This window comes from Bos javanicus, chromosome X, assembly GCF_032452875.1.
Source record: "Bos javanicus breed banteng chromosome X, ARS-OSU_banteng_1.0, whole genome shotgun sequence".
NCBI lineage: Eukaryota > Metazoa > Chordata > Mammalia > Artiodactyla > Bovidae > Bos > Bos javanicus.
This window is the reverse complement of record NC_083897.1, coordinates 91206833-91278921: the sequence shown is the minus strand read 5'-3', so window position 1 is coordinate 91278921 and position 72089 is coordinate 91206833. Positions and strand designations below refer to the sequence as shown.

The following is a 72089-nucleotide window of genomic DNA, read 5'->3' as shown; positions in this document are numbered from 1 at the left end:
CGAAGTGACAGGTGCAATAGATTAAAACCCTATAGTTAGTACCAACTACATAGGAAGGGGCCTATAGATCTTGAGAAATATAAGCCGGACCAAGGAACTAGCCAAAAATGAACTGACCCCCATTGCCCAAAACAACACCAGAGAAAGTCTTAGATATATTTTTACTACTTTTACTATCATTTAAAAATTTTTTTTTAATTTTTAAGTCCTCTATTACTCCTTTAATTTTCATTTTTATAACCTACTATTACTTGGCAAAAAAAAGAGACCCTATTTTTTAAAGCAATCTTCAAATATATATAATTTTTATAATTTTTGTGACTTTTTTTTCTTTTCTTTAATATTGTATTTTTGAAAATCCAACCTCTACTCTAGATTTTTAATCTTTGGTTTTTGGTATTTTTTATCACTTTTGTACCTTTAAGAACCCAATCTTCAGTATCCATTTTAACTTTGGAGCGAGATTACTGGCTTGACTGCTCTATCCCCCTTTGGACTCTCCTTTTTCTCCACCAGGTCACCTCAATCTCCTCCCTCCCCCTTCTCTTCTCTACCCAACTCTGTGAATCTCTTTGTGTGTTCCAGATGGTGGGGGACCCTTAGGGAACTGATTACTGGCTGGATCTGACTCTTTGCTTTTGATTCACGCCTTTATCCTCGTGGCCACCTCTGTCTCCTTCCTCCCTCTTCTCCTCTCTGTATAACTCCATGAACATCTTGAGTGGTCCAGACTGTGGAGGGCACATAAGGAAGTGATTACTGGCTAGCTTGCTCTCTCCTCCTTTCATTCCACCTCATCTCATTCGGGTCACCTCTATCTCCCTCCTCCCTCTTCTCTTCTCCATGTAACTCTGTGAACCTCTCTGGGTATCCCTCACTGTTGAGAAACTTTTCATCTTTAACCTAGATATTTTATTATTGGTGCTGTATAGATGGAGAAGTCTTGAGGCTACTGTAAAAATAAGACTGAAAACCAGAAGCAGGAGGCTTAAGTCCAAATCCTGAGAACACCAGAGAACTCCTGACTCCAGGGAACATTAATTGACAAGAGCTCATCAAACGCCTCCATACATACACTGAAACCAAGCACCACCCAAGGGCCAACAAGTTCCAGAGCAAGACATACCATGCAAATTCTCCAGCAACACAGGAACACAGCCCTGAGCTTCAATATACAGGCTACCCAAAGTCACTCCAAACCCAGTGACATCTCATAACTCATTACTGGACACTTCATTGCACTCCAGAGAGAAGAAATCCAGGTCCACCCACCAGAACACTGACACAAGCTTCCCTAACCAGGAAACCTTGACAACCCACCCATACAACCCCACCCACAGTGAGGAAACTCCACAATAAAGAGAACTTCACAAACTGCCAGAATACAGAAAGGCCACCCCAAACACAGCAATATAAACAGGATGAAGAGACAGAGAAATACCCAGCAGGTAAAGGAACAGGATAAATGCCCACCAAACCAAACAAAAGAGGAAGAGATAGGGAATCTACCTGATAAAGAATCCAGAATAATGATAGTGAAAATGATCCAAAATCTTGAAATCAAAATGGAATCACAGATAAATAGCCTGGAGACAAGGATTGAGAAGATGCAAGAAAGGTTTAACAAGGACCTAGAAGAAATAAAAAAAGAGTCAGTATATAATGAATAATGCAATAAATGAGATAAAAAAACACTATGGAGGGAACAAATAGTAGAATAAAGGAGGCAGAAGATAGGATTAGTGAAGTAGAAGATACAATAGTAGATATAAATGAATCAGAGAGGAAAAAAGAAAAACTAAAAGAAATGAGGACAATCTCAGAGACCTCCAGGACAATGTTAAACACCCCAACATTCGAATCATAGGAGTCCCAGAAGAAGAAGACAAAAAGAAAGACCATGGGAAAATACTTGAGGAGATAAAAGTTGAAAACTTCCCTAAAATGGGGGAGGAAATAATCACCCAAGTCCAAGAAACCCAGAGTGTCCCAAACAGGATAAACCCAAGGCAAAACACCCCAAGACACATATTAATCAAATTAACAAAGATCAAACACAAAGAACAAATATTAAAAGCAGCAAGGGAAAAACAACAAATAACACACAAGGGGATTCCCATAAAGATAACAGCTGATCTTTCAATAGAAACTCTTCAGGCCAGGAGGGAATGGAAGGACATACTTGAAGTGATGAAAGAAAATAACCTACAGCCCAGATTACTGTACAAAGCAAGGATCTCACTCAAATGTGAAGGAGAAATCAAAAGCTTTATAGACAAGCAAAAGCTCAGAGAATTCAGCACCACCAAACCAGCTCTCCAAAAAATGCTAAAGGATCTTCTCTAGACAGGAAACACAAAAAGGGTGTATAAACTCGAACCCAAAACAATACAGTAAATGGCAACGGGATCATACTTGTCAATAATTACCTTAAACATAAATGGTTTGAATGCCCCAACCAAAAGACAAAGACTGCCTGAATGCATACAAAAACAAGACCCTTATTTATGTTGTCTACAAGAGATCCACATCAAAACAGGGGACATATACAGACTGAAAGTGAAGGGCTGGAAAAAGATATTCCATACAAATAGAGACCAAAAGAAAGCAGGAGTAGCAATACTCATATCCGATAAAATAGACTTTAAAACAAAGGCCATGAAAAGAGACAAAGAAGGACACTACATAATGATCAAAGGATCAATCAAAGAAAAAGATATAACAATTATAAATATATATGCACCCAACATAGGAGCACCACAATATGGAAGACAAATACTAACAAGTATGAAAGGGGGAATTAACAATAACACAATAATAATGGGAGACTTTAATATCCCACTCACACCTATGGATAGATCAACTAAAGAGAAAATTAACAAGGAATCACAAACTTTAAATGATACAATAGACCAGTTAGACCTAATTGATATCTATAGGACATTTCACCCCAAAACAATGAATTTCACCTTTTTCTCAAGTGCACACGGAACCTTCTCCAGGATAGATCACATCCTGGGCCATAAATCTAGCCTTGGTAAATTAAAAAAATTGAAATCATTTCAAGCATCTTTTCTAACCACAATGCAGTAAGATTAGATGTCAATTACAGGAGAAAAACTATTAAAAATTCCAACACATGGAGGCTGAACAACACGCTGCTGAATAACCAACAAATCACAGAAGAAATCAAAAAAGAAATAAAAATATGCATAGAAACGAATGAAAATGAAAACACAATAACCCAAAACCTATGGGACACTGTAAAAGCAGTGCTAAGGGGAAGCTTCATAGCAATACAGGCATACCTCAAGAAACAAGAAAAAAGTCAATAAATAACCTAACTCTACACCTAAAGCAACTAGAAAAGGAAGAAATGAAGAACCCTAGGGTTAGGAGAAGGAAAGAAATCTTAAAAATTAGGGCAGAAATAAATGCAAAAGAAACAAAAGAGACCATACCAAAAATCAACAAAGCCAAAAGCTTGTTCTTTGAGAGGATAAATAAAACTGACAAACCATTAGCCAGACTCATAAAGAAACAAAGGGAGAAAAATCAAATCAATAAAATTAGAAATGAAAATGGAGAGATCACAACAGACAACACAGAAATACAAAGGATCATAAGAGACTACTATCAGCAATTATATGCCAATAAAATGGACAACTTGGAAGACATGGACAAATTCTTAGAAAAGTACAACTTTCAAAAACTGAACCAGGAATAAATAGAAAATCTTAACAGACACATCACAAGCACGGAAATTGAAACTGTAATCAGAAATCTTCCAGCAAACAAAAGCCCAGGTCCAGATGGCTTCACACCTGAATTCTACCAAAAATTTAGAGAAGAGCTAACACCTATCCTACTCAAACTCTTTCAGAAAATTGCAGAGGAAGGTAAACTTCCAAACTCATTCTATGAGGGCACCATCACCCTAATACCAAAACTTGACAAAGATGCCACACAAAAAAGAAAACTACAGGCCAATATCACTAATGAATATAGATACAAAAATCCTTAACAAAATTCTAGCAATCAGAATCCAACAAAACATTAAAAAGATCATGCACCATGACCAAGTGGGCTTTATCCCAGGGATGCAAGGATTCTTCAATATCCACAAATCAATCAATGTAATACACCACACTAACAAATTGAAAAATAAAAGCCATATGATTATCTCAATAGATGCAGAGAAAGCCTTTGACAAAATTGAACATCCATTTATGATAAAAAAAATCCTCCAGAAAGCAGGAATAGAAGGAACATACCTCAACATAATAAAAGCTATATATGACAAACCCACAGCAAACATTATCCACAATGGAGAAAAATTGAAAGCATTTCCCCTAAAGTCAGGAACAAGACAAGGGTGCCCATGCTCACCACTACTATTCAGCATAGTTTTGGAAGTTTTGGCCACAGCAATCAGAGCAGAAAAAGAAAAAAGGAATCCGAATTGGAAAAGAAATAGTAAAACTCACTGCAGATGACATGATCCTCTACGTAGAAAACCCTAAAGACCACCAGAAAATTACTAGAGCTAATCAATGAATATAGTAAAGGTGCAGGATATAAAATCAACAGACAGAAATCCTTGCATTCCTATACACTAATAATGAGAAAATAGAAAGAGAAATTAAGGAAACAATTCCATTTACCATTGCAATGAAAAGAATAAAATACTTAGGAATATATCTACCTAAAGAAACTAAAGACCTATATATAGAAAACTATAAAACACTGGTGAAAGAAATTAAAGAGGACACTAATACATGGAGAAATATACCGTGTTCATGGATTGGAAGAATCAATTTACTGAAAATGAGTATACTACGCAAAGCAATCAGTAGATTCAATGCAAACCCTAACAAGCTACCAACTGTCTTCTTCACAGAGCTAGAACAAATAATTTCACAATTTGTATGGAAATACAAAAAACCTCGAATAGCCAAAGCAATCTTGAGAAATAAGAATGGAATATATATCAATATATATATCATGTATCATGTGCTGAGTCATAGCCTGTACATTTATTTCTCTGATTGGCTAAACTCTAACCTGTACTTTGCTGTGATTGGCTGACTCCTAGCCTGTTCCTTGCTCTAATTGGCTGAGTTCAAGCCTTTACTTTAGGTAGTTTGCTCTGATTGGCTGTCTCCTAGCCACTTCCTTATACTGATTGGCTTAACTCTAGCCTATACATTTCTCTGATTGGCTGACTCCTAACTTGTCCTTAGCTCTGATTGGCTGAGTTCAAACCTGTACTTTGCCATGACTGACTGAGTCCTAACCTGAACATTTCTCTAGCCAGTCTTTTGCTCTGACTTCTGCTGCTGTTAAGTCACTTCAGTCATGTCCGACTCTGTGTGACCCCATGGACGGCAGCCCACCAGGCTCCGCCATCCCTGGGATTCTCCAGGCAAGAGCACTGGAGTGGGTTGCCATTTCCTTCTCCAGTGCATGAAAGTGAAACGTGAAAGTGAAGTCGCTCAGTCGTGTCCGACTCTTAGCAACCCCATGGACTGCAGCCTACCAGGCTCCTCCATCCACGGGATTTGCTAGGCAAGGGTACTGGAGTGGGGTGCCATTGCCTTCTCCGTTTGCTCTGACTGGCTGACTCCTAACCTGTTCTTTACTCTTATTGGCTGAGTACAAGCCTGTAGTTTGCCCTGATTGGCTGATTCCTAGCCTGTACATTCCTTTAATTGGCTAAACTCTAGCCTGTACTTTGGTCTGATTGGCTGAGTCCTAGCCACTACATTGTTCTGATTGGCTGAAGCCTAGCCAACACTTTGCTTTGATTGGCTGACTCCTAACCTGTCCTTGGCTCTGATTGGCCTAGCTGGAGCCTGTACTTTGCCATGACTGGCTGAGTCCTAACCTGAATATTTGTCTATCTGGCTGAACTCTAGCCAGTCTTTTGCTCTGACTGGCTGACTCCTAACCTGTTCTTTACTCTTATTGGCTGAGTCTGAGCCTGTACTTTGCCCTGATTGGCTGAGTCCTAGCCTGTACATTTCTCTGATTGTCTAAACTCTAGCCTGTACTTTGCTTTGATTGGCTGACTCCTAGCCACTACATTGTTCTGATTGGCTGAAGTCTAACCAACACTTTGCTTTAATTGGCTGACTCCTAACCTGTCCTTGGCTCTGATTGGCCTAGTCGGAGTCTGTACTTTGCCATGATTGGCTGAGTCCTAACCTGAGTATTTCTCTGATTAGCTGAATTCTAGCCTGTCTTTTTCCCTGATTGGCTGGCTAATGGCGCGTACCTTGCTCTGATTGGCTGGCTCCTAGCCAGGACATTGTTCTGACTGGCTGACTGTAGGCTCTAGTTTGCCCTTATTCAGTTCAGTTCAGTTCAGTTCCGTCGCTCAGTCATGTCCGACTCTTTGCGACCCCATGAATCGCAGCACGCCAGGTCTCCCTGTCCATCACCAACTCCCGGAGTTCACTCAGACTCACGTCCATGGAATCAGTGATTGCCATCCAGCCATCTCATCCTCTGTCATCCCCTTCTCCTCCTGCCCCCAATCCCTCCCAGCATCAGAGTCTTTTCCAATGAGTCAACTCTTCGCATGAGGTGGCCTGACTCCTAACTTGTATATTGCTCTGATTGGCTGATCCTTAGCCTGTGCATTGCTCTGATTTTTCTGACGCCTATCCTGTACTTTGCGCTGAGTGGCTAAGTCCTATCTGGTAGTTTTCTCTGATTGGCTGAGTCCTGGCCTTGCCTTGCACTGACTGGCTGACTTGAAATTGCTCTCTGCTCTGATTGTCTGACTTGAGCCTCTACCTTGGTCCAAGTTACTGACTCCTAGTCTAAACCTTGCTCTGATTGGCTGGCTCGAGCCTGTACTTACCCCTGATTGGCTGACTCATAGCCCCTATTTTGCTCGATTGGCTAATTTTAGCCTGTACATTGCTCTGGTTGGCTGTCTCCTAGCCTGCACTTTGCACTGATTGGCTCACTCAAAGCTTGCATGCTGTCCTGATTGGTTAAGTCAGGCTTTATATTTGGTCTGGTTTGCTGGCTTATAGTCAGTACTTTTCTTTGACTGGCTGACTCCTACCCAGTGGTTTGTTCTGATTGGCTGATTCCTTGCCTTTATTTTTGTCCTGATTGGCTAATTTTAGCCTGTGCATTTCTCTGATTGGCTGAGTTCTAGCATGTACTTTGCTCTGATTGGCTAACTCCTATCTGTTAATTTTCTCTGATTGGCTGACTCCTGAATTGTATTTGCTCTGATTGGCTAACTCCTAGCATGTAGGTTGCTCTAATGGGCATACTCCAAGTCTGTACTTTGCACTGATTGGCTGACATGAAACTGGTATTCTGCTCCGATTTTCTGACTCCATCCTTTGTTTTGGTCTATTTGCTGGCAATGGCACCCCACTCCAGTACTCTTGCCTTGAAAATCCCATGGACGGAGGAGCCTGGTAGGCTGCAGTCCATGGGGTCGCTAAGATTCAGATATGACTGAGTGTCCTCACTTTCACTTTTCACTTTCATGCATTGGAGAAGGAAATGGCAACCCACTCCAGTGTTCTTGCCTGGAGAATCCCAGGGACGGGGAGCCTGGTGGGCTGCCGTCTATGGGGTCGCACAGAGTCGGACACGACTGGAGCGACTTAACAGGAGCAGCAGCAGCCTGTATGTTGTTCTGATTGGCTGACTCCTAGACTGTACCTTACTCTGATTGGCTCACTGTAACCTTTACTTTGTCTTGATTGGCTGACTCCTAGCCCAGTTTTCTCTGATTGGCTGACTCAAAGCTCGTTGGGGGGGCTGAACTGATTAAGTCTGGCCTTTATATTGGTGGGATTTGCTGTCCCCTACCCAGTTGTGTGCTCTGATTGGCTGACTCCTGGCCTGTACTTTGCTCTTATTGGCTGACTCTTAGCCTGTACCTTGCTCTGATTGGCTAACTCTGGCCTGTAGTTTGCCCTGATTAGCAGACTTAGAGCCTGTATATTGCTCTGATTAGCTGATTCCTAGCCTGTACTTTACTCTGATGGTCTAACTCCTTTCCAGTAGTTTGCTCTGATTGGCTGGCTCCTGGCCTGTATTTTTCTCTGATTGACTGATTCCTAGCCCCTACTTTGCTCTGACTGGCTGGCTCTTGACCTATACGTTGCTGTGATTGGCTGACTCCAGGCCTATACTTTGTTCTGATTGGCTAACTCCTAGCCTGTACATTACTCTGATTGGCTAACTCCTTGCCTGCACTTTTCACTGATTGGCTGACTTGAAGCTTGCACGCTGCTCTGGATTGTCTGACTCTAGCTTGTGCATTGGTCTGATTTGCTTACCAAGGTACTAGACTGTACCTTCCGAGAAGGCACTGGCACCCCACTCCAGTACTCTTGCCTGGAAAATCCCATGGATGGAGGAGCCTGGTAGGCTGCAGTCCATGGGGTCGACAAGAGTCAGACACGACGGAGCGACTACACTTTCTCTTTTCACCTTCATGCACTGGAGAGGGAAATGGCAACCCACTCCAGCGTTCTCGCCTGGAGAATCCCAGGGATGGGGGAGCCTGGTGGGCTGCCGTCTATGGGGTCGCACAGAGTCAGACACGACTGAAGCGACTTAGCAGCAGCAGCAGCAGCAGACTGTACCTTAGGCAATGGCACCCCAGTCCAGTACTCTTGCCTGGAAAATCCCATGGACAGGGAGCCTGACAGGCTGCAGTCCATGGGATCGTGAAGAGTCGTACACGACTGAGCGACTTCACTTTCCCTTTTCACTTTCATGCATTGGAGAAGGAAATGGCAACCCACTCCAGTGTTCTTGCCTGGAGTATATACTGTATGCTGCTGCTGCTGCTGCTGCTAAGTCGCTTCAGTCTTTTCTGTCTCTGTGCGACCCCACAGATGGCAGCCCACCAGGCTCCCCCATCCCTGGGATTCTCCAGGAAGAACACTGGAGTCGGTTGCCATTTCCTTCTCCAATGCATGAAAGTGAAAAGTGATAGTGAAGTCGTTCAGTCGTGTCCAACGCTTTGTGACCCCATGGACTGCAGCCTACCAGGCTCATGAGATTTTCCAGGCAAGAGTACTGGAGTGGGGTGCCATCGCCTTCTCCGATATACTGTATAGACAGACATAAAAACAAACACAACTAGAGATTCATATCTTCACTTTAAAATTTGGTCATGAATTACATACTACAGTATAAACTTATTTGCTCAGATGGCTAAGGCCTTTTACTATTTGTAGAAAAGACATTTAATATTTGTATTTGTTCTTGATTAATAAGGAGGCTGTGAATTAGATTTTGGTAAGGGAGCCTTTCAGCAGTTTGAGTTTATAAAGGCCTTGTTTTTCCTTTTTTCTTTGGTTTCAGGTGTTACTTGATTGATCTAATTAGACTCAGTCTCAGGTCATTATGGACCATGTTTCCATTTCTGACTTGTACACCTTTGCAAGACAAAGACATGTTAGTTGCTCAGTTGTGTCCGACTCTTTGCAACCCCAGGCTCCTCTGTCCATGGAATTCTCCAGGAAAGAATACTGGAGTGGGTACCCATTCCCTTCTCCATCGGATCTACCTGACTCAGGATAGAACCTGGATCTCCCCATTGCAGGCAGATTCTTTACTGTCTAAGCCACCAGGGAAGCTCAAGCCAAAGATAATTATTTTTAATTCCCCAAAGAACTGGTCTGCCATCTAAATTATATTAAAAGATTGATTTACCCAAGTACATTCCCCTTAATTTGCTTATTATCGTCCTCTAAATATTAGCTCCCCATTTTTAGTTTATATCAACATATAATGGGATTTTTTTTGTGTATTTTAATGATATTGTCTGAGAGGAAGATTTATATGCCCTGTCTTAAATTATTAGGCAGGGAAGCATTCCCCAGTGAAATAATGTCTATTCCACAATATAATTAGGTACCAACCAAATAGCTGTTTATATGATAGCTGACTAAATTTTACTATAGAAGTTTCTAAACTTTAATGGATCCATGATCTGACCTTGGACAAGTAGTATCTTAATAGTGACTCAAACCAAAATACACAAGAGGAGTTCCCACAAGATAGTGTAAAGGATTTACAGTCTTTACAAAATCCAGAAAGTTACTTCAAAAATTAGTTTAAGAAAGTGAAGACCTTCACTGGACAGACAAATGCAAAGAAGGTTAGAATGACAAAGGCCTCTGAGAGCTGGCACAGACAGACAAAAAGACTGCTTGGAATCCCAGTCTATTGGACTGGCTGCAAAATGTACACTGTATGTGTCCCCTTCAGATAGCAAGACCATGCTCTTATAATCCTAAAATTTCTATGGAACCAAAAAAAAAAAAAAAAATCCCCTTTCCAAAGCTATCTGGAGAAAAAAGGACAAAGCTGGAGATATCAGGCTCACAAACTTTAGACTATAACATAAAGCTACAGTAATCAAAACACATAGTACATGCACAAAAACTGATCCACAGATCAGTGAAACAGTACAGATACCCCAGAAACAAACCCACATACTCATGGTCAATTAATCCACAACAAAATATGGAAGAATATACAACGAGGAAAGGACAATCCCTTCAATAAGTGGTGCTGAGAAAACTAGACAGCTACACATAGAAGAATGGAATTAGAAAAATTCCTCACCGCATATAGAAAAATAAATACAAGATGGATTAAAGACTTAAATGTAGGACAAGATACCACAAAACTCCTAGGGGAAAACATAGGCAAAACACTCTTTGACATAAATTGGAGCAATATTTTTTTGGATCCATCTCCCTAAGGTAAAAAAAGAGCAAAAATAAATATATGAGATCCAATTAAAGTTAAAATCTTTTCCACAACAAAAGAAAACCATAAAGAAATAAAAAAGACAACATACTCAATGGGTGAAAATATTTACAAACAATATGACTGATAAAGGATTAAAATTCTACATGTATAAACAGCTCATACAACTCAACATAAAAAAAAAAATTAAAAAGTAGGCAGAAGAACTGCATAGACATTTTTCCAAAAAGGAAGTACAGGTGGCCAACAGGCAGATGCAAAGATGCTCAGCATCATAAATCATCAGGGAAATGCAAATCAAAACCACAGTGAGATGTCACCTGTCAAAATGGTTATCATCCAAAAGTCTACAAATAACACCTGTTGGCAAGGATGTGGAGAAAAAGAAACTTTTGTACATTGGTTGGAATGTAAACTAGTGAAACCACTGTGGAAAACAGTATGGAGATTTCTCAAAAAAAACTAAAACTACCATATGACTCATGACTCTGTGCATATATATATATATACACATACATACATACATTCCTGGGTATATATCTGAAAAAACAAAACCACTATTTCAAAAAGATACATGCACCCCAATATTCATAGGAGCATTATTTACAATTGCCAAGACATGGAAACAACCTGCATCCATCAACAGATAATTAATAAAGTTGTTTTATATATACACAAAGGAATACTACTCAGCCATAAAAAGAAAGAAATTAGGTCGTTTTCAGCAACATGGATGGACCTAGAGACTATATCATACTAAGTGAAGTATGTCAGAGAAGGACAAATACCATATTAAATCATTTACATGTGAGATCTAAAATATGACACAAATGAAGTTAAGAAACAAAAATAGACACACGAACATAGAAAACAAACTTAAGGTTACCAAAGGAGAAAGGGGTGAAGGAGGAATAAATTAGGAGTTTGGGATTAGCAGGGCTTCCCTAGTGGCTCAGATGATGAAGAATCTTCCTGCAATGCAGAAGGCCTGGGTTTGATCCCTGGGTTGGGAAAATTTTCTACAGAAGGGAATGGCTATCCACTCCACTATTCTTGCCTGATGAAATCCATGGACAGAGGAGCCTGGCATGCTACAGTTCATAGGGTCACAGAGTCGGACACAACTGAGCAATTAACACGCAGAGATATCAACTACTGTGTATAAAATAGATAGACAAGGAGTTCCTATATAGCACTGGGAAATATATCCTGTAAAAGAATCTGTCTGCTAATGCAGGAGACACAAAAGATGTGGGTTCAGTCCATGGATTGGGAAGATCCCCTGGAGGAGGAAATGGCAACCTACTCTAGTATTTTTGCCTGAGAGAATCCCATGGACAGAGGAGCCTGGCGGGTTACAGTTCATGAGGTCTCAAAGAGCTGGACATGACTGAGCAACTGAGCACACATGCATGCACATATATATGTATAACTGAAGCACTTTTCTGTACACCAGAAAGAAACACACCATTGTAAATCAAACATACTTCAACTTTTAAAAAAATTATGTATTTTCCATTTGCATAAAAATAGAGGAAAGCAACAGAAGAGAAAGACTAGAGATCTCTTTAGTAAAATTGGAACTATCAAGGGGATGTTTCACCCAAAGATGGGCATAATAAAGGACAGAAACAGTGGAGACCTAGTAGACGCAGAAGAGATCAAGAAGAGATGGAAAGAATACATGGAAGAATTGTACAAAAGATCTCAGTTAACAGGACAACTGCAATGGTGTAGTCAGTCACCCAGGGCCAGATATTCTGTTTTTGTGTGTGTGTGTAGTAAAGTTTTATTAAAGTATAAAGGAGATAGAGAAAGCTTCTGACATAGGCATCAGAAGGGGGCAGAAAGAGTACCCCAGGGCCAGATATTCTGGACTGTGAAGTCATGTGGGCCTTAGAAAGCACTGCTGTCAATAAAGCTAGTGGATATGTTGGAATTCTAGCAGAGCTATTCAAAACTTTAAAGGATGATGCTATAAAAGTGTTGCACTAAGTATGTCGGCAAATCTGGAAGACCCACCAGAGGCCACAGGACTGGAAAACGTCAATCCTCATCCTAATTCCCAAGAAGAGCAGTACTAAAGATTGTTCAAGCCATCGGGCAATTGCACTCATCTCCCATGCTAGTAAGGTCATGCTTAAAATCTTGCATGCTAGGCTTCAGCATTATGTGAACAAAGAACTTTCAGATGTCCAAGCTGGATTTAGAAAAGGCAGAGGAACCAGAGATCAAATTTCCAGCATTCACTGGATCATAGAGAAAGCAAGGGAATTCCAGAAAAACATCTACCTCTGTTTCATCGACTATGCTAAAGCCTTTGACTATGTGTATCATAAGAAACTGTGAAAAGCTCTTTAAAGAGATGGGAATACCAAACTATCTTGCCTGTCTCCTGAGAAACCTGTATGCAAGTCAAGAAGCAATGGTTATGGACCTGTATGGAACAGTTCCAACCCTGTATGGAAAAAACTGATTGGTTCAAGATTGATAAAGGAGTACGACAGGGCTGTCTACTGTCACCCTGTTTAGTTAACCTATATGCTGAGCATATCATGAGAAATGGCTGGCTGGATGAGTTACAAGCTGGAGTCAAGATAGGCAGGAGAAACAACAACAGCCTCAGATAGGTAGATGATACCATTCTAATGGCAGAAAGTGAAGGGGAACTAAAGAGCCTCTTGATGAGGGTGAAGGAGGAGAGTGAAAGATCTGGCTTAAAACTAAATATTAAAAAAAAAAAAAAAAACTAAGATCATGGCATCTGGCCCCGTTACTTCATGGCAAATAGAAGGGGAAAAGGTGGAAGTAGTGACAAATTTCCTCTTCTTAGACTCTAAAATCACTGCAGATGGTGACTGCAGCCATCAAATCAGAAGACGACTGCTTCTTGGCAAGAAAGCTATGACAAACCTAGACAGTTTGTTGAAAAGCAGAGACATTACTCTGCCAACAAAAGTCTGTATAGGCAAGGCTATGGTCTTTGCAGTAATCATGTGAGATTGGGAGAGCTGGACCATAAAGAAGGCAGAGCACCAAATAATTAATGCCTTCAAACTGTGGTACTGTAAAAGACTCTTGAGAGTCCCCTGGACTGCAAGGAGATCAAACCAGTCAATCTTAAGGGAAATCAACCCTGCATACTCATTGGGAGGACTAGTGCTGTAGCTGAAGCTCCAGTATTTTGGTCACCTGATATGAACATCTGACTCATTGGAAAAGTCTCTGATGCTGGAAAAGATTTAGGGCAGAAGGAGCAAAGGGCTTCAGAGGATGAGATGGCTGGATGGCATCACTGATGCAATGGACATGAACTTGGGCTAACTTTGGGAGATGGTAAGGGACAGAGAGACCTGGTGTGCTGCAGTCCATGGGGTCGCAAAGAGTCAGACACGACTGGGCAACAGAACATTTGCAGTAACTAAATAAAATAAATCAAAGAAAAATACTGTATGATATCACTTATGTGTGTAACCTAAATAATACAACAAACTAGTGAATATAGCATAAAAGAAGCAAAGAGATTAGAGAAACTAACTAGTGATTACCAGTGGGGGTAGGGGCAATACAGGGGTCGGGGAGTGGGAGGTACAAACTACTGGGTATAAGATAGGCTCAAAGATGTATTGTACAACACCGGGAATATAGCCAATATTTTGCAGTAACTGTAAATGGAAAGAAACTTTAAAAAATTGTATATATATTTGCCATATGACCCAGACATTTCACTATTAGGTATTTACCCAAGAGAAAAGAAAGCATGTCTATACAAAAAACTGTAAATAAATGTTCAGAGTTCTTTTTTTAATTGGAAGATAACTGCTTTACAACTTTGTGTTAGTTTCTGCTGTACAGCAATGTGTATCAGCCATAATTATACATATATCCCCTCCCTCTACAGCCTCCCTCCCATCTCCCATCCCACCCCTTTAGGTCATCACAGAGTACCAGGTTGGGCTCCCTGTGTTATACGGCAGCTTCCCACTTGCTATCTATTTATACAAGATGGTGTATATATGTCAGTGCTACTTTCTCAATTCATCATACCCTCTCCTTCCCCCACTATGTTCACAAGTCCATTCTCTATGTCTATGTCTCCATTCCTTCCCTGCAAATAGGTTCATCAGTACTGTTTTCCTAGATACCATACATATGTGTTAATATATGATGTTTACGTTTCTCTTTCTGATTTACTTCACTCTGCGTAACAGGCTCTAGGTTCATCCACCTCATTACAAGTGATTCAAATTTTTTCCTTTTTATGGCTGAGTAATTTTCTATTGTGGGCTTCCCTAGAGGCTCACTGGTAAACAACACTCCTGCCAATGCAGGAGACATGAGCTCAATTCCTGGGCCGTGAAGATCCCCTGAAGAAGGAAATGCTAACACATTCCAGTATTCTTACCTGGGAAATCTCATGAACAGAGGAGTCTGGTGGGCTGAAGTGCATGGGGACACAAAGAGTTGGACACGACTTAGTGACCAAAACAACGACAATATTCCATTGTAAATATGTACCACCTCTTCTTATTCATATGTCAATGGACATTTAGGTTGCTTCAATGTTCTGGCTATTGTAAACAGTGCAGCTAAGAACACTGGGGCACATGTGCCTTTTTGATTTACAGTTTTCTTAGGGTATATTCCCAGTAGTGGGACTGCTGGGTCATATGGTACTTCTATTCCTAGTTTCTTAAGGACTTCCCTGGTGACTCAGATGGTAAAGCATCTGTCTACAATGTGGGAGACCTGGGTTCGATCCCTGGGTCGGGAAGATCCCCTGGAGAAGGAAATGGCAATCCACCCCAGTACTATTGCCTGGAAAATCCCATGGACAGAGGAGCCTGGTAGGCTACAGTCCATGGGGTCGCCAAGAGTCGGACACGACTGAGCAACTTCACTTTCATTTTCACTAAGGAATCTCCATACTGTACTCCATAGTGGCTATATCAATTTACATCCCCACCAACAGTGCAAGAGGGCTCCCTTTTCTCCACATCCTCTCCAGCATTTATTGTTTGTAGTTTTTGGGGGTTTTTTGATAATGGCCATTCTAACCAGCATGAAGTGATACCTCATTGTAGCTTTGATTTCTCTAATAATGAGCAACGTTAAGTATCTTTTCATGTGTCCGTTGGCCATCTCACAGAAATTTTATCTGCAATACTAAAGTATAAAATAAAACGAATCACCAGTCCAGGTTTGATGCATGATACAGGGTGCTCGGGGCTGGTGCACGGGGATGACCCAGAGGGATGGTATGGGGAGGGAGACAGGAGGCAGGGTCAAGATGGGGAACATGTGTACAGCTGTGGCAGATTCATGTTGATGTATGGCAAAACCAATACAGTATTTTAAAGTAATTAGCCTCCAATTAAAATAAATAAGTTTATATTAAAAAATAAAATAAACAAATTTATATTAAAAAACACAAATATTCATCAACACGTTTGAATAAAAATTGTGGTATATCCATATAATGAAATACCACTCAGCAATAAAAACCATTAACTATTGTTATTGTTGTTCTTTAGTTGCCAAGTCATGTCTGATTCTTTTGCGAACCCATGGACTGTAGCCCGCCAAGCTCCTCTGTGCTATTTTGGATCAATCTCAAAATATTTATGCTAAGTGAAAGAGACAAGACAAAAAGGAGTACAGATTGTGTATTTCAATTTATATAAAACTCTCTCAAAACTGTAACACAGTATATAAAGAAAGCAGGTCAGTGCTTACCCATGGATGGACCCTGGTGGGGAAGGACATGAAGGACTATTGGAGGTAATGTATTTGTTTATTAACATGGTGATGGTTTAATGAGAATATACATATGATCAAATTTATAAAATCATACATTTAAATATGTTTATTTATTTTATATCACTTACACCTCAATTAAGCTGTTAAAAAACAAAAAGGGAAGGGAAAGTGGAGGAAGGAAATGGAAAGGGAAGGATAAGGGAAGGAAGAAGAGCAAATAAGGGAGGAAAGAAAGTGAAATAACAAGCAAAAGAGAAAGGGCCAAAGAATGAAATTAAAAGAAAGATAAAAACTCTTAAAGAAGACAGAAAAGAAAAACAATCCTAAAGGTTTCTTACAAATGCCTGAGGTCTGTAAAACGCTACCGTTATTTAAGCTATGTAGTGAAAACTATACAAAATGATATAGAAAAAGGAGTAATTCCCCCTCAACTCACACCTGAGTATCAGAGTGCATCTGGGGATTTACAAAAGATGCACATATATTGCCTAAACAGATAGTATCTACAGAATGATATCCAGACTGGAAGGTAGGTATTTTTCATATAAATGTCACAACAAAAGATTAATTAATTTGACAACTATTCAGTGATCCCCACTGAATAGGTATTGGCCTATTTTCTGGCTCTGGCAATGACCAAGGAAGCAGGGCATCACGTTCTATGGAGGAAGGCAGTCACATGATCAATAAAGGTCACACAATCATTAGCTGGACTAGATTATCATTGCAGGTACAGTGTACTGACATGAAAATAAAGGGCACAGGAGAAGAAAGAGAAATTGGAGATGACTGGTCATAGAAGAAAGAGGAATACCAAGAGAGCAGGCTCTGTGTACGAAATGATCGCTTGATTTTCACAGTTCCACTGACTGGCGGCGCCCCAGGGGTCTGCAAACCTCAGTCGGGCCGAGTTGGGCTAAGTACCCAGAAAGGGATAGGCGAGTGAGGCGGGGGTGTGGCGCCCCGCGGCCGCCGCCGGACTCTGACCACCATGCTCCGTCCGCCACCGTCCGCTACACGCAGGCTTAGAAACTACCGGCCCGTAATGCGGAGCTCGCCTGGTGCTGGCCGATGGCTGCCCGAGTCCTCATCTCCACCGCCACCTGACGACAGCTGCCATCCCCCCAGAAACCGGGCAGACACCGCCCCTCCCGGCCCCGGACGGCTATTCTCTTTCCCAACCGCTGAGGCTCTCCGCACATTCAAGACCCAGGCACCCTTCTCTCCTCCGAGGGCTGAGGAAGGCTCCGGCGGGAAGTGGGGCGCAAGCAGGCAGGCGCACACACAGGGAGGGCGAGAAAGACGAGAGCCAGACGCACGGAAGAGACACCCGAGGCTAAGAAGGCAGGGAGAGGGTGGCGGGCTCGGAGCAGAGGACAAAGGACGGGGAAACCGGTTCAGGGGCGGAAGCAGGAGGAGATGGGCGGGTGAACGACCACGCCGCCTGGAGCCGCCACCACCACGCCACACATCTCGCGACGGGCTGGAGGCTCAGCGCTGGGTGGTTGCGACCAGGGGCGTGACTGGCGCCAGAGGCGAAGGCGCGTGGGGGTGGGGGGAACTCTGCCCCCTAGAACCCTCCAACCCAGCCACTAGAGGCATGGCGGGGAGGTCTGCCGGGAGTGACACGAGGGAGACGCTGTTGTGGAACTCTGGGTGGGGGCCCTCTCAGACCGCCAGACTGGGGCTGAGTGTCCCTTGGGAGATAAGTGTGGGGAAGGCAAGGAGCTGCCCTCTCATCTGATCCCTTCATACTTACCCCCTCTTGCTCTCCTCCCTTCCGGAAGACTGCTAACCTGACAGGCTGCAGCGAGCACCGCCCTGGCACGCACACGTGCCACCCTCCCTCCTTCCTCTTTCCGCTGCATGCTGAAACACGTGCTCCCAGAAACACATGCTCCCAGCAACACGTTAATGATCCTTCCACAGGTTTGCCTATGGAAACCCTGTTAAAACTTTTACTTCCTCTAGATCATGCTCAGACTTGTCAGACTCTGCAACCCCCATGAACCCCGCCTGGTTCCTCTGTCCATGGGATTTTTCCAGGCAAGAATACTAGAGTAGGTTGCCAGTTTCTTCTCCAGGGAATCTTCCCAAGCCAGGAATCCAACCCTGGGTCTCCTGCAACTCCTGACTTGGAAATTCCAGAAAAACATTCTGGATTCTTTACCACTAAGCCACCTGTGAAGCCTGCTAGATCTGGGGTCCCTGAACCTCTCTGCCAGGGACTGTTACCAGTCCACAGCCTGTTAAGAGCCCAGTTACACAGCAGATGTTGAAAGGTGGGAAAGCGAAGATTCACCTGCAGCTCCCCATCACTGAATTTCCCCCTGAACCATCCCTGTTCCCCCGCCCTCCTCCCATGGAAAAATTGTCTTTCTCAAAACTGGTCACTAGTGCCAAAAAGGTTGGGGATTGCTGCTCAAGATGCTTAGGTTCCACCCTCTTGTCAGTGCTGTGCTAGGGCCTCACTAACCAATACAACCGGTATTAATGACTGGGTATGTGTTCATGCCTTCAATTTTGCCAATTTAAGACCAAATGATATGTAAGCCTTTTACCTATAAAACAAAACGTAACAGTTTTAGATGTAATTAGCTAGTTTTTATTCATCAAACAAGACATACAGTCAACAAATATTTTTGAGGGGCTATTTAGCATCAGTAATACATGTTTACCAGCTGAGCCAAACTTGTTTGGGAAGCCTTTGATACCATGTCCAATTCAGTTCCACTGTGAGGCCAGATCTGAGGCTGAGGGACTAACAGAAGGTCCTAGTTACATTATGAACCTAAGATATCAGGGACACACTGATTCTTGATGGTTCTGAAAAAGGTACAGGATGTTAGATACATGCCTTCCCTGAGTGAAGGAAATTGAAGAGAAATATCCTGAGTTCATGCATTTCTTATATATGGTTTTCAACAAATAAGTATTTTGTAAATTAGTTTTGGTCTTTCTTAGGCACACAGCTTGAGGTATCACTATAAATTCAATAAATAATTCTTTCTGGATACCAGCCCCCAGGATACTTTGCTGAGTTCTGGGGATACAGAACATTCAGGCTCCAAGTTATCTACATTCTCACGGTCCAATGGCAAGATGGTTATACAGAGATATGATTTCCAAAAATGTGTAGAAGGCTCTGGCAAGGTTAAAAACAAGGGGCTCTGGGATCACAGAGGAAAGACACTAAATCACAGCTGGAGGGGTAAGTGAGCAGGAAGGATCAGGATAGGCACCTTTCAGAAGAAGGATTATGAAGTAGACACCATTATTATCCCCATTTACATATTATGAGACCAAGGGTCAAAGAGGTTATATTTGCTCAAAGTCTGTTGCCAAGGTGTTGCCAGTCTTCAAACCCAAGACTGTATGATCCCAGTGCCCTCTGCAGTTTACATTACCTTTTATGTTTTATATTTGTTTGTTTATTATTAACAGCCATTCTTTATTTTTCAAAAAAAACCTTATAAAACAAATACTAGGACATTTAAAAATGTCATGCAGACCACACTAAATTACTCTGGTACATTACCCTTGTTTTAAAATGTAGGTTTTATTATTTTTCAGGTATGCTTAGGCCAACAGATCAAGAGAGGATTGCCATTGAAAAGACAGTTTCTTACAGTTCCCTACAGGAGGGGGCATGCCATGACAGGCAGGGACACAGGGAAGCACTAGGATCCCTCAAAAGGCAGGAGGAGGGGGTTGGGGGAGGGAGCAACATGGGAGAGAGTCTTTATTGCGGATTTTGTTTGAAGAAATGGTCAAGGCAGGGTAAGCAGGTTTAGGATTGGCTAATTTGAAAATTTCAGTCAGTTTTAGGGCATAGGGGCCTACTTGTCCTGCCTACTTGTCTGGTACATGACTTTCAGGTAATTAAGGTAGCAGAATATTGGCCTAAGTGTGAAAGCCCCTTTGAGAGCCTAAAAGAAGGTGGTTCAGCCATGGAAGTTCCTACACACAATTCTGGGGTCTGAAGACTCACATAAGCATCTCCATCCATAGCTCTCCTCTTCTTGGTCCACCTGCACTGTGCGCTTTTGTTCTTTTTCAGTGAAATTAGAATATCTCTGCCCCTGGGTTCGATCCCTGGGTTGGGAAAATCCCTGGAGAAGGAAATGGCAACCCACTCCAGTATTCTTGCCTGGGAAATCCTATGGACAGAGGAACCTGGCGGGCTACAGTCCATGGGGTTGCAAAGAGTCAGACACGACTGAGCAACTTCACTTTCACTTTTCACCCTGCCTTAATTCATAGGATAATTGCTCAGCATTCCTCTTGCTGGACTAGGGTATAGATATCATTAGGGAAGTTTTTCTCTTTGTTGTTGTTGTTCAGTGGCTCAGTCCTGCCCGAATTCTTTGCAACCTCATTGACTGTAGCACGCCAGGCTTTCCTGTCCTTCACTATCTCCCAGAGTTGATCAAACTCATGTCGATTGAGTCAATGATGCAATCCAACCACCTCATCCTCTGTCACCTCAATCTTTCCCAGCATCAGGGTCTTTTCCAGTAAGTCAGTTCTTACCATCACGTGGCCAAAGTATTGGAGCTTCAGCTTCAGCTTCAGCATCAGTCCTTCCAATGAATATTCAGTGTTGATTTCCTTTAGGATTGACTGGTTTGATCTCCTTGCTGTCCAAGGGACTCTCAAGAGTCTTCCCCAACACCATAATTCGAAAGCATCAATTCTTCAGTGCTCAGCCTTCTCTCACATCCCTAAAGACTACTGGAAAAACCATAGCTTTAACTATATGGACCTTTCTCACTAAAGTGATATCTCTGCTTTTTGATATGCAGTCTAGGTTTGTCATAGCTTTTCCTCCAAAGAGCAAGCATCTTCTAATTCTGTGGCTCCAGTCACAGTTCACAGTGATTTTGGAGCCCAAGAAAATAAAATCTGTCACTCTACTTTTCCCCCATCTGTTTGCCATGAATGATGGAACCAGATGCCACGATCTTCGTTTTTTGAATGTTTTCAGCCACCTTTTTCTTTCTCCTCTTTCACCTTCATCAAGTCTCTTTAGTTCCTTTTCACTTTCTGCCATTAGCATGGTGTCATCTGCATATCTGAAGTTATTTCTCCTGGCAATCTTGATTTCAGCTTGTGACTGATTCAGCTTGGCATTTCCCATAATGTATCTGCATATAAGTTAAATAAGCAGAGTGACAATACATCCTTGATGTACTCCTCTCCCAATTTTGACCCAGTCACTTGTTCCATGTCTGGTTCTCACTGTTGTTTCTCGACCCTCATGTAGGCTTCTCAGGAGACAGATAAGGCAGTCTGGTACTCCCATAGCTTTGAGAATTTTCCATAGTTTGTTGTGTTCCTCACAGTCAAAGGCTTTAGCATAGTCAATGAAGCAGGTGTTTTTCTGGAATTTCCTTGCTTTCTCCATGATCCAACAAATGTTGGCAATTTGATCCCTGGCTCCTCAGTCTTTTCTAAATCCAGCTTGTACAGCTGGAAGTTCTTGGTTCACGTACTGTTGAAGCCTAGCTTGAAGGATTTTGAGCATTACCTTGCTAGCATGTGAAATGAGGGAAATTGTATTGTAGATTGAACATTCTTTGGCATTGCCTTTTTAGGGATTGGAATGAAAAATGACCTTTTCCAGTTCTATGGTCACTGCTGAGTTTTTCAAATTTCAAATTTTCAAATTTGCTGACATTTATCATCTTTTAGGAGTTGAACTGTCTCAGCTGGAATTCCATCACCTCTGCTAGCTTTATTTATAATAATGCTTCCTAAGGTGCACTTGACTTCACACTCAAGGATGTCTACGTCTAGGGTTGTGACTAAACCATCATGGTTATCTGGGTCATTAAGACCTTTTGTACAATTCTTCTGTGTATTCTTGCCGCTTCTTAATCTCTTCTGCTTCTGCTAGGTCCTTACCATTTCTGTCCTTTATTGTGCCCATCTTTGCATGAAATACTCCCTTGGTATCTTCAATTTTCTTGAAGAGATCGCTAGTCTTTCCCATTCTATTGTTTTCCTCTATTTCTTTGCATTAATTGCTAAGGAAGGCTTTCTTATCTCTCCTTGCTATTCTTTGGGACTCTGCATTCAAATGGGTATATCTTTCCTTTTCTCCTTTGCTTTTCACTTCCCTTCTTTTCTCAGCTATTTGTAAGGCCTCCTCAGACAACCAATTTGCCTTCTTGCATTCATTTTTCTTAGGGATTGTTTTGGTCACTGCCTCCTGTACAATGGTATGAACCTCCATCCATAGATCTTCAGGCACTCTGTTTATCAGATGTAATCCCTTGAATCTAGTTGACACCTCCATTGTATAATCATAAGAGATTTGATTTAGGTCATACCTGAATGGCTTAGTGGTTTTCCCTACTTTATTCAATTTAAGTCTGAATTTTGCAATAAGGAGTTCATGATCTGAGCCATAGTCAGCTCCAGGTTTTGTTTTTGCTGACTGTGTAGAGCTTCTCTACCTTCAGCTGTAAAGAACATAATCAATCTGATTTTGATGTTAACCATCTGGTGATGTGCATGAGTAGAGTCATCTTTTGTGTTGTTGGAAGAGGGTGTTTGCTATGACCAGTATGTTCTCTTGGCAAAACTGAAATCTCCTCAAATTTGATTTCTCTAAGCATACATTTTTCTTGCAGGAAAACTCCTAAACTGACTGTTATAGACCTTCCTGTATCCCCAGATTATCAAGGGAAACATGACTGGCTTTATATCCCCTTTAGAGAAGAATACTGGTGCTAAAGGAAACCTGTAGTTACCATCAAACTCATTGATTTGCTTCTTTAATAAATGATTCTCTTTTTCTATGAAAAAAAAAAGAAGGTGGTTTAGGTGTGGGCTTGGGTTGGAATTAACCCTGGGTGGGGCAGTCACTTCCAGTGTCAGCAAGGCCCCAAGATGGCAAAGCATTGGAATAAAAAAAAAAATGCTCAATGCAACTCTGCAGTCACTGTTATAACAATGTCTTCTGTTTTTTTGTTTTTTTTTTTTTCTGAGTTTAATGTTCGGGAGTTTTATTAACATTTATATTTACTTATATATTAAAATGGGCTTCCCTGGTGGCTCAGACAGTAAAGAATCTGCCTGCAATGCAGAAGACCTTGGTTCAATCCCTGGGTTGGGAAGATCCCCTGGAGAAGTGCATGGCAATCCACTCCAGTCTTCTTACCTGGAGAATCCCCATGGACACAAGGAGCCTGGCGGGCTACACTCCATGGGGTCACACAGAGCCAGACACAACTGGGTGACTAAGAACAGCATACATTAAAGTGGGCTTTTCAGGTGGCTCAGTAGTAAAGAACCCACCTACCAATACAGGAGACATAAGAGGCATGGGTTTGATCTCTGGATTGGGAAGATCCCCTGGAGGAGGGCATGGCAACCCACTCCACTATTCGTGCCTGGAGAATCCCATGGACAGAGGAGCCTGGTAGGCTACAGTCCATAGGGTTGCAAAGAGTCAGATATGACTGAAGCAACTTAGCGTGCATGCATACATTAAAATTAAACACAAAAGGAGAGATCAAAACCATGGACAGGTAGAAACAAATATCAGACTACCACGTAATAGTGCTCTCTAAAATCTATGTGTCCTGTCATACCTAATACAGGGCATTTGAAAAGAGTGTGATAAAAATCTGAAATAAACAAATAATACATTTACATTATAGGCATTACTCAATTCTCTAGATTTTGAAATCAGCTTTTTTTATACCAACTTTAAAAAAAATGTGTTCACAGTACTGGCAAATCTTTCCACAGTGTACTTACCACCACACAATGTTAAACACATATTAACAATGTAGATGTAATTGTAAATTAGAAATACCAAGGGGACACTTCATGCAAAGATGGGAAAACAATAAAGGACAAAACGGTAAGGACCCAACAGAAGCAGAACAGAATAAGAAGCGGTGACATGAATACAAGAAGAACTATACAAAAAAGATCTTAATGACTTGGATAACCATGATGGTTTGGTCACTTACTTAGAGCCAGGTATCCTTGTGTGTGAAGTCAAGTGTGCCTTAGGAAGCATTACTATAAACAAAGCTAGTGAAGGTGATGTAATTCTAGCTGAGCTATTTCAAATTCTAAAAACATGATGCTGTTAAAGTGCTGCACTCAATATGCCAGCAAATTTAGAAAACTCAGCAGTGGCCACAGAACTGGAAAAGGCCAGTTTTCATTCCAATCTCAAAAAAGGCAGTGCCAAAGAATGTTCAAACTACAATACAATTGCACTCATTTCACATGCTAGCAAGCTCAAAATCTTTCAGCTAGGTTTCAGCAGTACAAGAACCAAGAACTTCCAGATATACAAGCTGTATTTTGAAAAATTAGAGAAACCAGAGATCAAATTGCCAACATTCACTGGATCATAAAAAAAGGAAAGGAATTCCAGAAAAACATCTACTTCGGCTTCATTGACTATGCTAAAGCCTTTGATAGTGGTGGTCACAAAAAAATCATGGAAAATTTTTCAAGAGATGGGAGTACCAGGCCACCTTACCTGTCTCCTGAGCCACCTATATGCAGACAAGAAGCAACAGTTAGAACCAGACATGGAACAACAGACTGGTTCAAAATTGGGAAAGGGGTACATCAAAGCTGTATATTGACACCCTGCTTATTTAACTTATATGCAGAGTACATTATGAGAAACGCTGGGCTGGAAGAAGCACAAGCTAGAATCAAGATTGCCGGGAGAAATATCAACAACCTCAGATATGCATATGATACCACTTTAATGGCAGAAAGTGAAGAGGAACTAAAGAGCCTCTTAATGAAAGTGAAAGAAGAGAGTGAAAAGCTGGCTTAAAACTCAATGTTCAGAAAAGTAAGATCATGGCATCTGGTCCCATAATTTCATGACAAATAGATGGGGAAAAGGTGGAAACAGTGACAGATTTTATTTTCTTGGGCTCCAAAGTCACAGCAGATGGTGATTGCAGCCATAAAATTTAAAGACGCTTGCTCCTTGGAAGAAAAGCCCTAACAAACATAGACAGCATATTAAAAGGCAGAGATATCACTTTGCCAACAAAGGTCTGTATAGTCAAAGCTATGGTTTTTGCAGTAGTCATATATGGATGTGAAAGTTGGACCATAAAGAAGGCTGAGCACAAAAGAACTGATGCTTTTGAATGTGGTACTGGAGAAAACTCTTGAGAGTCCCTTGGACAGCAAGATCAAATCAGTCAATCCTAAGGAAATTAATCCTATCTATTCATTGGAAGGACTGATATTGAAGCTGAAGTTCCAGTACTTGGCTGCCTGATGCGAAGTGTTGACTCACTGGAAAAGAAGCTGATGCTGGGAAAGTCTGAGGGCAAGCAAGAAGGCAAAAGGAGAAGAGGATCAGATGGTTGGATAGCATCACTGACTCAATGGACATTAGTTTAAGCAAGTTCTGGGAGATGATGAAGAATAGGGAAGGCTGGCATGCTGCAGTTCATGGGGTCACAGAGTCAGACACAATTTAGTGACTGAGCAATAACAACAATTGTAAACACAGAGAGGCATATAATTACATATCACAGATTTAAGAGCTAATTCTTTTCTTTTCTTACTCTGCATCTTAGCAACATAATTATTTTTTGACTGCACACAAACACCCTAAAATTGAATGTCATCTGTTTTAATTCACAGCCACCACTACATTTCCTGGGAGTCTGCTGCTGCTGCTGCAGCTAAGTCACTTCAGTCGTGTCTGACTCTGTTCAACCCCATAGATGGCAGCCCACCAGGCTCCTCTGTCCCTGGGATTCTCCAGGCAAGAGTACTGGAGTGGGTTGCCATTGCCTTCTCCGTCCTGGGAGTCTACTGGTCCTATAATATAGAACTAGGACCGATTGCATAATTTGTTGGGCCTAGTACAAAATGAAGATGCTGGGTACCTTGTATAAAAAAATCAGTAAGAATTTTAAGATGGTGGCTTAGTGTTAGTTGCTCAGTTGTGTCTGACTCTTTATGACCCCATGGACTATAGCCCGCCAGGCTCCTCTGTCCATGGCATTCTCCAGGCAAGAATACTGGAGTGGGTTGCCATTTCCTCCTCCATGGGATCTTCCCGACCTAGGGATCAGTCCCATGTCTCCTGCATTACAGGCAGATTCTTTACCATCTGAGCCACCAGGGAACCCCAAGACAGTGGCAGCTCATCATTAACCTAATCAGGGGCCAGAGCAACTGCACAGGTCACATATCACAAAACCAGCCCTGTACAGCATAGTAGTCGATCAGCAGGCAACTTCCAGAGAAAAGAATACAGGAGGTCTTTCCAGTATTTCCTGGTTCCTGACCACAATGGACTCCTGGGGTAAAAGCTCTGCTCAGCTGTAAATGATGCAGGACTCTGAGAGAGGCCTTTTCCCTCCCCTTTCCCAGACTATGGCTGTTTCTGGGGATTGGACACTACTTGGATGCAGGGACACAAAGGGAAGACTACATCTTTCCATTATACTAGAGGGTGCAGAAATTTCCAAGAATAGCTCAGTAATGTCACTTTCTAAATACCCTGCTCCTGATTCTAGGTAGATTAATCTTCCCTGTATAATAAATTATAATCTCTTGCTATGATCATTTTTACATGTGCCTTTGAGTTAATGTTGGCTGAGCTGGAATTTTTCACTTTTCATTTGAAGTTTGAGTGAATAGAGTGATTTTATACAATACAAAAACAATACTGTTCTTCCTATTAAACAGCAGCATATTAATGAGTCCAAACTATTGCTTTACACTTGGCAGAATGGTAGTACTCTATGTAGGGATGTATCTTGCAGTTTATTTCAAAAAGAGAGTTAATTACTTTGCAAATAACAATGACAGTGTTCACAACTCAATGTGTGTTTCATTCCTATTATCTCTTATTAATCAGTAACCTCTGTTCCTGAATTTCAACTTCTGTAAGACTGAGCTCAGTATGAATACATATTTCCCAAGATTGTTTTGTGTATTAAAAGTTAGTATATGTAAAAATATTGAAATAGGACTTATCTTCCCGACCAAGGAATTGAACCAGGGTCTTTTGCATGTGGATTCTTTACCAACTGAGCTATCAGGGAAGCCCATAACTCATATAAAGACACAATGATTGTTATCTGTTATATCTACATGTCATGTAATGTGTAAAGGTAACTTTCAGCCAATAATGTTAATCCCAGGTGTATTCTACTCATCCATTAAAATGAACTTAGGCAAAATTCCTGGAATACTCTTCTCCTAAGTACTTACATAACTACTTTAGGGTCAAATGTTAAATTCCTAGTGTTTGTACTTTGGATGCTAAACACTTTGCTTTTTATATTTTCATGCAGTGGCTTCTGGTGTTGACAAAAGTGTCACTCAATATTATGCATAAACATAAACATACTTACTGTAAAGTAAGTACAGTAATGAGTCCCCTTTGTGTATTACAGCCTTGTCATGGTGAAGGGGCTTGTGAAACTCAATAAAGCTATGAGCCATGCCACCTGTTCAGGGTCACCCAAGACAGATGAGTCACAGTGAAGTGCTCTGACAAAATGTGGTCCATTGGTGGAGGAAATGGCAAACCACTCTAGTATTCCTATCTTGAGAACTCTATGAACAGTATCAAAAGGCAAAAACCTATGACATTGGAAGATCAACCCCCAGATTAGAAGGTGTCCAATATGCTACTGGGGAAGAGAAGAGGGCAATTACTAATAGCTCAAGAAAGAATGAAGTGGCTAGACCAAAGTGGAAATGATGCTCAGTCGTGGATGTGTCTGGTGGTGAAAGTAAAATCTGATGCTGTTAAGAACAATATTGTATAGGAACCTGGAATGTTAGGTACATGAATCAAGGTAAATTGGACCTGGTCAAGTAGGAGATGGGAAGATTGAACATTGACATTTTAGGAATCAGTGAACTAAAATGAATGGGAATGGGTGAATTTAATTCACATGACCATTATATTTACTACTGTGGGCAAGAATCCCTTAGAAGAAATGCAGTAGCCCTCACAGTCAACAAAACAGTCTGAAATGCAGTACTTGCATGCAATCTCAAAAATGACAGAAATGATCTTGATTCCTTTCCAAGGCAAACCATTCAACATCACAATAATCCAAGTAAGTCTAGGCCCTGACTACTGATACCGAAGAAGCTAAAGTTGACTGTTTCTATGAAAACCAATAAGACCTTCTAGAACTAACACCAGAAAAAGATGTCCTTTTCATCACAGGGGATTGGAATGGAAAAATAGAAAGTCAAGAGATACCCAGAATAACAGATAAGTTTGGCCTTGGAGTAAAAATGGCTTTGGAGTACAAAGGAAGCAGGGCCAAGGCAAACAAAGTTTTGTCAAGAGAACACCCTGGTTCTCAAACAAAGCAAACACCCCTTTCCAACAACACAAGAGACATTTCTACATATGGACATCACCAGATGGTCAATACTGAATGATTATGTTCATTATGTTCATTATGTTATTTGCAGCCAAAGATGGAGAAGCTCTATACAGTCAGCAAAAACAAGACTGGGTGCTGACTGTGGCACAGATTATGAGCTTCTTATTGCAAAATTCAGAATTAAATTTAAGAAAGTAGGAAGAACCACTAGGTCATTCAGGTATGACCTAAGTCAAATCCTTTGTGATTATACAATGGAGGTGTCAAATAGATTCAAGGGATTAGATCAGGTAGACAGAGTGCCTGAAGAGCTATGGACAGGGGTTCATACCATTGTACAGGAGGCAGTTTCCAAAACCATCCCAAAGAAAAAGAAATGCAAGAAGGCAACGTGGTTGTCTGAGGAAGCCTTACAAATAGCTGAGCAAAGGAAGAGAACTGAAAGGCAAGGGAGACAAGGAAAGATATACCCAACTGAATGCAGAGTTCCAGAGAATCACAAGGAGAGGGAAGAAGGTCTTCCTAAATAAGCAGTGCAAAGAAATATAGGAGAACAATGGAATGGGAAAGACTAGAGATCTCTTCAAGAAAATTGGAGATATCAAGGGAACATTGCATGTAAAGATAGGCATGATAAAGGCCAGAAATAGTAAGGGCCTATCAGAAGCAGATTAAGAAGAGGTGGGAAGAATACACAGAAGAAGCATACAAAATAGGTCTTAATGACCTGGATAACCATGATGGTGTGGTCACTCACCTGGACATCCTGGAGTGTGAAGTCAATTGGGCCTTAGGAAGCATTACTAGGAACAAAGCTGGTGGAGGTAACAGAATTCTAGCTGAGCTATTTAAAACCCTAGAAGCTGATGCTATTAAAGTGATGCACTCAATAATTGCAAACTTGGAAAACTCAGCAATTACCACAGGACTGGAAAAGGTCAGTTTTCACTCCAGTCCCAAAGGGCAATTCCAAATGAAAGTTCAACGTGCATACATGCATGCGTGTTCAGTCGTGTCCAACTCTTTGCAATCTCATAGACTATAGCCTGCTAGGCTCCTCTGTCCATGTAATTTTCCCAGCAAGAATACTGGAGTGGGTTTCCCTTTACTACTCCAGCAACCTACCCTAAAACTGTGCTCATTTCACATGCTAGCATGGTCTGGATCCTTAAAGCTAGGCCTCAGCAGATACATGAACAGAGAAATTCCAGATATACAAGCTGGGTTAGAAAAGGAAGAGGAACCAGACATCAAATTGCCAACATCATTGCATCCTAGATAAAGCAAGGATGAGTTCCAGGAAGACATCAACTTGTGCGTCATTGATGCCTTTAACTCTGTGGATCACAACAAACTGTGGAAAATTCTTAAAGAGATGGAATACCAGACCACCTTACCGGCCTCCTGAAAAACTTGTATGTGAGTCAAGAAGCAACAGTTAGAACCAGACATGGAGCAGCTGACTGGTTCAAAATTGGGAAAGGAATATGACAAGGCTGTACATGGTCACCTTGCTTATGCAGAGTGTAACACAGAAATGCTGGGCTGGATGAATCAAAAGCTGGAATCAAGATTGTTGGGAGCAATATCAACAACCTCAGATATGCAGATGATACAACCTTAATGGCAGAAAGTGAAGAGGAATTAAAGAGCCTCTTGATGAGGATAAAAGAGGAAAGTGAAAAAGCTGGCTTGAAACTCAGCATTAAAAATACTGAGATTGTGGCATCCAGTTCCATCACTTCATGACAAATAGAAGGGGAAAAAGTGGAAACAGTGACAGATTTTATTGTCTTGGGCTTGAAAATCACTGTGCATGCTGACTGCAGGCACAAGATTAAAAGATGCTTGCTCCTTGGCAGAAAAGCTATGACAAACCTAGACAGAATATTAAAAAGAGACATCACTTTGCTGACAAAGATCTTTATAGTCGAATCTATGATGTTCTTCAGTAGTCATGTACAGATGTGAGAATTGGACCATAAAGAAGGCTGAGCGCTGAAGAATCGATGCTTTCAAATTGTGCTGGAGAAGACTGATAGTGCCTTGGACTGCAAGGTGTTCAAACTAGTCAATCCTAAAGGAAATCAACCCTGACTATTCATTGGAAGGACTGTTAGAGAAGCTCTAATACTTTGACCACCTGATACAAAGAGCTGACTCACTGGAGAAGACCCTTATGCTGGGAAAGATTGAAGGCAAAAGGAGAAGAGGGCAGCAGAGTGTGTGATGGTTTGATAGGATCACCGACTCAATGGACATGAATTTGAACAAATTCCGGGAAATAGTGGAAACAGGGGGGCCTGGCTTGCGGCAAGGAGTTGGATACCACTTACTGTTGACTGAACAGCAACAACAATAATTAGTTGCCCTGTCCATTTTTGAAATATCTAATTTGATTTTAAAGTATCATTGCTTGAGAAAGATCCATTTTGATATTTAGCAAAACTAATACAATTATGTAAAGTTTAAAAATAAAATAAAATTGGCAGAATAAAAAAAAAAAAAAGAAAAAAAAATGTTAAGAGTCTATCTGCTGGAGTCAGAAATATCTGGGTATATGATTATAATCCTAATTAGAATAAGAGCCATCTTTACTGGGCACTTACTATGTGCCAGATGCCTTTGGAAGCACTTAATGCACAGCATCCATTTTAATACTTATAACAATCTAGGAGCCATGCACTTTTATCGTGCTTCATTAACAAATGAAGGAGATTTAGGATCCCAGGTTCATTAACCTGTGAAGGAACATACAGTGAGTCAATAGGAAAATCAGAATTTAAACTAGGAATTCTAACTCTAGACAATGACAACAACGTATGCTCAGTCATATCCCAGTCTTTGCAACCCCACGGACTGTAGCCTGCCAGGCTCCTCTGTCCATAGGATTTCCCAAGCAAGAATACTGGAGTTGGTTGCCCTTTCCTACTTCAGGGGATCTTCCCGATCCAGGGATTCAACCCGTGTCTTTTGCATCTCTTGCATTGGCAGGTGGATTCTTTACCACTAGCGCCACCTCTAACTCTAGAGCCAAGTCCAACTAGCAATGATATCTCAAGAGTCACAAAATTTCTCTGAGCCTCAATTTCCACATTGGTAAAATGGTACTAAATATAAGCCCTCTGACCTGAAGTTGTGACACTTGCTGCATTAAAACTATGTATTTTACATTCTAGTTTTTGGTCATCTGTAGAATTACTGAAGAATAAGTATGTTGGAAGAGGTCAAGAGGACATAACCAGCAGTTGACTCTCAAGCTGGACCTGAGCAACTAGGGGCTCCTCAATCCCTCTACAGTCTTTGGAAGGTACTTTCAGTCTACCATTTCCAAAGCTGGTGCCGTTTTCAAGGACAGAGCCTGAGATAGCAATGTGATATTGAGACCATCTGATTGGTATGCATGACTGAACCCCAGTAAGGCCACTATGTAAACTTTCAAGATTCTGGCAGGCAGATATGGAGATCTACCGTCTTGCAGCTGTCCAAGAGAAGCCTGAAGTGTAAGTTCCTTGTGGGGAATTATGTGGCAGTCCAGTGGTTAGGACTCTGTGCGTTCACTGCTGAGGGCCTGGGTCCAATCCCTGGTTGAGAAACTAAGATCCCACAGGCCAAGTGGCATGACCAAATAAAAAAAATAAAGACTTAAATGTGAAAGGCCAATATTTTTTTTAAAGTAAGTTCTTGAGACTTCCCTGGTGGTCCAATGGTTAGGGTTCCTCTTTCATGGCTGAGGACCCAGGTTCAGTCCCTAGTCAGGGAACTAAGATCCCACAAGCCACATCATATGGCCAAAAGAAATAAATATTTTTAAAATGTAAGTTCTTTGCTTATTAAAACTGACATCTACCAATCTGGAGTAGTCTGCCTCTTTCTTCCATCTTTCCTTGCCCTTCATGTACAGGATCCAGTTTGTGAACCAACAAAGTAATATGATAAAGTAAAAACTTTTAAAATGTGTTCTCGAAAATAACTTCTTTAGTTCTAAAGATTTTTAGTAGCATGCCCAACAGGTTTTTGTTCCAATTCTTGAATTTAATTATTTTTTCTATTTTAGTACAGATGATGCATCCCACTGTGATCCTTCAGAGACACCAAAGGCTTGACTGGGTGACACATTTTTGAAGGAGTAAGGACACTTGGTGGTACAGATTCTGGGAAAATGGTGGTAACAGTGGCTATATAGCTTTTTGCTCTCTCTACACACTCACATAAAAACAGAGCAACAAGAGCAAAAGCAAAATGCATGAATAATATTTTCAATACATGTAGGTTATAAGATACCCTCTCAGCCCCCCAAAATTCAAGCAGATGAGGACAAACCACTAAAAGTTGCATTACTTACATGTTATCAGTGTCTGTGCGTAAAGAAAAAGAAGTATCAGCACAGCATTTTACTGACTTGATAATAAGAGACTGCAACCAACCAACTCACTGGAAAGAGAAGCTGAAACTGCCAAGATTTATGCCCTTTTCAATACCAGGTAAGTGCAAGGAGCCCAGCTCAAAAGACACCAAAGGTGCTGGAAGCATCAAAGCCCTTGTAAAGTCCCCAAGCTGACATGTCAGGGCTCCCTTCTAGGATGGGAGCCCATAATATGAGAAACTGCTGGAGTTGGAATCATGATTCAGTAGGAAATGTATAAGAAAATGAGAAGGTCTAAAACTGTACTGTACACACATGTCCACACTTGTGGCTACTGAGTACTTGAAATGTGGCTAGTCAGAATTAAGATATGCTGCAGGTGTAAATTACACACCAGAGTTTGAAAACTTCATAGGAAAACATTTTAAATATCTCATTAATTATAATATTAAGTAAGAAAAAGACAAATACCATATGGTATCACTTATATGTGGAACTTAAAATATGACACAAATGAATTTATTTATGAAACAGACCCACAGACACAGAAAACTTATGGTTACCAAAGGGGAAAGGGGTTAGGGAAGGGATAAATTGGGAGTTTAGGATTAGTGGATACAAACTACTATGTATAAAATAGACAAGGCCCTACTGTATAGGACAGGGAACCATATTCAATATCCTATAATAAACCATAATGGAAAAGAATATGAAAAAGAATATGTATATATATATATACACACATGGCTGAGTCACTGCTATACACTAGAAACACATCATTGTAGATGAATTATACTTCAATAAAAACATTTTTTTATCTAAAAAATAAATATTTCATAAATAATTTTATATTGATTACATGTTGAAATAATATTTTAGATAGATGAAATTAAATAAATTATTGTCATGTGTTTCTTTAGGCATTTTTAAATGTGGCTACTAGACAATGTTATTACATGTGTGGCTAGAATTATATTTCTACTGAACAGAACTACATGTTACTGAAGTTTGAGATGTCTTTTAGACATCCCAAGTAGAAAAGTCAATTAGGTAGCTGGATATATGTGACTGGAGTACAAGAGAATAGGGAGAGGAAATTTCTTTTACTGGTTTGGTTTAAATTTTCTTTCACTCTGTTTTTTAAAATGTGGTCTCCTACCATGTTTCCACAACTTAAACTTCTTAAAAAAAAAAAAATGCTGAGTTGAGTTTCATTACAGAACCAGCAATATGGCCAAGGTGAAAAATGCAAAACAAAGACCATACCACCAGTTATTTCAAAGATGAGATATATGCCCTGCTCGTAGCATGGTATATGTCCATCCAGTTCTCTCCAAATGTCTATACATGTACACACAAATACACACATACATACTCACCTCACATATCTGGTCACACTTAGAATAATTTTTTAAATGGAATTATCCATTAACACAATTTTCACTAAGTATATGACCACTTTTACATCAATCATTAACCTTGAACTTGACCTAGAAAATTCCATGGATTGAATAGTCCATGGGGTCACAAAGAATCCGACAGGACTGACCGACTTTCACTTTCACTCTCCCAGACATTCCCCTCCCCTCTCCTCACAGACCTCAGGAACCCTTGCTCCCAACATACAAATTTTTTTCTCCAATGGAAACTGAGACCTTCCCCCTTGGGCTCCTGACTCCTGCTATTCTTCTCCTGCTATCCTCCTTCCTGATCCTGCATCTTCCTTCCAGCACCTCCTACTCCCATCTGAGGAGGAAGTATTCCCTCTACATGCCCTACCTCTTAAAGTTCAACCTGGATATCTCCATCACCCCTCTTCTCTAGCCACCCTGGGTTAAACCCTGCCCCCTCTTGTCCAAGCTGCAAATCACCTATGCAAATAGCATATATAACATGTAAATGCTATTTTCCTGGGAAAAACTCTATGTTAGACAGTGGAAATAAAAGATTGCTAGGATAGTATTTCATTCCCTCCCCCTTCCAATGAGTCAGCTAGTATGTCAACAACTTTCTTAAATCCTCTAAATAAGACATAGGATTAACAGTGGTTTTTTGGACAAAAAAAAAAAAAAAAAAGTCACACTTTTTAAATGAAATTAACACTTTATTTATTCAAAAATTTCATTGCATAAACGCAACTTGGAAAAGAGAAAGCTCAACTTAGAGGCAAACACAGGCCTTTCGCGGGGATAAGCAGGGGCTGGAATTAAGTGCTAACAGCAGATAAACGCTAATTAGTGCCATTACAGGAAGGAGAGGCTTCAAAACTGCCTTTTCAAACAAGAGCTTCAAAACTGCGCATGATGTTGGTTAATGGCTAGAACATTTGTAAACCTCACAGGTAATCGCGGAACAGGCAGCCCATTCAGGGCAGTGGGGTGGATATTGATTCCTTCCGCAGGACTCATGAGGATGCTCATGAGAATCACAGCACAGGAGATGGAGGGGAGGGAGGCGGGCTCCCTTCTTCAGCCGGCTCTTCTGAGGAGAGAGGGCTCAGGGCTTCAAGCTCTGGCAGCAACATACGCCTAACGCCAGGAGGGCTAGAAGTGGCGATGGAACCCACACCGGAAAAACTAGCGGAAGATGGAATGGATCTCCCGTCGGAAAAATTAGTGGGGGATGGGGGGCAGCTCTGGTCAGAAGACCCAGGGGAGTTAGAGCAAGAGGAAACGGATGAATTCTCAGCATACTCCCTAGGGAAAGTAAAGACCCTACCAGGAGGTGACGGTGAGGAGGCACGCATACGGACTGCATGCCAAACTTGCTGGGTAGTAAGGCTTGGGACCTCGGATTCAAGAGAACTTGAGCTGCTCTGGCGGGGAAGCCCTCCTCCGGCGAACCCAGGGGCTGAAGGACGACCCCCACCATTAGGCCCAACGGGAGAGGCGCAGCTAGTAGGTGGTGATCTTCGCTGGGTGGCCCGGCCCCGGAGGGAAGAGCCTGAAGTAGGGCTGCGGCTTTGGAGGCGAGGGCCTAGCCCCACTGCGCCGCTACTTAGGGCAGGGCCTGGCCCACAGGCACGGCGACGTGAAGCACTGCTGCGGCGGCGGCGACCAGCAGGGCCAGGCATGGAAGCAGAGCGGCCGCGATGATCAGGGCCAGGCGTGGAAGCAAGGCGGCGGCGGCGACGAGCAGGGCCAGACGTGGAAGCAGGGCAGCCGCGATGATCAGGGCCAGGCGTGGAAGCAGGGCGGCGGCGGCGGCGACGAGCAGGGCCAGGCGTGGAAGCAGGGCGGCCGCGAAGATCCGGGCCAGGCGTGGAAGCAGGGCGGCTGCGACGAGCAGGGCCAGACACGGAAGCAGGGCGACCGCGATTATCAGGGCCAGGCGTGGAACCAAGGCGGCGGCGGCGAGCAGGGCCAGGCGTAGAAGCAGGGCGGCCAGGATGATCAGGGCCAGGCGTGGAACCAAGGCGGCGACGGCGGCGACGAGCAGGGCCCGGCGTGGAAGCAGGAGAGCCGCGAAGATTCAGGCCAGGAGTGGAAGCAGGGCCGCTGGGACTATCAGGGCCAGGCACCAAAGCAGAGCCCCTGCGAAGATCTCCACCAGGCTCAAAAGCAGGGCGGCCACGACGAGCAGCATCAGCCGCGGAAGCAGGGCCGCCACGACGAGCAGGGCCAGGTGCAGAAACACGGCCGCCACGAGGATTAGGGCCACGCGTGGAAGCAGAGCGACCGCGGCGAACAGGGCCAGGCGCGGAACCACCGTCGCGGCGATGATCAGGGCCAGGCGCTGAAGCAGGACGGCCATGACGAGCAGGATCAGGCGCAGAACCACCGCGGCGCGGACGAGTAGGGCCAGCCGCGGAACCAGGGGCGCCACGAGGATCAGGGCCAGGCGCCAAAGCAGGGCGGCCCTGACGAACAGGGCCAGGTGCGGAACCACCGCGGCGGCGAAGCTCAGGGCCAGACGTGGAAGCAGGGCCGCTGCTAGGACCAGGGCCAGGCGCCAAAGCAGGGGAGCCGCAACGATTAGGGCCAGGCGCAGAAGCTGAGCGGCCGCGACGAGCAGGGCCAGGCACAGAAGTAGGGCTGCCACGACCATCAGGGCCAGGCGCGGAAGCACTGCGGCGGCGGAAAGCAGGGCCTGCTTCGGGTATACCGCCGCCCGTTGGGCCTGGCTTGGGTGCACGGCTTCCGCGTTGAGCAGGGCCGGGCGCTGATGCTTGACGCCCAAGAGCAGGGCTCGGCCCGGGTTGACGACGACTGCGACGAGGTGGGCCTGGCTCGGGAGCACAGCGGTAGAAGCCAGCAGAGCCTCGATCAGCTGCACCGGACCCGGATGTGTGGCTACGGAGAGCAGGGCCTGGCCTGGCTGCCTGACTGCGCAGAACAGGACCTGATGGGGTGATGCTGCCCTGGAGAGCAGGGTGTTGCATAGCTGCACCGCTGCGGACGTGAGGGCCAGGACCCGCTGCTTGATTGCGGGGAGCAGGACCTGGTGCGTTGGCCTGGCTTTGGAGGGCAGGAACCAGCTGCGACGCGTGGTTAGTCAAAGAAGCCGAGCTGCCGGGCTGAGACCCTGGAAAAGATGGCGGCGAAGACACGGACCTTGGGGACACAGCAGTCACTGGAAACAGACAGCGTCGAGGAGGGTTCTGAGCCGTGGCAGCCTCCTCGCGGCTGAGCCGCTTCCTCCCACGGCCTTTCCCTGGGCTAGCGATCTGGGTGAAATGCTGGTCAATGCCCCCTGCGGCTTGCCCAACGGCAGCCCCACTGCGAGCAGGCGCCATCTGGAGGCCTGGGCCAGACTGGGGCACCACACAGCTCAGCTCCACGTGGGGACTCTTGCCACCCTGGAGGTCGGGCCCCCCCCTCCCCTGCACACCTTCCACGGAGGACTCCCCCGGCTCCTCCCCAGTGAGCAAAATGGCGGTGGTAGCCATGTCGCAGGATGAGGAACCTGCTGTGCCACCAAGTGGGGGCGCCACCACCCAATAGAGAGGGGTTGGTCAAGACCACTGGGACCAAGTCACCAGGACTGGTGTTCTCGGCCCCGCGGGCGTCACCAGGGGCAGAGGCAACCTCATTATTTGGCCCTGTGGGCATCTCACCCTGCTGTGGCTTCTGCTCCTTCTCCAAACACGACTGGGTGGCCATAATGCTAGGTTCTACCTCAGACGCGGAGAGCGCAGCTGTAGACGTTACCTCAGTCGAGCTCCGAGTGCGAAGAGCGAGGACGGTGGGCGGATCCCCTGGAGTCTTCACTTCTGATTGGTGGGCTAGATGTCATGTGACCTTCGTCTCCCTGGCAACAGGCAAATATGGCTCCACCTAGCGTGGAAGAGGAGGGTTTGCTCCACGCCTCTGGCGTCTTTTGCCGGGCCGCGGGCCCCCCGCTGAGTCAATGTGGTGAATTCCCTATCCTAACCCCAGGAGTGTACTGTGTGTTTTCAAAGAGGGGTTGAGGATGGGGAGGCTGTATATATAAACAATTCGAGTCACACCCCCTCCCAAATCAGCTTAGCTTGTAGCACTACTCTGGTGGCTCAATCCTTAGCTAGGCGTCCCTCCTTGAATATGATCAGGACACTGGACCCATATCAGTGACCGTGGAAAGGATGGTCCCAAAACTGCTCTGAGCATCTGGATGACCCATAAGAAGGTCTGCTCAGAGAGCAGGCTGAAAGTGAGCAAACAGAACGGATGGGTCTTGGCTCAGGATGTTCAGTATGCTACGGGGGGTGGGGGGTGGGGGCTGGGGGCAGGGGGCAAGGGTGGTTAATTCTTTAGCAAGATGGTTGCCGCTGCCCTGCTTCCTGAACACAAACAGATTGCCTGGGATTAAGGGTGCTATTGTCCTTAAAGATACGTCATCATTTGTATGGGCTGTATAGTAATCCACTGGTGAATGTACATTAATTTATTTGACCTACTCTCTAGTTTCTGTTAATATAAACATGATGTGATGCAAAGGCTTGAAGTTCAATATCTGCACACATTTTTAGTCATGAAAGTCATTATTACTGCATGTTCAGTACCTAAAACAAAGGTAAATGTAGGAAAGCTAGATTCTAGATTCCCACAGACCAGCAAGCTAGTACAGCTGCTGCTGCTAAGTCGCTTCAGTCGTGTCTGACTCTGTGCGACCCCATAGACGGCAGCCCACCAGGCTCCCCCATCCCTGGGATTCTCCAGGCAAGAACACTGGAGTGGGTTGCCATTTCCTTCTCCAATGCATGAAAGTGAAAAGTGAAAAGTGAAAGTGAAGTCGCTCATTCGTGTCTGACTCTAGCGACCCCACGGACTGCAGCCTACCAGGCTCCTCCGTCCATGGGATTTTCCAGGCAAGAGTACTGGAGTAGGGTAGTACTAACAATGTTTAATTATTTTTTGGTCTAATGGCCATGTGTAAATAATTCATAGTTCTTTCGTTTTATGAAAATGGAACTTTTCATGCATAGATCTTGTTCTGTAACCTGCCTTTTGTGTCCAGAAAACACACTTTCCATGTCAGTAAATAAATTTCCACAAGGCCATTGTATAACTACAAAATATTCCTTTTATGGAGGAAGCTTACATTTTCAAACACGCTATATTGATCAATGTTTATGTTATTTCCAACTTTTCACTCTCTGTAACACATCAATGTAAGATATATCCTTTTTACTAAAAATTGTTCATATCCTCCAATGTGAATTTATTGTAGATAAATTCCCAGAAAAGGATATTCTGAATATGGGTCATACACATTTGTAATTCTTTGATAAGAATTTTGGTTAAGTGGTTCTCCTGAAAGTTGCTGTTGCAGCAATTTTGGCCAAATGAAATGGGATATTTAGTGGAATGGATGAACAAATCGACTGAAACACAACACAAAAATAGAATGGAATGGCATTTGGATTGTTAAATAATATGGAATGGAAAATGGAATTGAAATGGAATGCAGAATGTGATGAAATTGAGACTGATTGTAGTGGAAATTAGAATAAAATGGAAAAGGAATATGGACTTGAATAGGATATGAAATGGAAAGTTTAATGGAAAGATGGAATGGAATGCAAAATGTAAATATCCAATGGTCTATGGAATAAAAGAAAAATATTATATGAGAAAAGGAATGAAATGGAGTATGGTGTGAAATAAAATATTAAAGAAAATAGAAGGAAATCAAAATAAGAACAACCAGAGTATGGAGTGCAATATGTAGTGGCCTGAATTAAATGGACCGTGAAACAAAAACTATAGATTTAAAAGTACCATAAAAAGAATGGAATAAAGCTTGGAATGGAAAACAGAGTCTAAGATTATGAAGGATGAAAAAGCAATTGAATGCAAATGGAATTTGTAAAATCAAAGATTGATGAAGTGCAGGATGGACTTAAATGAACAGAATGTGTTCTGGTCATCCATCATTCCACAATATAGTACTGTGGGATAATGTCCATTTCATTATGCTCATGAATCTCTCTCTCTCTCTCTCTCTCTCTCTCTCTCTATATATATATATATATATATATATATATAGTTTTCCCCATTTACTTATTTGCTCTTTTCTAAGATCTCAAACTTTATACTAAGGAAGTTCCTCTGTTTAACTGTATTGGTGTGTCTAAAGTGCCCTCTCCTTTTTAGTTCCCAGTTCTCCTGTTTAGGAGATAGTGTTTATGTACATTTGTGCTTATAGAAAAAGAATCTGGAAGGGTAAGTTTGTTCTGTCATATTTTATCTTCTGAATGTTTTCAATGAGCATACCTTATTCATACTCAGAAAAAATAGGACTATTTGCATTTTTAAAACAATTTTAATGTTTGATTAGATTTTAAACTGATGTAAAAAGCAACAACAACAACAACAAAAAAAACAGGCTATCTCATATACTACTGAATGGAGTTATAAATTCATAGCATCTTGCCAGATGGAACATGTTCATTTGACACTATAATTTCTTTTCCAGGCATTAACTCTAAAGAAATACTCATGCATGCATGCATGCTAAGTTGCTTCAGTCATGTCCCATTCTTTGCAACCCTATGAACTGTAGCCTGCCAGGCTCCTTTGTCCATGGGATTCTCCAGACAAGAATACTGGAGTGGGTTGCCATGCCCTCCTCCAGGGGATCTTCCCAACCCAGTGATCAAACCCGCATCTCTTACATCTACTTCATTGGGAGGTGGGTTCTTTACCACTAGTGCCATAATCTGAAATCCTATTTCCCATAGGATACTGGATGTCCATAGAACAAACCTATGCAGCTTTCATAGGATATTTTTGAAAAAATTTTAATACCATGGAAAAATGACTATGATATTTATATACAAAAAAAAAACGCATGATGTATTATATCTACTGATCTGTATTTACATCAGTATATTTATTTTTACATCTAAGTAATTTTCTACATATATTAGAATTTCATTCACTACAGTGCAATGAGGGGGGGGGTGGTGGGCATCTGGAAATGTCTGTAGACTGACACAATTGGGGAGAGAGAGGTGCTAGGTACTGGCATCCAGTATGCAAAGGCTAGGTATGCTCTCAATCACTTCAAAGAAAAGGAGAGCCTCTGACAACATAGAATTATCTGACCCCCAAATGCCAATAGTGTCCAGTTTGACAAACGCTGTGGTAAAGCATTTAGATAATTCAGAAAAGTTTAAGAAAACTTAAATCATGATCAATCCTACCAGCCATTGATAACTATTGCTAAAGTTTGATATGTGTATGCATTAAATTTTCTAAAATAATTTTGTGCTTTAATAAATAGCAAAAGGGTATTTTTGAAATGAACGAAGTTTTTTTTTTCATTTTAAAATTTATTCATCAAAAAGCTACAAATGTTTTTCACATATGAAGCTTACTGTTCATTGCTTAAAAAATTGTATAACTTAAGAATCATAATTTCAATTCATTTTACATGGAGGAATATTCTACAAAAAAAATCCATCCTCATCTATTTACTGATTCTCAAACTTCTAAATCAAAGTATTAATATGTAAACATTTATATATTTAGCTAAAATATTTTAGTATTTGGCTAAAATAATGAAAATTTGTGGCATCATAATCATGATGCAATGTATTTGATAGATAAAGGGCAGCATGTTTGACTAATAGGTCATAGTAACCTCATTACTATTCCAGTGACTGTGAATTTCTCAGTTGTGGTTAATGAGATATAAATGTAAGTAACTTTGGGGTCTTTGGAGGATGGTTTCTTAGCTCTTAAAAAACAGAAGAGACACAACAGATTATTCACAAAAAATAACCTAAAGAATGTATGTACCAAATATTAGAATTAATAAATGAATTGAGCATGTTGCTGGATATAAGGTCAATATTACAAAATTGAGTTGTATTTCTACAGACTAGCTTCAAAAATTATAGTGAAAAAAATTTAATGCCATTCACTATAAATCAGAAAACATTAAATACCTAGGAACAAATCTAAGAAAAGATTCGCAAGACCTCTGTCCAGAAATCTATGTATTTCTGAGAGATACTAAAGAAGACCTAATTGGAGAAACATCATCTTCATTGATTAGAAGACAGCATCATGAAAATCAAATCTAAAATTCTCATCAAAATGATTTATGGATTCAATCTAACTTCAGTTGAAATCCCAGATGATTTTTTGTAAATGGAAATTAGCAAACTGATTCTAAAGTATATATGGGTATCAGAGATTCAAGAACAGCCAAAGTCATCCAAAAGAAGAAATTCAGAGGACTTTCAAAGCCAGATTGCAAGGCCAACTGCAGAGCCATAATCATTAAGATAGTGTGATTTGTGTAAAAGAATAGATAAATAGACTGATAGAACAAAGAAAAAAGTTCACAAGCAGACACATACATATATGGCCATATAACACACACACACACACACGTGCGCACACACACACACACACACACACACACACACACTTGCACCTAATTTACAACAAAGGTACCAATGCAGTACTTGGGAGGAAGGAGAGTCACTTAAGTAAATGCAATTAGACTAACTGTATATCCATCCTTGTGAAAAAAGTAACTTCAGCTCCTAACTTATACACAGAAGTTAATTCCAGAAAATAAAGCTAGAAAATTCTATATAAGCATATTATCAACTATACTTCAATAAAAGAAGGAAAGAGAAAGGAAGAATTTCATAATGTATAAATGTAGCTTCATGACATTGGAGTAGATGATGATATCTGAAACAGGACAGAAAAAGCACTGAGAATAAAGGAAAATATTGAAAAACTTTATACCTTCACACACACATACATCCAAAAAATATGTACAGAATAAAATCAAGAAAAAAAGCAAATGCAATTTAACATTGGCACAATATTTCAACAGGCACATCACAAAATGGAACATCCAGATGACCAAGAAACAATAATAGATCACCCAAACTCAGGCATGAGGGATGTGAAAATTAAATTACAATGAAATATTAGTAAATATCTACCAGAATAGTCAAAACAACTACCAGTATATGGAGTTGGAGAAAATAAAGAAGTGGAACTCTAACTGCTGGTGGGAGTGTAAATTGGTACTACCACTTAGAAAACTGTTTGGCAATATCAAAGTTGGATATATATCCCTCTTCTATAACCCAGCAACTCCATCTGTATTAGCTTTTTATTCCTGTGTAACAAATTACCACAAATTTAGTGACTTAAACTTAGTGGCTTTCGAACTGTGGTGCTGGAGAAGACTCTTGAGAGTCCCTTGGACAGCAAAGAGATCAAACCAGTGAATCCTAAAGGAAATCAATTCTGAATACTCTTTGGAAGGACTGATGCTGAAGCTGAAGCTCCAATACTTGGTTACCTGATGCAAAGAGCTGACTCTTTAGCAAAGACCCTGATGCTTGGAGGGGTCTTCCCTGATAGCTCAGTTGGTGAAGGATCTGTCTGCAATGCATGAGGCCCCAGTTCAATTCCTGGGTCGGGAAGATCCACTGGAGAAGGGATAGGCTACCCACTCCAGTACTCTGGTCTGGAGGATTCCATGGACTGTATAGTCTATGGGGTCGCAAAGAGTCAGACATGACTGAGTGACTTTCACTTTCACTTTCATTGATGTTGGGAAAGATTGAGGGCAGGAAGAGAAGGGGTCAACAGAGGATGAGATGGTTGGAAGCCATCACTGACTCAATGGGCATACGTTTAAGCAAACTCAGGGAGATAGTGAAGGACAGGGAAGCCTGGCATGCTGCAGTCCATGGGGTCACAAAGAGTTGGACATGATTGAGTGACTGAACAACAACATAGTGGCTTAAAACAATGTCTTTTGATTAACTCCCAGTTCTGTAGGTTCAGAAATCCATACATGGGTAGCATGGCTGGGTTTTCTGCTCAGTCGTCTCACAGGGTGAAGTCAGGCTGAGAAGTCATTTGGCCAGTGCTATGGACTGAATGTCTGTGTCTCTCCTAAAATCCACGTGTTAAAACCTTAATCCCCAATGTGGTAGAAGTTGAAGGTGGAGCCTTTGGAAGGTAATTAGGTTAAGATGAGTCATGTGAGTGGAGTCCCATCATGGGATTGGTGCCCTTATAAGTGGATGAAAAAAACAGAGCTCTCTCTGTGTGTGAGTATACAGTAAGAAGGTGACCATCTGCAAACCAGGAAACAGGCCTTCATCAGACACCAAACTTTTGGCTCCTTGCTTATGGGAATTCCCGGCCACTAGAACTGTGAAAAATTTTTGTTGTTCAGGCTACTCAGTCTATGGTAATTTGTTACAGCAGGACAAACTAATTAAGACAGCCAGGCTATGTTTCTTGCTGAGTGCTCTTCAGAAGAATCCATTTCCAAGCTCATTCAAGTTATTGGCAGAATTTAGTTCCACTTTCAGCTCCTAGAGACTTCCTACAGTTTCTTGCCAAATTAATCCCTCCATATAATGTCTCACACTTGAGTCTCTTAGAAAATCCAGTTTAAGGTCTCACTTGGTTAGGTCTGGCTCACTCAGGGTACCTTCTTATTGAAAGTCCACTGCTTTGGGAAAATATATCTCCAAAAATCTCTTTTCCTATATAATTTATCATAATCACAGGAGCAATCATAATACCAAGCTCTTCTCACACTTAACCAGAGGAGATTATACAAGGTCAAGTGTCATTAGGCATCATTTTAGAATTCTTCCCTCTGACCCCAAGCAATCCAATCTGTCCCACATAGAATATTCATTAACCTCATGTCACAGTTTCCAGATTTCTCATGGTATTATAGCATCAGCTCAATTCTAAAAGCTCATCTAAATCTTATTGGTTCAAAGTATGAAAACCTTATAATTTAAATCACCTAAATCAAGCATGCATGAGGTTCCTGGGTATAATCCAACAGTATAATCCTGAGGCACAATCCCTCTCCAACTATATACTGGTGACACTAAAATGACAAACTACCTTCCCCCAGCACACAATAGTGAGACTGGCATGGGTTAACAGCTATAAAAATTCTGTTTTAATATGAGGGGACATGGAAGGTAGAAAGGAGTTAGAATTTCAAAGCAGTCTGGAAATTCGTCTGATTCCTAGTAACAGTCTCTCCAAAGCAATTGTCTTTTTCTAAGGCAACTCTGTCTTTCTCTAGCATTTTGACCTCAAAATTCTTCAAGGCTTCACCCAATATTCAGTTCCAAAGCCACACACATGTTTTTAGGGGTTTGTAATGGCAATACCCCACATCCAGGTATCAAAACCTCTATTTTTCTATTGATATGGAAAAAAATGACCACACTCTTAGAAGTAGCCCTCATTTAGTAGCTCACAGTTATGCAGGTGAGAAGTCTGTGCCCAGTGTGACCAGTTTCCCTGTTAGGGTATAATAGGGTGAGATGATAGTGTTCCTTTCTGGAGGCTCTGGGGAAGAGTCCCTCCCAAACTCTTCCATCTTGTTAGCCAAATTCACTTTCCAACTGCTAAAGGACTGAGGCCCCTCATTCCACTGCTGGCTGTCAGCCTGGGGCAGCACTCATCTCCTAGAGGCTGCATGCACTTCCTCAACCTCTGTGCGTGCATGTGTGCTAAGTCACTTTAGTCATGTCCAATTCTTTGTGACCCTGTGGGCTGTAGCCCACCAGGACCCTCTGTCCATGAGATTCTCCAGGCAAGAATACTGGAGTGGGTTGCCATGCCATCCTCCAGGGGATCTTCCTGACCCAGGGAACAGACCTGCATCTCCTATGTCTCCTGCACTGGTAGGCAGGTTCTTTACCATTAGTGCCACTTGGGAAGCCGTCATCGCCCTGTAGCCCCCTTCAAATACTCTCTCATGCTTCAAACCTCTCTTTCAGCCAGGGCCTTACCCTAGTAAATGGTCACCTGACTATGTCTGGCCCACCCCCAAGTAATCTCCCTGTCTTATGATTGACTGTAACAATTACATCTGCAAAATCCTTCTCCCCCCATACAATTAACACAATCATAGGAGTTATACCTTATTATATCCACAGGTTCCATCCATATTCAATGAAGAGATTATACAAAGTTAAGATCCTGAATTCTGCCTGCTATACAAAGTATATATGTAACAGAAATGCATAAACTTGTTCTCCAAAATACATGAGTAAGGATGTTCATAGTAGCACTATTATAAATAGTCAAAAACTGGAAAAAGTCTGAATTTTGATCAACAGTTGAATGAATAAATACAAGTATAGTATCCATATAATGGAATACTATACAGCCATGAAATTATAAAATATTCCTACATTCAACAAATATGGATCACTGTACCGAACAAAGGAAATGGGCATTAAAATGCACAAGATTGATAATTCTGTTTGTATTAAGTTTAAAAAACAGGCAAAATGAATATATAGTGACATAGGTTAGAAGAGTAGTTAGCTTTCAGAGGTAATGGCTACATAAGGTCATAATAACTTTCAGGTGTAATGACTACTTAAGGTCATAAGGTCATATGTTTCTGGGTAACAGTACTGTTCTATATCTTAGTATTGGTTTTACATGCATCTGCTTGCTCTGTAAGATGTCATCAAGTTGTTGCCCTTTGTGTTTTATTTACTGTTCTCTTTTCAACTTCAATGACAAAAAAAGCTAATATAAAAGAAAAAACCTTACAAAAGGCAAGAAGAGTTGACAAAAATGTACATCAGAAACACAATCCCTTATACGCAATTTTAAAGTGGAAATGCTTTTAACCTTTCCAGACTTCAGATTATATTATAAAGCTACAGTAATCAAAATAGCTTGGTATTGGTACAAAAACAGGCATATAGATCAACAGAACAGAATAAAGAACCCAGAAATAAACCCACACACCCACAGTAAATTAATCTATGACAAAGGAGGCAAGAATATATAGTGGAGAAAACAGAGTCTCTTCAACAAGTGGTGATGAAAAATTTGGGTAGCTACATATAAATCGATGAAATTAGAATACTTCCTTATACCATATGCAAAAATGAATTAAAATGGTTTAAAAACCTAAATATAAGAAGTGACATCAAGAACTGTATACAGAAAACTATAAGACACTGATGAAAGAAATCAAAGATGACATAAACAGATGGAGAGACATTACATATTCCTGGGTTGGAAGAAACAGTATTGTGAAAATGACTATGTTACCAAACGCAATCTACAGATTCAATGTGATCCCTATCAAATTACCAATGACATTTTTCACATAACTAGAACAAAAAAAATTTCAAAATTCATATGGAAATGCAAAAGACCCTGAATAGCAAAAGCAATCTTGACAGAGAATAATGGAGCTGGAGGAATCAACTTTCCTGACTTCAGATTATACTACAAACCTGTTGTCATCATGACAGTAAGGTACTGGCACAAAAACAGAAATATAGACCAATGGAACAAGATAGAAAGTCCAGAGATAAACCCATGCACCTATGGGTACCTTATTTTTGACAAAGGAGGCAAGAATGTGCAATGGGACAAAGATAGCCTCTTCAATAAGTGCTGCTGGGAAAACTGGACAGCTTCATGTAAAAGAATGAAATTAGAACACTTCTTAACACCATACACAAAGATAAACTCAAAATGGATTAAAGACATAAATATAACACTAGAAACTATAAAACCCTTAGAGGAAAACATAGGCAGAACCCTCTACGACATAAATCACAGCAAGATTGTCTATGACCCTCCTCCTAGAGTAATGGAAATAAAAGCAACAATAAACAAGTGGGACCTAATTACACTTAAAAGCTTTTGCACAGCAAAGGAAACTATACAGTTCAGTTCAGTCACTCAGTCGTCTCCGACTCTTTGCAGCCCCATGGACTGCAGCATGCAAGGCCTCCCTGTCCGTCACCAACTCCTGGAGTTTACTCAAACTCATGTCCATTGAGTCGGTGATGCCATCCAACCATTTCATCCTCTGTCGTCCCCTTCTCCTCCTGCCTTCAATCTTTCCCAGCATCAGGGTCTTTTCAAGTGAGTCAGCTCTTTGCTGACTCATTTGAAACTATAAACAAGGAAACTAAAAACAAGGTGAAAAAACAACCCTCAGAATGGGAGAAAATAAGAACAAATGAAACAACTGACAGGATTAATTTCCAAAATATACAAGCAGCTCATAAAAGTCAATACCAGAAAAACAACCCAATCAAACCATGGGAAAATGACCTAAACAGACATTTCTTCAAAGAAGACATACAGATGGCTAACAAACACATGGAAAGATGCTCAACATTGCTCATTATTAGAGAAATGTAAAAACTACAATGATATATCACCTCACAGGAGTCAGAATGACCATCATCAAAAAGTCTACAAACAATAAATTCCAGAAAGGTGTGGATAAAAGGGAACCCTCTTGCACTGTTGGTGGGAATGTAAACTGATACAGCCACTATGGAGAACAGTATGGGGATTCCTTCAAAACTAGGAATAAAACCACCATATGACCCAGCAATCCCACTACTAAGGATATAGCAGCAGTTTCCCTGAGGAAACCAAAATTGAAAAAGACACATGTACCCCAATGTTCATTGCAGTACTATTTACAATAGCTAGAACATGGATGCAACCTAGATGTCCATCAACAGATGAATGGATAAAGGAGCTGTGGTACATATATACAATGGAATATTACTCAGCCATAAAGGAATGAATTTGAGTCCATTCTAATGAGGTGGATGAATCTAGAACCTATTATACAGAGGGAAATAAGTCAGAAAGAGAAAAACAAGTATCATATACTAATGCATATGTATGGAATCTAGAAAGATTGTACTGATGAAATTATTTGCAGGGCAGCAATGAAGACACAGACATAGAGAACATACTTAGGGAGACGGCGGGAAGGGGGGAAGAAGGAGAGGGTGGGATATATGGACAGAGTAACATGGAAACATACCTTACCATATGTAAAATACATAGCTAATGGGACTTTGCTATATGACTCAGGGAACCTAAGCTGGGGCTCTGTAACAACCTAGAGAGATGGGATGGGGACGGAGATGGAAGGGAGGTTCAAGAGGGAGGGGACATAGGTAGACCCATGCCATGTTGCTACTTGGTGGAAACCAACACAATTCTGTAAAGCAATTATCCTTCAATTTAAAAATAAATAAATTTAAAATTAAAAAAGACGTGACATCATAAAACTCCAAAGAGAACATAGGCAAAACATTCTTAGCCATATATCATAGCCATATTTTCTTAAATCAGTTTCCCAAGGCAAAATAAAAGCAGAAAGTAAAGGAGACCTAATTAAACTTAAAAGCTTTGCACAGCAATAGAAATAATCACCAAAACAAAATGACAACTTACGAAATGAGTGAAAATATCTGCAAATGGTGTGACCAAAAGGGGTTTATATCCAAAATATACAAATAGCTCATACAAATCATTATCAAATAAACAAGAAACCCAATCAATCAAAAAATGAGCAGAAGACCTAAACAGACATTTCTCCAAAGAAGACATACACATGGGTAACAGGCACATGAAAAGATGCTGTTTTTTAGAATTAGAAAACACAACTAATTATTAGAGAAATGCAAATCAAAACCACAATGAGGTATCACCTCTCACCAGTCAGAATGGCTATCATCAAAAAGTCTACAAATAATAAATGTGGGAGAGAATGTGCGGAACAGGGAACCCTTATATATTGTTGGTGGGAATGTAAATTATTGCAGTCACTGTGGAAAACATTATGGAGTTCCTTAAAAAACTAAACATAGAGCTACCATATCATCCAGCAATTTCATTCCTGGGTAAATATCTGGAAAAATTTAAAAATCAACAACAAAAACTCTAATTGAAAAGAAACATGCACCTCAATGTTCACAGCAGCACCATTTACAACAGCCAAGATAGACAAACAACCCAAATGTCCATCGACAGACTACTGATTTATATATACACCACAGCTTCCTAAATATACATATATTATATATAGGCTTTCCTGGTGGCTCAGAAGGTAAAGAATCTGCCTGCAATGTGGAAGAACCCAGTTTGATCCCCAGTTTGGGAAGATCCTCTGGAGAAGGGCATGGCAACCCACTCCAGTATTCTTGCCTAGAAAAGTCCACGGACAGAGGAGCTTGGTGGGCTATAGTCCATGGGATTGCAGAGTCGGACACGACTGAGCAACTAACACACACATACATTATGTATATATATAACTGCATCATTTTGCTGTGTACTTGAAACTAACATAATATTGTAAATCAACTATACTTCAATTAAAAAACACATAAAAATAAAATTTTAAAAATAAACCAAAATGGAAGTACTTCAAAAACTGAGCTCAGTTTCCTAATGCCTTTGCCCATAAAACTTGACCTGAAGTGACAGGAAGCAATCTGTAGTTTTTATATATCTTGGAGTGAATATTTATATGTTTCAGTGCAGAAATATTTAATTAGATTCAGTAGTATTACTCTAAACTCTGCTATGGATCTTGTGCAATGTATCGTGTATGAATTCTGAAATACTTAGTTCCAAGAATTTAGGATTTTAACATAATTCTGTCAGCAGAGTAAATAAACACTAAGTAAAACTGCAGTTTATCATTTGATTGAATTTACTGAATTCTTTGTTCAGTCTTCAAATGATTATATAGTTTTTCTCCTTTGACTTTTTGATATAATAGATTATTAAAATTTTCAAATATTTCCTAATACTATATCATACTCTCATGACTAGGAAACTACCAGGTTGTGGTAGATTTGTATATACTGTTGAATTTTATTCACTCTAGTTTTATTGATAAAAAATGTAATCTATGTTCATTAAAGACATAGAGCCATTATCTTTCTGTTTGTGTGTGTGTGTGGTATACCATCTCTTCTAGGTCTTAGAATCAGGGTTTAGACTCCCTTCATTAAGTAATTTTAGAAGCTTGCTATCTTTTCTTCTAGCTTCTAAGTAGATTTTTTTATTGTTTTAGGAATTTTTGATTTATTAAAAGAATGGGATGATCATACTCAACTTTCCTTGTGCATTCAACATTAATTTTTATTCCAAAACCTAGTGGAAGAATAACATCATTTTCTGATTAAGGTCTAGCTATTCAAAAGTACATTCTAGGAAAGGTAGAGGGATACACTAACATAGATGCTAATTACATAAGGACTTGGGTGACTGTTCTAGTTCCACCATTTATTCAGTGTATGACTTTCAGCAAGTTGCTTAATCTTTCAGCCCTGAGTTTCTTCATCTGGGAAACAGTCCCCTCTTTTGCATTGTTTACCCCAAATTTAGTAAAGGGCAAATTTTACATCATTACTCGTCAGTTAATGTGCAAGCCTGCTGGGATCAAGAAAAAAACATATGTGGATTTACAAAGTCACAGTTAGCATCAACAAGTAAGAGGTAATAACTATTTAAGGAAATTGTATGTATTTCTGAACTTTTATTAATCTTAAAGTTATGTTTATCATTTCTATGTATTTTCCACACACAGATTATTTCTGTATCACCTATTCTTTAATTTTTTGAAAATAGCACACATGCATGCTCTTAAAAGTTAAATAGTAACACTAGACTTTAATGAAATCAGAAATCGGTTGATTCTAAATGCTCTCTCACACACATACCCTACCCATTCCTACGCTGGCTCCCTGAGTCAACTTTCATCTTCTTTTCTGTTTCTCTGTAATTTACTATGATATTTCTAAATTATAGCCCCTGGAGAAGGAAATGGCAGCCCACTCCAGTATTCTTGCCTGGGAAATCCCATGGACAGAGGAGCCTTGCAGGCTACAACAACAACTGAAATGTAGTTGCTTTACAATGTTGTGTTCATTTCTATTGTGCAGCAAATTGAATTGTTGTTGCTCAGTCTTTAAGTCGTATTCCACTCTTGCGACCTCATAGACTGTAGCCCGCCAGGCTCCTCTGTCCATGGGATTTCCCAGGCAAAAATACTGGAGTGCCATTTCCTTGTCCAGGGGATCTTCCTGACCCTGGGATAGAATTCTCATTTCCCTGCATTGGCAGGCGTTTTTTGTTTGTTTGTTTTTGTTGTTGTTTTTAACCACGGATCCACCAGGGAAGCCCATACTGATTATAACATATTGCAAAGATGACCACACAAGTCAGGACTTTTGGTTCTAACTCCCTCGCGTAAAGAAACTGGAAATAGTCACCTCTGTTCTTATAACAAGAAGACTCTGGAAAAACTGAATCAAATTTTAAAAATAATCATTGGCCAACCGAGGTTATAGCGCAAACCACCACCGCGAAAGGCAGGTTCAGAGAAGCACGGCGGATATCTGCTTACCTGGAACAGATGTCTCTAGAACCATATACATCCAACATGTAAATAGTAAATTTGCTAAATTGTTTAAAGCTGAGCGTAGAATCGTATGAGAGTAAGGAAGCCTCCATGTATCTGTGGGCTTACCTTCAGGAAAATTTCCCCTCGTCCAGGCAGTGTGAGGCAAAACCATAAATCCAGAGGTCAGAGATGGATGCGTGGAAACTCCATCCCGCACCTGCTGCAGAAGCTGTGCAGCGCCTGATGGGTGTGGGATCAGTACGTGATGTTCTTGAGCCCAGGAGGGGCAGGCACTAAGGGCAAGATTGGGAGGAGGCAGTGTCTGAGCTGCTTCTTTCTGAACAGTTTGCAACTGCAAACAAACCAGAACTCACAGGTTTGCAGGCGCGAGCTTCGTATTTAACTGTGCTACACCGGCAGCCTCTGGTGTAGTTCACCAGACCTGTGGACTCAAAGATGTGGAGCAAATTTGGCCATATGCATGCATCTGAGGCCTCATAGCTTCCTGCAAGGTCTCCCAGAGCTGGTGGCTGCGTGCCCAGTTGTATCTCGTTGCAGGACACGGCAGGCTCCAGGGAGGTGCACGTGGCTATGGATCTTTGGAGTCCGCTACACTAGCCTTCCGGCTTCGTATCAGTAGTGTTCTTTGTAGCCGCTGGGCTCCCGACCTTGGACAAGACGGTGCCAGGTTCCAAGAACAAAGTGGCTGCGCTGGTGGGGGCAGGGAGGGTGAGGATGAGGGTTGGGAGCCAAGAACAGGGGGATTAAGACCCCTGGACTGCTCTTGGCTTTGCGATTGAGCTGCAGTTTTTTTCCTTACCCTGCCTATGACTTTCTCAACCATAAAGGCAAATCTGACCAGGTCAACACCCAACAGTACAGGGTGAGGGGTGGGAATATTGGGGCCAGGTGCTTAGGTTCTAAGAATTTCCAGGGTCGTCCCTTTATCTGCACTACCAAGATTGGCTGCTTGTTGCAAATGAGGTCAAGAGACCCTTCCCCCTGAACCTAAAATAACTTTACTGGTATATAATTTTGGAGAATTGTAGCGCTTTCTCCAAAGAGATTTTTTTAGATCAGCCACAGACAAATGGAGATTAGCTGTATCCATGCTCATTCTGTTATACACCTGCCCTGTGACCCTGAAATGGTCCTGAAATTCTTGGGTCCCAGAAATCTCATATGAGAAAACGGGAATAATATTCTGTATTCCAAAGTAAATTCAAGACAGTAAATTCAAGAACATATTTGAAGTACTATTTAATACAGCAGAAGGGAATTGGATTTATGTCTATATTATTTCTAAATTTTTTTCCTAATAATTTCCTAAGTTTTAAAAACTTTTGTTGGATTTATTTTTAGTTTCCTTCAATGCCAAGATTCAGAAAGTGTTCTGGATCTGGATGGGTAAAAACCAGCATAACTTGATCTTTTCCTCAAGCATCACCATCTACTGTGGTAGACATACACACAAATTACATGAAAGTCTTTTGAGAATTAGCAGAATTTTAGGGGTATTGTGAGACTGCAAAGGAGAGACACAAAGAAAAAGGCTGAATACTGGGATAGACTGGAGATGAGTGCCCAAAAAGGAAACAGGATTCCCAAGAGAGCCATGACCTTGGAAGCAAAACAGAAGCAACTGTTATTCCAATACCCACTAACTGTCATTGAGGTCAGTAGCCATCAGGTGTCCTACAGACAGGTGGGGCAGGCAAAACTGCTATACTACTTTCAAGGGCTTTACCACAGGAACACCTGAACCCTACCTACATTTTTGTTTTTGTTTTTTGGCTGCACCACTTGGCATTCGGGATCTTAGTTCCCTGACCAGGAATGAAACCCATGCCCCTCAATGGAAGCCTAGGGTCTTAACCACTAGACCACCAGGGAAGTCCCTCTACCCACTTTTATAGACTAATTTCTTTCCAGATGAGCGTCTTAGTTTTCATGTAGTTGGTAACTTCACAACATTCACTGAGAACTGAGTTGGGCCTCATGGTCAAGAAGGGCAGTGAGATTTTAACATAGTTTCCTATTGCTGCTGTAACAAGTTGCTGCAATCTTAGTGTCTTCAAGTAACCCCAATGTATTATACTTATTGAGGTCAGAAATCTAAATAGATCCACAGGGGTGATTCCTTTTTGGATATTCTAGGGGAAAAACTGTTTCTTGCCTTTTGCAGCTTGTAAAGACTGCCTACTCCTTGCAACTTCAAAGCCAATAGCATAGTATTTCTCTCTCCTTCTATTGTCACATCTCTTCACTGACCTTCTTTCTTATAAGGACCCTTGTGATCACATTTGCCCACCTGGCTAACCCAGTATACTCTTCTCATATCAAGGTCATTAAATTAATCACATATGCACTGTTCCTTTTGTGATAAAGGAAACATCCACAAGTCTGGAATTAGGATGTAGATACTGGGGGGAAGGGGTATTTTTCAATTTACCTTAATTTCCTTTCCCAGAGGCTAGAGAACCCCAGGCATTTTCACTCTCATGTTTGTCAAAGGTACTCTAATTGTCTCAGCCAGACTGAGATCCGACCTCAGCTTGCCAAGCCTTCCCACAGCCAAACATTGACCCATGGGGATAGATGTGGCTTATGGGAATAGGGGAGGTTTACCCTGGTGTGACGGAGAAGGCAATGGCACCCCACTCCAGTACTTTTTTGCTTGGAAAATCCCATGGACGGAGGAGCCTGGTAGGCTGCAGTCCATGGGGTCGCTAAGAGTCGGACATGACTGAGCGACTTCACTTTCACTTTTCACTTTCATGCATTGGAGAAGGAAATGGCAACCCACTCCAGTGTTCTTGCCTGGAGAATCCCAGGGACGGGAAGCCTGGTTGGCTGCTGTCTATGGGGTCGCACAGAGTCGGACACGACTGAAGCGACGCAGCAGCAGCAGCAGCAGCACCCTGGTGTGATAAATAAGCCGGACAGTCTAGGTTGTACCTGAGAGTGGCAGGCTACTCTCATCCAGATATTTACAAATCCTGCCCCACCAAGAGGCATAGTACAAAGAAATATCCCAGGAGGGTTGTCCCTCATGTATAGAAAATCCTGCTAACTTCTTTCTAGGGTTCCCCCTTTACTTTATACCTCTTACTCAACTTTCAAGTCTAAACGTAGACTTCATTTCCTCTAGGAAAAATTCTGTGGTTCCCAAGCTGAATCTTGCATTGGTGCTCCACCTATTGTTCTCATAGCACCCTCTATGGTACACCTAATAGCTATTACTCCTGATTAGTGATACTGAGGATCTTTCATGTGCCTGTTGGCCATCTGTATGTCTTCTTTGGAAGGATGTCTGTTCAGATATTCTGCTCATTTTTCAATCATTTTTTTAAATGTATGAGATTGTGTTAGCTATTTATATATTTTGAATATTAACACCTTATCAGTCATATCCTTTGCAAATGTTTTCTCCCATTCATTAGATTAGGTTGTCTTTTTCTTTTGTTGATGATTTCCTTTGTTGTAAAAAAACTTTTAAGTCTAATTAGATCCCAGGGTGGGGGTGAAGGGTGAGAGGGAGATTCAAGAGGAAAGTGATACATGTATACATATAGCTGATTCACTTCGTTGTACAGCAGAAACTAGCACAATATTGTAAAGCAATTATACTCATTTTAAAAAAAGTTAGGTCCCATTTGTTTATTGTTGCTTTTGTTTCCTTTGCCTTAGGGGACAGATCACCCCCCCACACACACACACAAATTGCTATACTTTATGTTAAAGAGTTTCCTGTCTATATGTTCTTCTATGAAATTTATAGTGTAGGGGAATAACAATTAGCCAAGATGGCAGTGGTCAGGCTCTCTCACCCTACTTCCTCTCACTCATGCCCCACATGCTGTAAACAATGACTTTGCATGGTTATGTAACAGCTGAGGCCATCCATAGCACTATGCATGTTTGTTTATGTTACTTATATAAGCACCACCTAAAAAATCCCTTGCAGCTGTATCAACCATTATCGAGTAAAGTATGTCTGCAGTTCCTCTGGCTCCTCACATTTTCTTCCAGCTTCCCAGCTCATGCCTTGCCTACCCTGGGTTCAGCAAACAGCGAGACAGTTGGTGTAGTCCGCAGGATATCCAGCAGGTAGGAGAGCCTGAGGATCCAATGGATGGTGGAAGCCAGTGACCACTGTATAGCATGTGATACCCTGTGGCTGTGGTCCTCTCAGCGTGGGCCCTGGTGGAAGATTGGGAAGTAGTGGACAGGTCACTGGATAGTATTGAAAAGGCATTGCATGTGGTGAGTTCCCTGCTGCCGGACAAGGCGGCACCTACTGCCGCTGGCACCATGCAATGGATATTCTTGACTGCCCTGAGGCTAATATGGATAGTGCCCTCCTTGATGCTGTGCAAGTGCACAAATTGCAGAGATGGGAGGAAGAAGTAGAGCAGTGTCTGTGTATCCTGGATCAAGAGATGCATAGCCTTGATGAACCCAGCACCTCAGACAGTGAGGTAATAAGGGACGGTGACGATGAACAATATGGAACTGTGGGTCCCTGCTTGTTAGCCAGGCCCATTGTGCAACAGAAGGTAAAGCATGAGCAGCCTGTGGCCCAGAGGGGTCATTCCCAAAAGGGTCCCCCAATGTGACTGAGTACATGATTTGTCAACCATATACCCAGGCAGAGTTGGTCAACTGGGGTAAGCAATTTCTTGGGTAAGAAAAGCTATGACTAACCTAGACAGCATATTAAGAAGCAGAGATATTACTTTGCCAACAAAGGTCCATCTAGTCAAAGCTTTGTTTTTCCAGTAGTCATGTAAGGATGTGAGAGTTGGATCATAAAGAAAGCTGAGCACTGATGAATTGATGCTCTTGAACTGTGGTGTTGGAGAAGACTCTTGAGAGTCCCTTGGACTGCAAGGAGATCAAACCAGTCTATCCTAAAGGAAATCAGTCCTGAATATTGATTGGAAGGACTGATGCTGAAGCTGAAGCTCCAATACTTTGGCCAACTGATGCAAAGAACTAACTCCTTAGAAAAGACCCTGATGCTGGGAAATATTGAAGGCAGGAGAAGGGGACAACAGAGGATGAGATGATTGGATGGCATCACCAACTCAGTGCACATGAGTTGAGCAACCTCTGGGAATTGGTGACAGGGAAGTCTGGCATGCTGCAGTCCATGGGGTTGTAAAAAGTTGGACATAACTAAGCGACTGAACTGAACTGATAGCTAGAACAAAGGAGCTTCTTATATGCTAGTCCATTGTCACAAGAGTTGCAACATTTTCTAGGGCCTGTTACATTTACAGTGGACATATTGGGAGGCACCCTGACAATGATGGAGCCAGAATCCTCACCATTTAAAGAAGGTAAACCTCTGATAGATGTTCAATCTTGGTATACTGATGGGTCCAGTAGAGGCCAGGCCTCCTCCTGAACCACCATTGCTTTCCAGCCCACCACAGATACCATGTGGTTTGATTCCAGAGTCGATCAAAGCAGCCAGGGGGATGAGTTACATGCTATCTGGATAGTGGCCAAGAATGAAGCAGCTTCCCTACTATCTATACAGATTGTTGTGAGGTTTATAAAGGCTTGACACTGTGGATTACTTCCTGAAAGATACAGCAATGGTCAATCACAGACCCCTGTGGGGCCAAGCCATGTGGCAGGACTTATGGAACTTAGGGCATGAGGAGGACATAACAGTAATATATGTGACTTGGCATCTACCTTATGGCGAGCCCAGGGAATAATGAAGCTGACAAACTTGTGTGTGTCTGATGGGTGGATCAGGCTGCACACAATGAGGTAGCAGCTTGGCTACACCAGTATGGGGACAAAAACCATATGGGCAGTTGCTAAAAGATGGGATCTTCTCATTTCATAGAGAGAGAGATAGCAGATGCCTGCCACGACTGTTCCATATGTGCCCAAGAGGACCTCTATCCCCTAGACAGGCAGCAACTGATGGACGAGTGGTAAAGAGAAGGGTTGCCTTTGACTCAGTGGCAAGTGGACTTCATATGGCCTCTGCCAGCATCAGACAATGCTGCTGCTGCTGTTAAGTCACTTCAGTCGTGTCCGACTCTGTGCAACCCCATAGATGGCAGCCCACCAGGCTCCAACATCCCTGGGATTTTCCAGGCAAGCACACTGGAGTGGGTTGCCATTTCCTTCTCCAATGCATGAAAGTGAAAAGTGAAAGTGAAGTTGCTCAGTCGTGTCCAACTCTTAGCGACCCCATGGACTGCAGCCTACCAGGCTCCTCCATCCATGGGATTTTCTAGGCAAGAGTATTGGAGTGGGGTGCCATCACCTTCTCCGTCAGACAGTGCTAGCTTTTCACTAACAGCTATAGACACAGCCACAGATTTTCTTTTGCCCTTAAGGCCACAGATCAATGCTATACACTCAGGACACTTGACTGCCTGATGGCCCTATACAACTGTCCTCTAATCATAGCGAGTGATCAAGATAACCATTTCACTGGAAAGGAGTTTTGGAAATGGGCACATAGATGGGGAATATGATGGATATTTCACGTCCTGTACAACCCACAGGCAGCAGGTATGATTGAGTGATATAGTGGCTTGCTAAAACAGGTCCTACAGATGTCTATTGATCCCCCCTCTCTAAAGGGGATGGGCCCAGCACCTATGGGGGTGTTTTGCAGGTCCTTAATGAGAAACTCTGCAGGAGTAGAGTTGTCCCTGTGGAGGCTCTCCTGCATCGTGCTGCCACACCTATACAGTTGCAAGTAACAACAGATATTTTGTTAAAGCCTGGATGTGGAACCCAAGGTAATATCCTGCTGCTGGCTCCAGTGGGGATTTCACAAGGACAAACAGTAAACTGGACTTGACCATGGAAGATAAAGGCACCCCACATGTGGTGGGTGGCTCTTTTATCCCCATGGGGGCAAGACTACAACACAACTTCCAGGTAGTACCCTGGATGACAAGTGCCTGGCCTTCTTGTGTGCAGGTTACCTGGCCAGGCCCAAAGGGGGCCACCTCAATGTTGAAAGGTGCATTTGTGCTCTCTCTGTGGTCCATTGCAAGTTATCTTGTCATGCGAGAACCACAGGATGTGAGTAATCAGGTAAACAAAGTATGGTATACAAAACCAGGTAAATCTCCAGTACTGGGAACAGTTCTCTCCCAAGACACAAAGCTTGCATGAATTCTGTTAGATGGAAAGGAATTGCCTATGTCAGTACCTTTGACCTCAGTCTTTCTGCCCATTGATGTGTCATGACCAATATAATTGTAGACTGGGCACACACCTATACGATGGTACAAAATGTGTAAGTATGTTGGATCTGCACCAAGCTCCCTGTTGGGGCTGCCATGGGACTTCCCTGGTGCATTCAACCTATGACTAATTGGACCTGAAGACAAAGCACCTTCCAGTCAGATCGAGAGGTGGAGGAGACAAAGCACCTGATCCTAAAAGTTGTAAAGAAACTGTGGAGCATGCCTCCTCCCCAGGGAGAACAAGTGCTGTGGGATGGGTTTTCCTGGTTGCCGGCAATGAGTACTGAATTATGGGAAATTGCATCCTTTTTTTTTAATAGAGAACAGGGATGGTACTGAGCCAGCAGGGAGGAACCCCGCCCATCCCTTTGTGTTAATGTTAGCTTTGATAAGACATATCCAGAGGCCGTTAGTGTACTCCCCATCCCTCATGGAACCCTGCGGGTATGTGAGATCAAACTTTCATCTCTTACGTCTTCTGCATTGTCAGGTGGGTTCTTTATCTCTAGTGCCACCTGGGAAGCCTATTTAGGTGCATATATGTTAACAAATGTTATATGCTCTTGTTGTATTGTTCCTTTTGTTACTATATAATGCCCATTTTGCCTTTAGTTATAAACTTTGATTTAAAGTCTACATTGTCCAATATGGATATTTTCACCCCAGCTTTCTTGTCTTTTCCATTTCCATGAAGTATCTTTTTCCATCCCCTCAATTTCTGTGCATGTGTTTAGCTCTGAAGTAAGTCTCTTGTTTTTTTTTTTTTAATTAATGTATTTTAATTGGAGGCTAATTATTTTACAATATTGTAGTGGTTTTGTCATACATTGACATGAATCATCCATGGGTGTACATGTGTTCCCCATCCTGAACCCCCCTCCCACCTCCCTCCCCAACCCATCCCTCTGGGTTATCAAGTCTCTTGTTTTTATCCAATCAACCACCCTATTTCTTTTGATTGGAAAATTTAGTCTATTGATGTTTAAAAGGATTATTGATAGGTATGTACTTACTGTCATTTTGTTACATGTTTTCTGGCTATTTTTGTAGTTCTTAGTTCTTTCCTTGTTTTTGTTTCTTCCATTCTGGTTTGATGATTTTCTTTAGTTGTATGCTTGTGATTCTTTCTCTCCAGTTTTTGTCTATTGTAGAGTTTTGATTTGTGGTTACCATGGGGTTCATATATGTCGACACATATCTATCTATGTCTACTGGCTTTAAACTGATAGTCAAAGTTAAAACACAGTTTAAGATCTACATTTTTATTTTTCTCCCTGATGTTTACTATTTTAATGTCATATTTTATATCTTCATGTTTATCCATTAGCTGTTTACTGTAATTACAGTTAAGTTTACACTCTTAGCCTTTCAGTCTTCATACTAGCTTATTTAAATAGTTGATCCACAGCCTCAGCTATACATTTGCATTTACTAATGGGATTTTTCCTTTCATACAAGTACTTCTTGTTGCACCTTTTTCTTTTCCACTTAGAGAAGACACTTTAACATTTTTAGGGTCAGTTTAGTATTGATTAACTACTAGTTTTTGCTTGTCTGATAAATTCTTTATCTTGCCTTCTATTCTAAATGATAATCTTGCTGGATAGAGTGTCCTAGGTTTTAGGGTTTTTCTTTTTCCTTTCAGCATTTTATTTTTTTATTTTTATTGGAATATAGTTGCTTCACACTGGTGTGTCAGTTTCTGCTGTCCAGCAAAGTGAATCAGAAATACACATAAACATATCCCCTCTCTTTTGGATCTCCTTCACATTTAGGTTGCCACAGACCACTGAGTAGAGTTTCCTGTGATATACAGTAGGTTCTCATTAGTTATCTATTTTATACATAGTAGTGAATATTTGTCAGTCTTGATCTCTCAGTTCATTCTACCCCACCTCCTCCCCTGGGGTAAAGGTATCCATTTGTTCTTTTTATTTGTGTCTCTATTTCTGTTTTGCAAATAAGATCATTTATACCATTTTTCTAGATTCCACATATATACAACACAATTTTATGGAATATTACTCAGCCATGAAAAAGAACAAAATTGTGTCATTTGTAGACATGGATGGACCTAGAGACTGCTGTACAGAGTGAAGTGAAAAAGAGAAAAACAAATATTGTATATTAATGCATATATGTGGAATCTAGAAAAATGATATAGATGATCTTATTTGTAAACCAGAAATAGAGATACAGATGTAGAGAACAAATGTATGAATACCAGGGGGAGGGTGGGAGTGGAACATCTTTATCCATGGACTTCCCTGGTTGCTCAGCCAGTAAAGAATCTGCCTGCAGTGTAGGATACTGGAGTTTGATCCCTGGGTTGGGAAGATACCCTGGAGATGGGAATGGCAACCCATTCCACTATTCTTACCTGGAGAATTCCATGGACAGGAGCCTGACAGGCTACAATCCATGGGGTCATAATGAGTTGGACATGACTGAGCAACTAACACTTTCACTTTTCTTTATCCATTTGATTGTTGATGAACATATAGGTTGCTTTCATGTCCTGGCCATTGTAAATAGTGCTGCAATGAACATTGGGGTACACATATCTTTTTGAATTATGGTTTTTTCTGGGCACATGCCCAGGAGTGGGATTGCTGGATCATATGGTAGTTCTACTTTTAGTTTTCTAACGAATCTTCATACTGTTCTCCATAGAGGCTGTAAATTTACATTCCCAGCAACAGTGTAAGAGGGTTCCCTTTACTCCATACCCTCTCTAGCATTTATTACTTGTAGATTTTTTGATGATGGTCATTATGACTAGTGTGAAGTGATACCTCATTGTAGTTTTGATTTGCATTTCTCTAATAATTAGTCATATTGAGCATCTTTTCATGTGTTTGCTGGCTGTATGCCTTCTTTAGAAAAAATGTTTATGTAGGTCTTCCCACTTTTTGACTTGGTTCTTTTATTGATATTGAGCTTCATGAGCTGTTTGTATATTTTGGAGATTAATCCCTTGAAACTTGCTTGATTTTCAAATATTTTCTCCCATTCTGAGGGTTGTTTTTCATCTTGCTTATGGTTTCCTTTGTTGTCCAAAAGCTTTTAAGTTTAATCAGATCCCCTTTGTTTATTTTTGGTTTTATTTTCATTACACTAGGAGATGGGTCAAAAATTATCTTGCTGCAATTTACACCGAATGTTCTGCCTATGTTTTCCTCCAAGAGGTTTATAGTGTCTGGCCTTACATTTAGGTCTTTAATACATTTTGAGTTTAATTTTGTGTATGGCGTTAGAGAGTATTCTAATTTCATTTTTTTACACACAGCTGACCAGTTTTCCCAGCACCACTTCTTGAAGAGACTGTCTTTTCTCCATTGTATAATCTTGTTTCCTTTGTCAAAGATTAGGTGAATAGAGGTGTTTGTGTTTATCTCTGGGCTTTCCATCCTGTTCCATTGATCTAGATTTCTGTTTTTGTGCCAGTACCACACTGTCTTTTTTAAATATAATTTTATTTATTTAGTTTTTGCTAGGCTGGGTCTTTGTTGCTATGTGGGGTTTTCTCTAGTTGTGACAAGCAGGGGCTAATTTGTAGTTGCCATGTGTGGGCTTCTCATTGTGGTGGGTTCTCCTACAGAGCACATGCTCTAGGTGCACGAGCTTCAGTAGTTGCAGTGTGTGGGCTCCAGAGCGCAGGCTTAATGGTTGTGGTGCATGGGCTTAGTTGCTCTGTGGTGTGTGGGATCCTCCCAGACCAGGGATCATACCTGTGTCTCCTGCATTTGCATGCATGTGTGCTAAGTCTCTTCAGTCATGTCCAACTCTTTGCGACACTATGGACTGTAGCCTGCCAGGCTCCTCTGTCCATGGGTATTCTCCAGGCAAGAATATTGGAGTGGGTTGCCATGCTCTCCTCCAGGGAATCATCCCAACCCAGGGATCGAACCCATGTCTCTTAGGTCTCCTGCATTGGCAGATGGGTTCTTTAACACTAGAGCCACCAGGGAAGCCCCTTCCATACTGTCTTTATTACTGTACCTTTGTAGTACAGTCTTAAATTGGGGAGCATGATTCCTCTAGCTCCATTTTTCTTTCTAAGTTTGCTTTGGCTATTCCAGGTCTTTTGTGTTTCCACACCCATTGTAAAATGTTTTGTTTAATTCTGTGAAAACTGCCCTTGGTATTTTGATAGCACTTGCATTGAATCCATATATCACTTTGAGTAATATAGTCATTTTCACAATATTGATTCTTCTAATCCAAGAACATGGTATATGTTTCCATTTCTTTGTGTCCTCTTTGATTTGTTTCATCAGTATCTTATAATTTTCTGCATAAAGGTCTTTTGCCTACTTAGGTTGGTTTATTACTAGTTATTTTATTCTTCTTGTTTCAGTAGTTAATGGGACTATCTAATTTCTCTTTCTGGTTTTTCATTGTTTTTGTATACGAATGCAAGAGATTTCTGTGTATTAATTTTGTATCTTACAACTCTATTGAAATTTATTGATTAGCTCTACCAGTTTTCTGGTGGCATCTTTAGGATTCTCTACGTATAGTATCATGTCAACTGCAAACAGTGACAGTTTTACTTCTTTTTTTTTCCAGTTTGTATTCCTTTTATTTCTTCTCTGATTACTGTAGCTAGGACTTCCAAAACTATGTCGAGTATTAGTGGCAAGAGTGGACGTGCTTGTATTCTTCCTGATCTTGGAGGAAATGCATTCAGGTTTGTACCATTGAGAATGATGTTTGCTATTGGTTTGTGATATATTTATTACCCTTATCATGTGAAAGTAGGTTTCTTCTATGCCACTTTCTGGAGAATTTTTAATCATAAGTGGGTATTGAATTTTATCAAAAGGTTTTTCTGCTCCTATTGAGATAATTATATGGTTTTTATCTTTCAGTTTGTTACTATAGGGTATTGCATTGATTGATTAGTGAATATTGAAGAATCCTTGCATCCCTGGGATATACCCGACTTCATCATGGTGTATGATCCTTTATGTGTTGTTGGATTCTGTTTGCTAGTATTTTGTTGCTGATTAGATCTAGTGAGCAAGAAGTAGCAACTACTCTAGACTTATTGATAAGACATTTATGTGCCATGGAGTAGGAAATAAATCTGACAAAAATTAAAGATTACTTTATATCAGTGAAATTTCTAGGAATCCAGTGGAGTGGGGAATGTTGAGATACCCTTCTAAGGAGAAGGATAAGATGTATCTGGCTCTCCCACAACCAAAAAGAGGCACAATGCTTCTTGGGCCTCTTGGGATTTTGGAGCCAACATATTCCTCATTTGGGTGTGTTACTCTGGGCCACTTTATGAATGACACAAAAACAGTACTAGTTTTGAGTGGTGCCCAGAATAAGAGCAGGCTCTGCAAGAAGTCCAGGCTGCTCTACCATTTAAGCCATATCATCTAGTAGATTGAAGAGTGCTTGAATTGTCAGTGACAGATTGGGGTGCTGTTTGGAGCTTTTGGCTGGTTCCTCTAGGTGAATTACCACACAGGCTCTTAGGATTTGGGGATAAAGCCCTGCCATCATCCATAAATAACTACTCTCTTTTTGAGAAACAGTTGTTAGCTTGCTGCCAGGCCTTAGGAGAGACCGAATGCTTAACTATAGCCACCAAGTCACTTTCATGGTGGAATGGATGCACCAAGCCAAGTTGGGTGTGCACGGCAACACTCCATCCTCAAATGGAATTGGTATATATGTGATCAGTTCCAGGCGCACCCCGAAGGCACAAGTAAGTTACACAAAGAAGTGGCTGAAATGTCTATGATACCCCTCCTCCTACACTGCACTTCTCCCCAACTGCACTTCTGGCATCATGCAGAGTTCCCTACTATCAATTGACTGCCGGGGTCCAGCCGCAGCTGATCCAGGGAGTTCGAAGTGGGGACGGCGTCGGCAAGGATCAGGATACAATAGCTTCAATTAGATATTAATTAGAGATATAAAGAGTAATAGAATGAGGATAGCTCAGTAGGAAAATTCAGTGGAGAAAAGAGGCTGAGTAGCTTGGTTTACACGGGAGACCAATAAAACTTCAAGACAAGAAGTTTGCACCACTTACGTAGGCCGCAGGTGTCCTCCCGTTCTCCCGAAGGAGAGGAGGCACTGAGGCCTCCCCGGTCGGATCTTAGAATCCCAGGCAAAGTTAGTAAGCTTGGTGGGTTCCGCGCTCCAGATGGAGACTCAGCCAGAGTTTGAGAGAGAGAGCGACATGGGGAGACCAGTATTTTGAGAAACTGATCCCAATTCTTTATTTTCCATGGTCTACTTTTATACACTGAGATGTTGTGCAAAAGTCACGTGGGGTCAGCAGTCCTGACTTTTATCAAAGTCAGGTGCTTCATACAAATGTATACAGAGGTCTTAGGGGTGTTACATCATCTTCTGGCCAGGGGGCCTGCTGACAATTTATGACCCTCTCCTTGTGACAGTGGTCAGTCCACCAGGACACTTATTTCTCCAGGGGTGATTATTCTTAAAACAGACACCACCCAAATAAAGTTACATTCCTATAGGGTGAGGGTGTAGTGGGTTTTAGTTAAGGAAAGAATTTACTTAGCCTAAGGTCTAATGTGATTAATATCAAAGGTTAATACTTATTTCTTCTATATATTCATTAATGTGTGTAAGGGCAGGGGATGTGGAGACTTAGCAACAAACATTGGCTCAACAAATGAAAAACCCTTCACCAATACAATTTCTAATCAGCCCACTATACTTATACTAATGGTTTTCTAACTTTTCTAAAGAACCTGTTTTTAGAAGGTTTAAAGCATCTCGTGACTCTCATGGTAGGAAGGCTGTGAGCAATCACATGTGGCCGGACAAGCCTGTCAGGCAGGCTAGAGAACCTTCAGAGGAGTTTGTAGGTTAAAACACTCTTGTCATGCCCAGGAGTTTTTATTAACTGGAGCTCTAAGTTAACTCCTTCTCCAAAAGAGGTGGTGGGGGATAGCCCCCCGTAAAGTCAGAGGTGTAGGTGAGAGCACAAAGTAGTAAAGTAGGCAGGCTCTGGTTATGGGGGTAGATGCTCGAGGATTTCCAGGGGGACTCCTGAGGCTCGATCCGGCCTTTGCGTATGTCGAGCCTCCTTCCTTATGACCTTTGCCATGGGCGGAGTGCCTCACGCTGGCCCCCAACATCTCCCCCTTTTTATTTCTTAAAACAGCCAGATGCAGCTCAGTTGCGAGCTTCCGAATGCTCTGCTGAAGAATCCTGACAATACAAGGAAGAATGATTATGAGAAGTAGGATTAGAGCACCAATGACAGCATAACTAGGGATATTAGACAGAATATTTTTTCCAGAAATAAAGTTAGAGAAGGTATGAAAAAAGTCATTAGCTGCTCCAGTGGCGGTAAAATCCAGTCGAGAGTGTTCCAAGGTCTGTATTTGATTATGAAGTTTCCCTAAGTCCAGGCCAATATCAGAACTATTCCAAACACCTGAGATATGATTTTTAATCTTTTCCCATTCATAATCTGTCTCGTTTACCTTCAAAGATGTCATGCATATCCACCTGTAATCAGCGTGGCATGTCAAAGCCATCTTCACCTTTAAAGCCTGTAACTCAGTCCCAATATGCATTATTACCTCTTCTAAGGCATCTACTCTCATCTCTAATTTCCTATCTATAGCTTCCTGAGTTGCTAGAGTTAAAGAAACATTTTTAGACATGGTATCAACATATTGGGCAGTATGCACTTGTTGAGTCAATGATATTGCTGCTGCAGTAACAGAACTAATTGCTGCTATTAAAGCTGATATTCCTAAAATAAGTAAGCCCACAAACCGTTGCGATCGCATTAAATCCTGTAGTTGTTGTAACACGGCGAGACCGTAATTGTCATACCAGTGGGAGGTCACCGTCATGGGTATCATGAGATAGGGTGGGCGTCGCAACACCACAAAAGAGCAAACATTATATTGAGGGGTCAAACAGGATGAAAGCATACATTGTTCACAAGTTACCACGTTAGGTCCACCTGAATAATTCATGCGTACATTAAGTTTGTTGGAGTCATTAGTAAAAAGGAAAACATAAGGCGAGGGTAGACAAACTAAAGCAGAATAAGTAGAATTATTTTCTGGTTGGAGTTCGCGCTGCAGCAGCCCTGTCAGTCTCGTGGGGATCTCCATATTTATCTTGCCTCCACTGCCGGTGGGCGCCGCCCCTGCTCTCTCACTGAACCGGCCTCAGGCTCAGCGGCGGCCAAGCAAGCGCAGACAGACCCTGGCGGGGCTACTGGCTGCCAGCACTGTGCGCTGGGCCCCGGCAGCCAGGCTGGTCCAGGCCGCAGCTCCCGACATGCGGCTGTTTCGTGCGGCGGTGGCGGCAGGGGCAGAGGAGTGCCCCTCCTCCTTTGTGATCGAAGCAATGGGGGAACCAGATGTCTGGGGGACTGGAACATGGTGAATCAGCCTGTCCGGGATCTAAACTGGAGAATCTGCGTCCTGTGGAAAATACAAGCACATCCTCGACCGCTAGTTAATAATGGGTCAGGACCCTTCCATTGTCTGGAGAGGAGGTCCTTCCATTTCACCAACAGCTTTGTATCTTGTTGTTCCGGATGAATCAGCATTTAGGTTATTTATTACAAAGAGAGCATGTTGTAAGATCTGATGGGGGGAACTATACTTAAATTCCCCTTCCTTTAATTTTTGAATTTGTTTTGTTAATGTTTAGTGTGCTCTATCTACTATAGCTTGTCCCTGGGGATGATAAGGGATGCCCATGTTATGTTTTATTTGAAATTTTATAGAAAATTTTTGGCATCTGGAATAGGGAACTGTTTGTTTCTAACAGGGAAAATAACTGGGTGTCTAGATATAAAATTTAACAAAACATTGGAGGGAAAATGATGCAAAAATTTGACCAAAATAGTTTCCTATAGCAATCCGCCAATTTTCATCAATCATTAGAAGAGCATCAAGTTGTTCTTTATTATATGGAATTACAATTTCTGATGGCTCTTTACCAAATAACTTAATGCTCCGCTTTTTTCCTTTAATATCAAAGTAGCTATCAATCTTGGATAAGAAGTTACTACCTTTTTAGCTTGGGTGGGGAGATGGACCCACTCTAGGGGGCCGTTTTGCCATAAAACCAATTTTTTGTCTGGCTACCCCAATTACACCTATGGGGGTTTTATGGCAAAGGAATTGTCAAACATTTGTCAATTTAATTTTTAAAATTTTTAAAATTTACATTTTAACAACATAAATTTAGGGATATGTTAATTTAGGTCTAATGTTTAGTTTAGGTCTCTGTATAAATTTAAATAATGAATGTATAAACTCCTTCTCTCATTTTGGTATACAGATATACCTAAATGCAAAATGTATTTATATATGTATTTATATATGGCAACAAGTATAAACTTATTGACATATAATATATATGAATCAATATACTTGAATTAATCTTTATAATTATTCATTAATATATATTACAGCAATACAACACATACACAGCTAATACCAACCAACACAAACCAATGTACTGCAATAATACATGTCACACATATATAATATAATTATACAGTATATAGAACATATATCATCACAGCACATCAACCTATACCAATTAATATCAGCCACACACACATTATATTACTGCAATATATATTTAATTATACAGTATATATATAATATGCATATAGAGTATACATATTAATTTATATACAAATTAATTAAGTATAGATCTATAAATAGAATTAGGTATACCTTTATTATATTTTATACCCATACCTAATTAGGCAAACTGCAATTAGGCAAATATATTTATATTATGTATTATAACAATATATAAAGTATTGTTAATTGTACCGCCTGTTGATAACTAAGAAATTGAGAAAACCCTTCTCTGAGTTTCTCTTATTTGAGACAGCACATCCCTCCCCTATAGGGTAAAGGAGAGTATAGGAACTACATAGGGTTGGAAAGTTCCACAGGTATCCTCAAACTGCCAATCTAACATTTTTGAACTTTTAACTACTGTGGGGGCTTGAGGGCAAATGAAACAAAATTTGACCCCTGAAATCTATCAGGGCAACTTGCCAATCATCACTATTTTGTAAAAGACTTGCAGTTGATCTGGAATTACTATATTTGCTACTTCTTTTCTAAAAAGTTCCACACTTCTTTTTTCCTCCTTTTATAATTACTTGTGCCACCAAGCTGGGATAAGATAAAACTATTTTTCTTGGGGTCACTGGTAGATGGAACCAATGGGCCTTTTTGTCACAAGCACCCTGTAGGTGTATGTTTTGTGGCAAGAATAATTTAATCTCATCTTATGGTAATGTTAATCCTAATTAACTGATCATTTAAAGTCTCATCTACTTTAACTCTGTCTCATTAGTCAACTTTTTCTTAGAATTGGAATTAGGATCGCTTTTTAAGCAATCAAACAAAGGCTTTAAATCTGCAGTAGTCAGTTTTAAATGTGGGTGTATCCAATTAATGTCCCCTAATAATTTTTGGAAATCACTTAAAGTTAGTAAACAATCTCTCCGCAGCTTTAAAGGGGCATTATCAGTTTTCAAAACTCTTGGCAGACCTAAATATGAGAAGCAAGTAAAGAGGTGTTGCACAACATCTTTATAAGCTTCTCCAGTTTTCATTTTGTAACCTAAATCTGGTCTATAGCTTCTTAGATGACAAGCAACCATCTAATCTTTGCTTGAATACCTCCAGCAACGGGGAACTCACTACTCTTCAAGGTTTTAAACTTTCCCTCACCTTTTTCTCTACAGCATTCCCACCCCGCATACCACTTTCTCTAATCTCACCAACTTATTTTCAGTAGTATGCGTGGGCCAGGAACTGGACCAGTCTTTCCCAGCAATGTTAAGAGACATCTGTTCTTGTGTCTAATAGCCCTGACATTTTATTTTCTTGAATTAAAAGATCTTTTAAAGGCCTTGGAGCTGTAATTTCCTGCACCCAAAAGGCTAGATCACTAAATCCAAGTGCTCTGTGGCTCCTAGCCTGAGAAGTCAAGTTTTTTCCTATCTGATACTAAGGTAAAAAGCAAAAGCTGTGTTACTCTTTGACCTTTATTAATTTGCACAGTTTTAGTAGGCAGTGAGATCAAGACTTTAATTTCTCAATATAATCAGAATCTACTACACCATGCACCACTGAAATTTTTTGAAAAGAAAGCGAGCTACGCCCTAGCACAAGTCCTACAATGCCTTCAGGTAGGGGGCCAGCCACTCCCGTTGGAATTGGAGTAACCGGCTAGTCAGGGGTTAATATTGTTGCTAAATCCCCTTACAGTTCTGCTTTTCTCTTAGCCTGGGTGAGACCCCCCTGAGAGGGTTTTCTCCAAGGAGCACGCTCTGCAAACTGTGCACGCAGTCTGTTTTAAAAGCTCCTTAGTTCAAAAAACTTTTTATCGTGGAGATTCCTTAAAAAACTGGAAATAGAACTGCCTTATGATCCAGCAACCCCACTGCTGGGCATACACACTGAGGAAACCAGAAGGGAAAGAGACACGTGTACCCCAATGTTCATCGCAGCACTGTTTATAATAGCCAAGACGTGGAAGCAACCTAGATGTCCATCAGCAGATGAATGGATAAGAAAGCTGTGGTACATATACACAATGGAGTATTACTCAGCCATTAAAAAGAATACATTTGAATCAGTTCTAATGAGGTGGATGAAACTGGAGCCTATTATACAGAGTGAAGTAAGCCAGAAGGAAAAACATAAATACAGTATACTAACGCATATATATGGAATTTAGAAAGATGGTAACAATAACCCGGTGTACGAGACAGCAAAAGAGACACTGATGTATAGAACAGTCTTATGGACTCTGTGGGAGAGGGAGAGGGTGGGAAGATGTGGGAGAATGGCAATGAAACATGTAAAATATCATGTAGGAAACGAGTTGCCAGTCCAGTTTCGATGCATGATGCTGGAT

The 72089-nt window shown here is 41.4% G+C and overlaps 1 protein-coding gene across 3 annotated transcripts; it reads right to left on the bottom strand.

The window, feature by feature from the left end:
* Positions 1–35365: 35365 nt before the first annotated feature.
* EZHIP (EZH inhibitory protein) lies at positions 35366–53437 on the bottom strand. Of its 3 annotated transcripts, none has more exons than XM_061410123.1 (3): positions 53053–53437; positions 38327–38546; positions 35366–37842 (listed from the first exon to the last, which is right to left on the bottom strand). In XM_061410123.1, the coding sequence occupies exons 2-3, from the start codon at positions 38370–38372 to the stop codon at positions 35696–35698; spliced, it is 2193 nt and encodes a 730-aa protein (XP_061266107.1). In that variant the 5' UTR covers positions 38373–38546; positions 53053–53437; the 3' UTR covers positions 35366–35695. The 3 variants fall into 3 exon arrangements, with proteins under 3 accessions (XP_061266107.1, XP_061266108.1, XP_061266109.1); XM_061410124.1 differs by having other exon boundaries at positions 35366–37794; positions 53053–53436; XM_061410125.1 differs by having other exon boundaries at positions 35366–37794; positions 38421–38546; positions 53053–53435.
* Between the last annotated feature and the right edge of the window lie 18652 nt (positions 53438–72089).

Coding starts and splice junctions, on each gene's coding strand:
- EZHIP (XM_061410123.1), bottom strand. CDS start 38,372: ATGGCCACCCAGTCGTGTTTGGAGAAGGAGCAGAAGCCACAGCAGG. Junction 37,843..38,326: donor GGAGCAGAAGCCACAGCAGG/GTGAGATGCCCA, acceptor GTCTGTTTCCAG/TGACTGCTGTGTCCCCAAGG.